This window comes from Tenrec ecaudatus, chromosome 6 (genome assembly GCF_050624435.1).
Source record: "Tenrec ecaudatus isolate mTenEca1 chromosome 6, mTenEca1.hap1, whole genome shotgun sequence".
Taxonomy (NCBI): Eukaryota; Metazoa; Chordata; class Mammalia; order Afrosoricida; family Tenrecidae; genus Tenrec; species Tenrec ecaudatus.
This window is the reverse complement of record NC_134535.1, coordinates 13,048,187-13,118,154: the sequence shown is the minus strand read 5'-3', so window position 1 is coordinate 13,118,154 and position 69,968 is coordinate 13,048,187. Positions and strand designations below refer to the sequence as shown.

The 69,968-nt window shown below is 59.6% G+C and overlaps 1 protein-coding gene across 1 annotated transcript; it reads right to left on the bottom strand.

Annotated features, from left to right (window-relative positions):
- Positions 1-42,864: 42,864 nt before the first annotated feature.
- Positions 42,865-45,342, bottom strand: ELFN2 (extracellular leucine rich repeat and fibronectin type III domain containing 2). Its single transcript, XM_075552681.1, has one exon. The coding sequence runs from the start codon at positions 45,340-45,342 to the stop codon at positions 42,865-42,867; it is 2,478 nt and encodes an 825-aa protein (XP_075408796.1).
- Positions 45,343-69,968: the final 24,626 nt, after the last annotated feature.

The window sequence follows — 69,968 nt, the reverse complement described above, 5'->3', positions numbered from 1 at the left end:
AGCTCCTCAGGAGAAAGACAGGGCTGTCTATTCCGCTAAGCAGTTACAGTCTCAGAACCCCCCAGGGGAGTTGCTATGAGTCAGCATGGACTCGGGGGCGAGTTTGTGTTTTTTGAGTACCCAAAGAGAGTGGCGGAGTGCTTCTGCATTGGGTTGCCAGAGGCAGTATCAGTTCAAACCACCACTCTCTCCGCTGGAGTAACAAAGGGCTTTCTCCTCCCGTAAAGTGTTACAGTCTGGTTCTACAGGGTTGCTGAGAGTCAGTCAGTGCTTTGCTTTGCGTGGGCAGTTTGGTACCAAGAGAACTAACTGGCCAGCCCCTGATGAGCTGGGAGCCAGACTCAGACCTATCTCTGAGTCCACAGGGCCACTGGGGAGCAAAGTGACCACCGAAGGGGCAGATGGATGACAGCAGGCGCTGCAGGTGAAACCTGGGGCAGGAGAGGGGCAGGCAGGATCCAGGCCAGGCTCGGAGGGGCTGCCACCAGTGCTCGTTGGAAAAGCAGGCACTGTGCCATTCCTCAAGTCGTTCCTGCAGGCCAGCAAGGCCAGCATCCCTGGACTGGGTGACAGGGGAATAAACTTTTGTTCAGCGATGAACTGGCTTGTCCCAGACGGGCTGTCTTTCCTGCATCCCAAGTCAGCCAGTGGCCAATCCTGCAAGGAGACTGGAGCCCTGGAGGAAGGAAGAAGCCAGGGTATGTCTCACTTTCTCCGCCTTGGGCCCAGTCTCTGACCACCTCCTTGTCTCCTCTAAGGCTTCCACTCCCACGGGAAATACTTGCCCGAGGGACTCTGGGAGTCTAGCAATAACACACCTCCCCATTTTCCCTGCCCTGGGGGAAGCAGCCACTTCCTGCTGGTGCTAATCTCTTCATACCTCAGTTTCCCTTTCTAACTCTTCAAATCATCCTGTGTGACAACTGCCCTGCGGCCTCCCCTTCCCCCAGAAGAAAAAACATCAACAGCACTGTTACAGAGTCTCTTTACAGGAGCAAGAGAGCTTCATCTTTGTCCTTCAGAGTACCTGTTGGCTTCAAACTACCGACCTTTGGGTTAGCAGTTCAACTTGGACCAAAGTCACTCTGTGGCCAGGACTCCTTGGCCCCTGCTTTGAAAAACAAACAAGCTCACTGCCATTGAGCAGATTCTGACTCGTAGGGACCCTCTGGGACAGGGTAGAACGGCCCCTGTGAGTTTCTGAGACCGTAACGCTTTATTTCAAATACTCTTGGAATGTTTTTCCTCGCCTTACCCTGGGGGCCACCCCTGCCCGGGTCCCAGTCTTATTTCTGCCCTTCCATGCCCACTGTCCCGATGGGTTTCACTAACCCCAAGCTCTTTGGTACCTCTGAGCCATCTCACTGGCTGTTCCATCTGCCGGCAGTCTCTTCCTCAGGGAAGCCCCTCTTCCTCTCTGGTCCAGCTTGCTTCTCTGTCCCAGGCAGGGCCCTGGTCTCTACCACCAGTGTGTCCTCCTTGTTGTCTGGCTCTGTGACTCCTGTTGGGTTTTTGCTTAGGAACTCCAGGAAGGCAGGGCCCCATCTGTGTCCCTCCCAACTGTGGCTGTGCCTCCCCGGTCTGAAACTGGGACAATGTAGACAGTCCAGCCCCGTCCCTGCTGGCCAACTGACTGGCTGAATGAATACATGAGTTAATCTATAGACAATGGATTGGGACAGCAGAGTTTGTAGAGGGATACATGGACTGAACCAGATTGCAAAAGGTCTTAAGTGTTCGGCTCAGGAGGTGAGTGAGAAGCTTTGCCCTTCCCCTTCCCTCACTAAACACCTCACTGTCTTCCGTCCCAAGCCTGCACTGAACATAATGTACGAGGGGGCTTCAAAAAGCCCGAGCAAACCAGGAATGAAAAGGCAATGGAATTTGTTCCTGACCCCTTGGATCTAAATGATGGTCTTAGCCGCTTAAAAAAATGCAAGAAAAGTAAAACTGAGGTGGACCCGGTGTCTTTAGTGACAGACAAGCTCATGGCAAACATATGGGGTGGGGTGGGGCGGGGGGAGATCATGGGATTTTCCCACAAACTTTTTGAAGCCCGCTCCTATGCTTCCCAGTTCCCACAACCTCTCAGATTCCCTGACATCCTCCCTCGCCCATCCCACAGGTTGCCTCACCTGGAGGTCAGAATTCAGATCACACTCTTCTTTGCCCCAGGCTGCCCCTCCCTCCCCTCGGGCCACCTTGCTAGCTGCAGGCCTGTCCCTGCCTTTCCCAGAGAGCCCCAGGGGGTGTGGATGTCAGCATAGCCCCAGGCAACCCCGAGGCCTGTCGCTGGGGTCAGCCTTGAGAGGAGCGCCAGGGCCTGTGGACAGGGTGAGGTGAGGTGGAGGAAGATGGGGGGGTGGGGGTGGTGTTCTGGGCTCCCAAGCGGAGCACCAGACTTGTGGGTCTCTCAACCTGGAGGCCCAGCGTCCCTCTTTCTGGGTGAGACAGGATTCCTGTAGGAATTGTGGGCTGCAGCTGGGATCAGTTCCCTGATGGCTGTGCTTCGGTTGACTCGCCGGTTGAAAGGGGCTGTTGCCTTCCACCCCACAGTGGATAGGGGTCAGGGGTGGGGACTGTGGTTCTGATCCAGGAGTGGGGAAGGCTATCAGCTTTCCTCCCTGGGCCTGGGGTCCCCGCAAGCTGCAGGCTGGGGTCCAGCAGGAAAGGAGCTGGCTGGGCAGGGTCTGTCCCTGTGCTGCAAACCAGAAGATCTCCCATGTCCCCAGCTGTCAAAGCACCAGCAGGGCACAAAGCTTGCCCATCTTCCAGGAAAGTAGACTGAGGTCCGACCATGTCAGTTCCACCCCCACCCCACCCCCACCCCTGGCAATCAAAGGCCTGCCCTGTGAGGTGGAAACTGTCCCCATGCCAGCCCCGAGTGCTTCCTGGCATGTCCCTTCAAAGGGGCTGTTAGGGCTATTTACCCTGTCCAGGACAGCCACACTCTACTGCGGGTGCCTGGGGCAGGCCCTGCCTGCTCAGTCCCCCACCCGCAAATCCTTGAGTGCCCCTCCCCACACACATACACACACTAGTTGTCAATAATCTCTCCTCCTCAGTGCCTTCCCCTGGCAGCCGCCCTGCCCTGAGAAGACACATGCAGAGGAGACTCCTTAACAAGCAAAGCATCTTGGGGAGGGGCCCATAGGAACCTCCCAGGAAGCTCAAGCTGAGAACCCGCAGGGAGTGGCGTGGCGGACTCTGAGTCCCACCTCGCCACCTCCCAGACACAGCAGACAGTGCTGGGAGCAGGAAGGAGGCTCAGGTGGCTGGTGGGCGGAGAAGTGTCTGGAGAGCCTATGAGTTCTGCTGCAAACCTCCAGCATCCTGCATGTCCCCCCACCATCCTGACAGTTACTGCCCAGGGAACTTAGGGGTGGGGGCATCTGTAAATGTGACAAATCTGAAGAAGGCCCTCCTCTTAACCCCATTGTGCAGATGAGAATAATGAGACCCAGGGGGCAGGCAAGGCATTACACAGAACCAAGCTCTCCCTTCTGGGCTCAGAGCTGCCTGGGATTTGAAACTGGATCTGTCTGAAGCTACGGGAAGAGGTTGGGTGGAGAGTATCTCACACACACACACACACACACACGCACGCACACACACACACACGCACGCACACACACACAGATGGAGTGGGGATGGAGAGAAAAAGGGAGAGAAGGATTTGGGGAGAAAAACACAGTCCTGGCTGACGGCCTGGACGGAGTATAAATGGAGAGTGGGGTTGGGGGATCCATGTGACTGTAGGTCCAGGATGGGGTGGGAGTGGGAGCCTTGAAGGGACTACTAGGCCTGTGCTTTTTTTGGGGGGGCGGGGGGGGGCGCTGGCTGAGCTCAAGCCTCAGGAGTTGAGGGAGCTCAGTGGCCCCACCCCACTGCAGCTGCTTTCAGCCTCTGCTGGCCAGCCTCTGTGGCTGGTTACCATGGTGCTCCACTCCCTCCCACCCACCCTGGGCCTTCCTGTCCAGCCTCAGAGCCATGCAGACCTCCACACATAGCTAAGCAGCACCCCACCCTTCCTGCCCGGCCCTAGGCATAGCCCACCTGGCCCACCGGGCCCAGACACAAGGTGGGGGTGGAGGGAGGGTCTGAGACCGGCTCTGGGTATTAGCAATGCACTGTCTGACCCCAGGCAAGTGGCTTTCTCCGTCTGGCCTGGCTTTCCCAGATGGTTCATCATTCCTGTATATAAGTAGGCAGTAGGCAGGGTCTCTGGGGAAGGGGTCCAAATCCAGGTGTGTGTGTGTGTGTGTGTGTGTGTGTGTGTGTGTGTGTAGTGTGTCTTAGCTCCCTGGTGCTGCTCAGGCAGAAACACCACAAGTGGGCATCTTTCACAGACAGACATTGATATTCTGCCAGTTTAGTTGGCCAGGGTCCCTCTGGATGCAGGGCACCAGCCCTGGAGGTGGGGGTTCCCCTCTGTGTTGGCTCTGCAGGGAAGTCTCCCTGGATTCAGACCCACCAACTTCTTCCATGGAGATCCCCATGTGTCCTAGCACCTTTCCTCCCCTCTCTGCCGGCAAACTCTCATGCAATCTTTTTTATTTCTCAAAGACAGGAGGCCTGCTTCATTCACACCCGCAAAGACAACCCACTCCCAGTGGGAGGACCACCACAGGCAAAGCAGTTGGGATTGACCACACCTATGGGACTCGCTCGGGGCACAGTTCCCAGCAGGGTGGGTGGGTGCTATGGTCTCTAAGACCTGAGGAGGCCCGTGCCTGGGTGCCCACTTACAGAGAGCATTGACTCCGGAGTCCGAGGCTGGGATGCAGATGGAGGCTCCCATCCCTTCCTTCCGTACCTGCTCCAGATCACACAAGGAGTCCTAGTGGCGTAGTGGTAGCTCTTTGGGCTGCTAACTGAAAGGTCAGCAGTTCAAAACCATCAGCTGCTCTGAGGGAGAAAAATGAGACTTTCTACTCCCATCATGAGTGACCACCTCAGAAACCCACAGGGGCAGTTCTACCCTGTCCTGTAGGGTCGCTATGAGTCAGCATCAACTGGATGGCCATGAGTTTGGCTTTGTTTGTTGTCTGCATCATGCACCTCTGTGGGAGCCATGAATATTGGTTTCCTGGGGCCCTGAGCCTCCTGATCTATAAAACGGGTCCATGCTGATAGCTCCCCTCTCTTAGAAAGAGGGAGGCCAGTGGAGGCCTGTCACCCTCACTGCTCAGAAACTCTGCTTTTGGGGGCGCCAAACTTGGTCAACTTACCTCTTGAGTGGCCCCTGCACACGCATGTCCCTCTGTCCTCCTCGGGCAAGCCCCCTCCCACTCCCTCTCCCTCCTGCTGGGGACTCTTACCCAGAGTTCTAGGTGACACTAATATGAACAGTACCCTCCTGAGGCCGCTGGACAGGAGGGATCTTGGTGCTTCTCCTGAGCAATGGATGCAGCTGAGAGATCACCCCTGAGCACCTGAGTTGGGGAGTGGGGTGGGAGGTGCAAATGCGAGGGTGTCCTGGAGCCTGGTGGCACCCTCTTCCCAGTCCCCAGGCTGTGATGAGAAGGAGGCATGGGAGTGGGGCACTCGCCAGCAGGGCCTGCCCAGGTACCCGCAGTAGAGTGTGCCTGTCCTGGTGCCGGTCCCCACCCCAGGGTTATTCCACCCAGGTCTGACATCCTCTCCACCACCCCAAAGTCATTGGGCTCTCCCGGAGAAGGGGTGGCGGAGGAGGCTGGGAGCCGCTGGCTTGCTTCACTGTTGATTTTTCACAAGTGATTATTGCCAACAGAATTTGTCACCTGCACAATGAAAGGAAAATGAACCTTTCATCGGAGCCGGCCGGCTGGCCCCATGGAGGCTGTGAGACTGGAGGGCGGGGGGGGGGGGGGGGGGGTTGAAGGGGGAGGGTAAGGGGAGAGGTGTGTGTGTTTGTGTGTGTGTGTGTGTGTGTGTGTGTGTGTGTGTGACAGACAGACAGGAAGTGCAGGGGCCCAGGGGCCCTGGGAAGGTGGACAGCTGGGGGAGTGAGCTACAGTCACCAGCTTGCTGTGTCCTCAAGGCCAGGTGCCCCTCAAACCCGTTTGAGGGGAGGGTAAACAGACAGAGTGGTCCCAGGTGACACAGCATCCAAGGCACAGTCCTGGGGAGCAAGCTTGGCTGTGCCCGCTTGGCACCCCGTTAGTGCTGGCAGGTAGGTCTTGGGGGTTTAAGTCACAGACGGCTGAGAGAGAACGGTAGCTGGCTCCAAGGCTCTGTCATGAGCCCCCCATTCCAAGGTCCAAGACCGAGGCCCAGGGGGTCACAGACCTGCCCAAGACACACAGTGAGGCCACCACAGGCAGAGATGGGATCCCAGGGCTCCAGCCCCTTGCCCCTTGCCCCAGGGGTGCTCTGTGATCCCTGCTGGGCCCCAACTGCTAGTTGCACGGCCACCTGCCCACTCAGAGGTACCTCAGTTTCCCCAGGAGGTGCCTGGCTAACACCCCACCCCCAGCCCTCACACTTCCCCAGCAAACCAGGCAGGCAGCTCCAGCCCGGAGATTTCCGCCTCTCCCTGGTCTCCCATTCCCGCTGTCTGAGTTTCACGCCTCCTCCGCCCCCGCCTCCTCCTTGCTCCCTCCTCAGTGCTCCCGGAGCTCAGTGGCTGTGGGATAATCAAAACCCACCACATTGCCAGCGAGAGACTGCAGCCCTTGTTATCTTGGCTCAGAATCTCCCAGGCCCCAGGGACCTCACCAGCCGCCTCCAGCCCTGCCACCCCCAACCCCTCCAGCATCCTGAGCCACACCCAGCATTCTCTAGTGCCATAGCCCCTTCCCAAACCCCTGCTTCTTCGAGGTCACACTCCACTGTCCCCCAGACCTCTTCAGCACCCCTGTCCCAGATCTCCCTGGTGCCCCATGCTGTTGCGTGCCAGTGAGGGGGTGCTGCCAGTCACTGTGCACAGCAGAGGGACACAGGGGGGTCCTGCGGCCCCTCACTCTTTAGTCAGTTTTGGGTCATTGCGGCAGCCATCTCATCAAGGGGCTTCCTCTTTTTGAACTGACCCTCTGCTTGTCCCAGCATGGCCGTGTCCTTCTCCTGGGACTGGTCCAACATCGGTGGGGGGGGGGGGGGAGACACCAAAGTCTCTCCAGCCATCCTCATTCTAAAGACTGTTCTGGGTGGGCTTCTTCCCTCTTGCCCCCTCTTCCCCTCTGTGCCCCACCTCAAGCCAGGGCTGTGTCCTTCAAGTAGGAGGTGACAGGGCAGTGGGGAGGTGGTCATTGAGGACCGGCAGTGCCCCACCCCCAGACCTGTGCCCACCTGGAGGGCAGGCACAGTGTCTGAGAGCCGTTCCTCTCCTGTGGCCCTCACTTTGGACCCCAGCATCTGCTGAGTGACATGGAGTAAACCTTCCTGCCCAGGACAGGCCGCACCTGGATGCATGCACATACACACCCTGCCCCAACACACACACATCATGTATACTGCAAACACACAGACTCTCAACGCCACCAGCCCTACACACACACACACACACACACACACACACACACACACACACACACGCACACTGTAAGCAGTTCCAGATCACCACCCCCACCCCACCCCCTGCCTTCTCCCACCCTACCTCTTTCTGGCCTCTCTGCCTGTCACCACCATGTAACCGTGGCCTCTGTTGACCGTGCCCTATCTCCGGAGGTGGAGTTGTGTCCCCCACAAAAGTATGCTGCAGTTTTGGTCCCCAGGACTTGTGACACGTGAACATAGGGACTTTGCAGGGGCAACCGATTTGAGATAGAGTCGCAGGAGATTAAGGTGGGCCCTTGTGATGGTTAGATTTTGTCACCTGGTGGTCTCTGAGTGAAGGTGGAATCCAACCGGTTAGTCAGGACGTCGCCTGGCAGGACTTGTCCATGGGCCCAGAGGCAGTTGTGTGACCAGAGCCAGGGCATCCTGCTGCCTGGTTCAAAATCTGGAAAGGTGTGTGCGTCAGGGTTGCATCCTGTCACCGTACTCACACCGTGTGCTCAGCAGATCGCCAGAGAGGCTGGACGGCATGAAGAGGCTTGGTAACAACCGGCCACGTGCAGATGACTTGACCCTGGGTGCTGGGAGTGAGGGGCGTTGAGGCACTTGCTGGCGAGGATCAGGGATTGCTGCCTTCGGTGTAGATGACAACTCCAGGTCAAGACCCAAATCCTCGCAAGTGGGCCAACGGGAAACATGCTGATAAATGGAGAAAAGATTGACATTGTCAAGTCTTGCCTTGCTTGGATCCACACTCAATAGAAGGAAGCAACCATCAAGAGATCAACAGACACGGTGCATCGGGTCAATCTGCTGCACAAGGCCTCTTTAGAGTGTTGAAAAGCAAGGCGGTTACTTTGAGGACTGAGGTGCCCCTGACCCACGCCATAAATCGCCTCACAGGCCTGTGAACGCCGTACCTTGACTAAGGAAGACCCAGGAAGACTCGCACGGTGGTGCTGGCAAGACTACGCAAGTGCATGGTCTGCCCACAGAACCAAACAGCTGTGTCTTGGGCGATGTACAGTCAGAATGCTCTTAGAGGTGACGGTGGTGAGACTTTGGTCTCTCACACTTTGGGTATGTTATTGGGTGAGACCAGTCAACATGCTTGGTCAAGGGGAGGGGCAGTGGAAATGAGGAAGACCCTCAAGGAGATGGACGGCCACAGTGGCTGCAACGGTGACTCAGGCATGGGAACCGTTGTGTGGGTGGCCCAGGACCGGGCCCTGTTTGGTTCTGTCTTGTGCACAGGGCCGCTGTGGGTCGGAACCGACTCGATGGCACCTAAGAATCGTAGCCTGAAGATACCTGCTTGTCGGTGTGGCCTTTTTTAAATAAGTGAGCTCTCTCTTGCTTGTCTCACCTTTCTGCTTACCTGCAGTTTGTGTCTAGATCCAGGGTTGGCGACCCATGCAGACACATGGGCCTGGAAGCTGTGGTCTCCTACCATGTTTGAGACCTTGGACCCATGTGACACTCCACGCACTGGCCGGTGACCTCTCAGCTTCCTGCTTGGCTGTCCTGCTTCGCTGGTTGGCAGCTGCATGAGTCTGGTGGGGGTGCTCCAGCTAGCATCGAACCCATGGAGTTGAGTTGGGGCGGGCTGGCTGCTTTCTTGATATGAAAACTCTTTCTGGTTACAGAGTTATTCCTTAGATCTGAATGAGTGCCACTGTTTCTGTGTCTCTGGAGAACTCAGCCAAACAGGATCCTTGTCGGATGAGATTTGGACACAGACGCAGAATGTGGTAGTTATATAATCATTTGTCAATTTGAGAGGATTAAGAGTGAAGGGGTGAAGTCTAGCCTGTCAATCAGTTCATGGCCAATGAGGCCTCTGTGTGGGCACGGCCCTCTCCTGAGGATTCTGGGAATGCCTGTTTTCCTCCTTGGAGGCAGGAGAGACTCTCGGCTCAGTTCTTGCATTCTTTTTTCTTTTTAAAATAATTTTATTGGGGGCTCATACAGCTCTTATCACAATCCATCCATCCATCTATTGTGTCAACCACATTTGTACAGTTGTTGCTATCATCATTCTCAAAATGTTTGCTTTTTCCTTGCAACCTTGGTATCAGCTAGCTCATTTCCCCCCTCCCTTCCCACTCACTCACCCCCGCCCACTTATGAACCCTTGATAATTTATAAATTATTTTGTCATATCTTACACTGTCTGATGTCTCCCTTCACCCATTTTTCTGTTGTCTGTCCCCCAGGGAGGAAGTTATATGTAGATCCTTGTGTTTGGTTCCCATTTCTACCCCACCTAACCTCCACCCTCCCAATATTGCCACTCTCTCAGCACTGGGCCTGAAGGGATCATCTGTCCTGGATTCTCTGTGCTTCCAGTTCCTATCTGTACCAGTGTACATCCTCTACTCTAGCTGGATTTGTAAGGTTGAACTGGGGTCATAATAGTGGGGGAGGGAAGCATTTAAGGACTAGAGGAAAGTTGTGTTTCATCGTTGCTACACTGCCCCCTGACTAGTTCGTCTCCTCCCTGAGACGATGTCCAGTTGCCTACAGATGGGCTTTGGGTCCCCAGTCTGCACTACCCCACATTCATAATGATATGGTTTTTATTCTCTGATGGATGATACCTGATTCCATCGACACCTCGTGATCACACAGGCTGGTGTGCTTCTTCCATGTAGTCCCTGCATTCTTCTCAAGCCACACGGAGACAGGCTGATGGCAGCCAGAGCCTCAGAACTTGAGGAGCCACGTGGAGACCCCTGCCAGTGCTGAGATACTTAGTTCGCCACTGGATCCACAAGACTTTCCACCCACTGGCCTGTGATCATCCTGCATTCGGTGTCATTGCATGTGTTTTGTGAATCTGAAGAGGACTTTATAGATTGGTATCAGACATATGGGCTAATACCAGACTTATGGACTTGATCTGGACCGGGCTGGGATGTTTTCTCAATGTTCAATTGCTCTTGTATAGAAAGCTCTTTCTTCTGCACGAGTGTCTATGAATTTGTTTCTCTTGTCCACCCAGACGAGAGATAGAGACCACATGAAGATGGCGGGCGGGATCAGAGAGATGGCAGCCACAGACCAAGAAACCCCCAGAATTGCCAGCCATGGCCCGAGGCTGGGAGAGGGACGAGGGCCCTGAACACACAAGATGGGTCCTGCCTGCAGAGAGCTCTGGGAAAGAACCGGAGCGCCGAGGGAGCAGTGGCCTGGTCTGGAGAAAGCATGTCCCCACCTGGCTGCAGAGACTGTCCTTTGGAACCCTCTGTTTGGGCCCTGCATCCCTCGGCACCCCTTTGACAGCTAATCCAGTGGGCTGTTACAAAGACCCCAGGAAAGACCCCCTGACACCTCGATCTGAGATTGCTGGCCTTGTGATCCGGGAGAGAAGGCAGCTCTAGTCTGTGGCACTTTGACGTGGCCACTCTGGGACACGTGCCCAACTTCCCTGTGTAAAATGCACCCACGGAAATTACACACCCAGGAGTGTCAGGGGCTTCACAGAGTTTGTTGGGGGTGATTGGTTTGCAAAAACCATAGAGCACGCATTGCTGATATATGAATACGGTAGATGGGCTCTCTCTGCCATTCCCTCCTTGCCAAAATCTTCAGCGGGCACCTCCTCCAGGAAGGCCTCCCGAGATGATGGGTGCCCCGTGACTCAGGGCTGGCCCTCCCCCGGGTGACCTGGGTTCTCTCGCCGTCTGTGTGACATCAGGTTCATTGCTTGGCCTCTCCGAGATTGGGTGCCTTGGGTTGATTTTGAGCACCGAGAATGCTCGAGAAACTGCGAAAGGCCCTTGAAGGGTCAGCGCGTCCTTTTTATCCCGGACAACTGGGTGGTGTGGCTCACCCGTCCTAAGTGTTTGCGGCCGGGTGTCACCCTCCTTTCCTCGGAGCCAAGTGTCACTGGCATGGTCCCAGTCCCATCAGGCACAGTTCTGAGCTCCTTACCTGGAAGGAGTCCTGGCTCCTCCCCACCTGCCCCGGAGCACCGCCCTGACCTCTCTGGGCCGTCTTCACTTCAACTCTGAAACCCCAAGCCCACTGCCACTGAATGGGCTCAGGCTCGGTGGCCCTGTCAGACAGAGTCAAACTGCTTGGCTTCCTCCTGCAGCTCCTGTGACCGGTGGGTTTGAGCTCCCAGCCAGAAACCCAATGCCCAACTCACAGTGCCACTAGGGCTCCTTTGTCACTCAAGTGGGGCTGGCAACATTTGCCCGGGTGGATTTGGAATTAGATGCCCAAGGGCCAGCTATGGAGCAAGGGCTCGGGGCCGGGCAGCTGCATCGGGTCCCTGCTTCCTGTTCCTGCCCTGGAAGACCTCTGGGGACTGGGGGCTCCCCAAGTCTCTCAGGCCAGGCCCCAGGCTATGACTGAGGTGGAGAGAAAGCCCCACCTGGGGTTGGGATGGGATTAAGGTGGGAGGTGACGTGAGATTGAATCGGGTCCTGGCTGGCCAAGGCGCCCGGGGAGGAACCAGCCATGCCAGGGGTCAGAGTTCCTGCCACCACCTGCCACCACCGCCTGCCGGCACCCCCTCCACCCTCTCCCACCACAGGCCCCTCATGGCCCGCAGCCGCTCTGCCCTCCCCCTCTGGCCCCCAATACTCCCCCCCACTCCCCGCCTTCTACCTCTTATTTCTCTTTGGAATCGTCTCTCTGAAAGTTCATTTTGAGAGAAATCGATTTCCAAGCTGCTTGGAGATGCAGTTTGGTTTTTCATTTTGGAGAAATGATGGTTAAGGAAAATTTCGGAGCTTTAATCACGGTGGAAGGCATGGACATAGAGAATTCCTCTGCCCTTGGCTGGAGAGGCGGGGCCCATGTTCCCTCTCCCGCCATGAGAGCAGAATGAGGGGCCACAGACCACCCCCACTCCCACAAGTTCGCATATGACACACAAGACACAGAACCTCCACATGTGTGCATGCGCACACATGCAAACGCACACAGCACACAGACTCGCAGCCTCCACACATGCATCCTGTATGCACATGCACACAGCTGTGTGCACAAATGCATAGCCTCCCCCACTCAGTCGGGTACCCTGAACCCCTTCCACGGACACCCCTAGCAGCACAGGGAGGGTGCAGCCAGATAACCTCCACCCTCAGCTCAACACGTGCAGTCCTTGAACCAACCTTCCCAAGGCCCCTTCATTATTTCCCAGAGGCCTGACCCAACGCCACTGCCCTCCCGACCCGCGAACCTTCACAGGCTCCCGACGGCCAGGCTGGACGATGGTCACCACCCACACCAGACGGACTAAGTGCTCCTCACCTCCTGCTGCTGCAGGACATTTGTCCTGGGCCCCCACTTGTCCCCGACAGTCAGAGCAGTCACGGGGTCTGCACCCGGGCCTGGAGCCCCCATGGGCTGGAGGAACCCACAGAGCTCAAGAGAGGCTGAGGGACCAGTGCAGGGTTGCTCACTGGTCTGTACAGCCTCTACACACACACACACACACACACACACACACACCTCCAATCCTGCCACTGTCAACCCATCCTTTTGCATCTGATGACTTGCCTAAGAGCTCTCTTCTTCTAAGAGTGGAGATGCTGATGGCCCTCCTGGTGGGGGCTGTGACCCTGTTCACGTGCAGCAGAACAAAACACTGCCCGGTCCTGCACCGTCCACACACTTGTCATAATGTGTGGCCAGTGGGTCCATCACCCGGCTACCCTCCAGGGAAAGGACCCGGATGTGGCCTCTGTGTCTTGTCCTCGGCGGGGCCTGAGTGGTGGGCAGGGGACACAAAAACCCAGCAGCGCCCACCACCCCAAGTTGAGGACTTAGAGGCAAGTGCAGGCCCTCAAGGGGCCCCCACTGGTCTCTGACCTTCTGTTCTTGCAACTGGGGTCCCCTCCCTGGCCTGCTTCCCAGGCTCTCCTCCTGGAGAGAGCTATGTGTGCTTGATATCTCCTCATTAGCAATAATTACTCCCACCACTACCACTGTGGTGGGGGTGGAGGGTCATCTCTGGAGGTACCCCAGCTACCAGCCATAGGTGATAGAAATGCCTGCACTGGTCCCTCAGCCTCTCTGAGCTCTGTGGGTTCCTCCAGCTCATGGGGCTCCAGGCCCGGGTGCAGACCCCGTGACTGCTCTGACTGTCAGGGACAGGTGGGGGCCCAGGACAAATGTCCTGCAGCAGCAGGAGGTGAGGAGCACTTAGTCCGTCTGGTGTGGGTGGTGACCATCGTCCAGCCGGGCCGTCGGGAGCCTGTGAAGTTTCGCCGGCCGGGCGGGGGTGGGGGGTGGGAGTGGGGTGGGAGGCATAAATGTCTCCTCCTCCTGATGGCAAAAACATGCAACAAAATGATAAACAAATTCACTGCCGCTGAGTCCAGTCCACAGCAGCCAGTAGGGCAGAGTGGCACTGCCTCGGACTGATAATTACAGGGTCAGCAGTTCAAATCCACCAGCCACTCCACAGGAGAAAGATGAGGCTACCTTTCCCATGAAAATCTCCAACCTCAGAAACCCTAGGTCGGGTCACAGCTCAATGGCAGTGGGTTTAAATCTTTGTGCCAACCGTTCAGTTGGCAGCTGCGCATGTTAACCACTAACCAGCTAAGCGGGACTCCTCACGCTAAAGCCAAATGCCTTGACTCTGGGGCTGGAAGAGACCCTAATCCCATCTGATGGCTGCTGAACAAGGCCTCTTTAACGTGCTGAAAAGCAAGGAGGTTATTTGAGGACCAGGCCGTGGTCTTCCCAGTTGCCTCACAGGCATGTGAGAGTTGAACCTCGAATTAGGAAGGCCGAAGAAGAACTGATGCCTTTGAATCTGGTGCTGGCAAAGGATACGGGAAGTACCGTGGACTGCCAAGAGAACAGACACATCAGTCTTGGAAGCAGCGCGGCCACAGTGCTCCCTAGAGGGAAAGATGGCGAGACTTGGTCTCACCTACTTCGGGCATGTTCCCTGGGAGAGGACACTATGGGAGGAGTGGACGGCTCCGTTACAGGGGATTTCTTTGTGGCCCCTCTGGCCAGGCATGGTTTTTGTGATTCCCACAATGTGTTTGGGTGGGGATGTGCAAATGAGGTGCTTATAGACCATTAAGGGGATTGGACAGTCTGCTAATCATGCAAATAAGGTGCCTGGAATCCCTATGGTGTTTGGGACGAGGCAAATCAGTCTATGAAACCCTGACAAAGGGATTGGTTCGTTTTGCCATGCCGCTAGGCTTACAGTAGAGGGAGGGCCTCCGTTCTACCAGAAGAACCAGGAACATATAGCATCCTGTGGACCCAGAGTTCCTGGGCTGAGAACCTCCTAGACCCAGAGGGCATAGAACGCTGTAACACTGGAGACGATGTGAAATGGTCAGATAAGGTGGCAGCAGGAGCAAGAGCACAGCAGTAGCTGGCACAGTGAGCGTCCTGCCCCATGGGACAAGGTGGCTGCAGTGGGGGTGCTGACCACTGAATGAGAGAAGTGGTCAGCACTTGCTGGCAGGGTAGTGTGTCTCCCAGCACTTGCCGGTGAAGCTATAAGGCTTGCCTGATCGGGGATTAAAGGCCAAGAGGCTGAGAGGCCAGAGATCAGAGAGAGAGGCCTGAGATTCTGTCTTGATCAAAGAACTGTCCCCGGAGCCACTCCTGATCTTGATGGTGATTTGTGCCCTGGTTGGAAGTAGGTCTGTGAGCTCTGTGTGGCCATTGCAGTGAATGATCACATCTAGTAGGGAAATAGCCATCGGGTCGGCGAGAGGAGAGGTGGCTGGTGTCAGGACTAGAAAAAACGGTGACAGAGGGGAGGCAAGTCTGACCTCTGCCTCCTCGGAGCTGGCTTTGGGCTGTTGCCCCCAAGGGTTCTCCTTCCCCCTGTGAAGCTCGGGGTCTGAGGGCGCTCCTGTTGCACCGCAGCTCTGGGGGCTGGAGTGTTAGTGGGCGCAGTGCTGGGGCGGGGAGCAGGAAGTAGCGGGCTTTCCCAGCTCACCAGCCAGATGGAGGCTGCTCATCGGATGCAGAGGCACGGGGTGGGTGTGGGGGGTGGGGAGCGGAGTGGTGGTGGTGGTGGTGGTGGTGGTGGTGGTGTGTGTGTGTGTGTGTGTAGGCATGGCTGTTGTGGGACCTCTGATTCCCCTCCCCACCCTCTTCCCTGGGCCCACAGCTCGCTCCCAGCGAGTTGATGCTGACTCACAGCACCCCGAAGGGGCAGAGTGGGGCAGCTCCCTAGGGTCTCGGAGGCTGTCCATCGTGGCTGGAGGAGACAGCGCATTGCACCTCTCTGAGGAGCAGCAGCTGGCTTCTGTCCCAGGGAGGTGCCGCGCTGGGGGTGAGCACCTGTGCCGCCAGCCAGCGGGGGTGCCCACAGGTAAATCAGGCACGGTCACATGGGGCGAAGTCCAAACCCAGATGGGACCATGGTGTTCCAAGGGTGGGAGGCAGAGCCCCGGGGGCTCAGGGACCATGACCCTTGCTTGGTGGTGGTGGTGATTGGTTTGGGTGCCAGTGGGCGGGGGATGGGGAGAGGCATCATGAGGAGGTGGGGTGTGAAGAGAAACCCTCTGAAACAGGCCTGCTCCTGGGACACGCCTGTGTCCTCACCGGAGGGCTTCCCCCCATGCCTGGAGCATCTTAGACTAGAGGCTGGGGGCTTTGCTAAGGAGCCCTGGTGATGTCCTGGTTACGCTTGGGGCTGCTAACCTCAAGGCCAGCAGTTCAAATCCACCAGCTGCTGCTCGGGAGAAAGGAGGCTTTTTACCACCATAAAGAGCGGCCTCAGGAGCCCGCAGGGGCAGTTCCACCCGGTCCTCTAGGGTGGCTAGGAGCTGGACTTGACTGGACAGCAGTGGGTTTTGTTTTTTTGCAGGGGGAGCGTTGGTGGCTGTGTGTCTGAGTCAGTATGATAGCGATGGGTCTGTTTGTTTACACTATTCTGTTTCTTTCCTGTCATTCAGAAAATATCTCCTGGGCACCTACTATGTGTCCTAGGTCTCTGGGCCCCCCTCCCCTGCCGCCCGACACCTGGACCAGGTCAAACCTGCAGCGCAGGGAGCTCTGGGCCCAGAGGTCAGCTTGCCACTTACCTGCTGAGGAGCCGCCATGGTTCCCTCCCCTCTAGCCCTAGAGCAGGGGGTAGGCTTCTGAGGAGCAGGACGGGGTCAGGAGGAGGCAGCCCTGCCCTACACTGGGCAGCCTACAACCCTGGGTGGGCCACGTTCCCCCGGCCCTGTTCTCCTGCAGCAGGCAAGGAAGAGATGTCAGCACCAGCCCTGGGGACCAGCCAGGCTTCGGCCCAGATTCCCGGCACCTGTCCTAGTTCGGGGCTGCCCGGCCTAGTTCTCAAGGAGTCTTGGAGGTCCCAAGCGCCCCCCAGAGGCCTTGACCACCCGCCTCTGCGGCCTCTGCTCCATCCTCGATGTACCCTACCACCTGGCCCCTTTCTTATTGGATTTCTTATCGGAGACTCTGCCCGCAGAAGGGGGGAAGGTGCAGGTGTCTTTCAGGGGCACCCACCTCAGCGTTTGACGCTCTTGTTGCTGTGGACACCGCGTCCAGCCTGGCAGCTCCTGGAAGTCACGGTCCCTCCTGGCAGGTTCGGATGATAAGTTGATTCCCGAGACAGAGAAGCCGAGCTCAGGCCCTTGGTGTAGATTCGTGGCCAGCCCTTCCTGACCGGGCTCTGTCTGGGGAGGGGAGCAGGGAGGCACTGCTGAGACTTCCTGTCCCGGCTCCACAAGACTGGGGACCAGTGCCTCCCTTGTGGGGTGTCCGACATACCCCGGGCTGTGGGTACCGCTGGGCTGTCCTGGGAAGAACAGGAACCCCACTGGGAGAGTGGACACAGCCCCACCCCATGACATCTTATAGCCTCCAAGTGGCACCCCTCCCCAAAGACTAGGACACGCTGTCCAAATGAGGTATCTAAGTACAGAGTCCAATGGGAGCAGACACCCGGGCCCCCAGGCCAGGAGAGACCCCGACAGGATGGGAGAACCCACCCCCACCCCGCCCTGCCCTTCTGGCGTGTCTGTCTGTCTGTCCAGAGGCATCCGAGTGGCAGAAACACAGGGCGAGAGGAAGGGGGTCAGGAAAGGGGAGGCGCCCATGCAGGCTGACTTTACCTACTCACAGCCCGCTCCGTTCCATCACTGGTGTTTGGGGCCTGGAGGGAAGTCACCGGGCTACCCTCTAGGGAAAGGACCCGGATGTGGCCTCTTGTGTCTTGTCCTCAGCGGGGCCTGAGTTGTGGGCAGGGGAGACAAAGACCCAGCAGCGCCCACCACCCCAAGTTGAGGACTTAGAGGCAAGTGCAGGCCCTCAAGGGGCCCCCACTGGTCTCTGACCTGTTCTTCCACTGGGGTCCCCTCCCTGGCCTGCTTCCCATGCCCTCCTCCTGGAGAGAGCTATGTGTGTGTGATATCCCCTCATTAGCAATAATTACTCCCACCACTACCACTGTGGTGGGGGTGGAGGGTCATCTCTGGAGGTACCCCAGCTACCAGCCATACGTGACAAAAATGCCAATTACTATCCCAGCTCCAGGCCATTGGGGGTGGGGGGGTAGTAGTGCTTTCCCACAGTCCCGGGGTTGGTGTAGGCAGCCCCAGGTCCCACGGTCAGAGTGGTCAAAAGTCTGACCCTGCTGCCAATACCCCTAGGGCCTCCCAGGAGAAACACAAAACGTGGACTGAGGACCCCGCTGAGCCCAGACACCCGGGGTAGGGATGGTGGGGTGGGTGGGGGTGGAGTTCTGGGGCCCAGGGTTCAGTCTCTGGGCAGGGGGAGCCCCACAAGACAGTCCCACCTCATGGCCCCTCAAAGAAGAAGCTGACCTTCCAAGTTTCCTCCCAATAGCAGTCTCCTGCAACCCCCACAAAGTCCCCCCCCCCAAGCACTGTCAGAGCCTACTGCCAACCAGCCCACCCCAGAGCCAGTCCAGGCCAGACACTGCCCAGAGCCAGCTCAGACCAGAGCCAGCTCACCCCAGAGCCTCACCAGCCCAGAGCCAGTTCACCCCAGAGCCTGCCTACCCCAGAGTCAGCCCAGCTCAGAGACCAGCCCAGACCCAACCCAGCCCAGAGCCCACTCCAGAGCCAACCCACCCCAGAGACCAGCTCAGAGCCTGCCCAGCCCAGAGCATGCCCACCCCAGAACCAGCCCAGCCCAGAACCCACTCCAGAGGCAGTCCACCCCAGAGCCAGTTCAGCCAAGTCCACCCCAGAGCTCACTCCATGCCTGCCCACCCCAGAGCCAGCACCAGTCCACCCCAGAGCCCACCCCAGAAGCTGCCCACCCCAGAGCTCAGTCAGTCTGCCCCAGAGCCTACCCCAAGGTTCACCATCAACCCTCCCAGTTAGCCTGCCACCTCAGAGTCCATTGTCAGTCCTCCCGCCCCAGGGCCCAGCCCAACACCAGTCCTCCCACCACGGGGTAGCCCGCCACAGCCTCTCCTCAAATCTACTGGCCCCCCAGAGCCCACTGTCTGTCCATCCACTCCAGCAGCCACCTCAAACCAGCCCCAAACCAGCCATCCCACCCCCAGAACACCAGTGCTTCCTCTCCCCTCCCCCTCCTCTTCCTGCTCCCCCTCCCTCACTTCCCCTCCCACTTCCCATCCCTCCATCCTCCTCAGCCCCAAACCAGCCCCAAACCAGCCCCAAACCAGCCCCAAACCAGCCCTCCCACCGCCAGCTCAGCCCCAAACCAGCCCTCCCACCCCCAGAACACCAGTGCTTCCTCTCCCCTCCCGCCTCCTCTTCCTGCTCCCCCTCCCTCACTTCCACCTCCCACTTCCCATCCCTCCATTCTCCTCCCTCCTGTCTCCGGTCTGTCAATTAGACAGGCTCTTGCATGAGGCTCCTGGAGCAGGCTAGGGCACCCAGCTGGAAAATTGGGTGTCAGGAGCTGCCTGGGATCCTAATGGCTTGCCCCAGCCCCACTCCCTCCTCATTTCCCCCACTCGCTGGCCCAGCTGGGTCCTGAGGTAACCCTGCTGCACCCACCCCCATCCTCCACCAACATCCCCACTGCAGAGAGACTGGCTCCCCCAGGAGGGACACCTGCTCCCTGAGCTCTGGCTGCCCCAAACACCTGTCTATGCCCATCTCTGCTTCAGCTTGCTCACCTGTCAAGAGCAGTCCCACCTCCAAGGCCCTCTGGCCCCGGGGATGGTGGTGGAGATGGGGTGGCTCTGACCTTGCAGTTGGTCACCTCCAGGGGTGGACTACCACCACCACCACCACCGGCGGCATGCCCAGTCTTCTGGTCTGATATGGCTTTGCTCTGAGTGGCTTGGGGCCAGGCTTGGCCCCTTTGTCCCTTTTCTATGCTGGGGCCACGCACACAGCATGGCGGGGCTGAGTGGACTGTAGACTGTAACCTGGGAGCTCTGCTCCTTAGGTGGCCCAGGGGGCAGGGGGCGGGGCCTGCTCTGAGCAGGCCAATGAGCAGCTCAGGGAATGCTGCATCTTGAAAATCATGCCCCCTGCCCCCGCGCACCCCCAGGCTCCCAATCTGGGACTTATGTAACCCACCTAGAATAGGAGTGGGCTGCGGGGGGGGGGAGGGGGGGGAAGGGAGTAGCTCCTCCAGGCTCCTCCCACTGGAGCTGAAACAGTCTCTGTCTCTCTCTTTGGGTCTCCCCCACTTGCTCCATCTCCAGGGTCCAGCTACAACATGGTGACCTGTCCTCTGAGGAACCTCCAGGGAGGTTGGAGTCATCCGCCTGTTATGATCCCAGCATTAAGCAACCCCCCTCCCCGTGCAGCCTGTTTATACACACATAGGCTCCCCTTCCTGCCCCCCACAGTATGCCTGTACCCCCCACACCCCTCCTCAGTGGGTGGAGCTCAGGCACAAGCTCAGGGACGATTGAGGCCAACAGCCCTCAGCCAGCTGTCAGCATTGTGTGTGCCCCAACCTCAGGGCCAACCATCCAAAACCGCCAGCTACTGTGCAGGAGAAAGACCAAGCTGCCCGCTGCTCTAAAGATGGTCTGTCTTGCAGGCCCACAGGGAGCATTCTGCCCTGATCCAGAGCGTCACTGTGAACCGGAATCCACTGGGTGGCAGGTAGAAACGTGGAGGGAGCCCTGCGGGCAGAGTGGCAACACATTGGGCTGCCAGCCCGAGGCCAGCGGTTCCAAACCAGCAGCCCTCTGAGAGCGGGGAGGCTTTCTCCCTTGTAAAGATGGACAGTCTCGGGAACTCACAGAGGCATCTCTGGCCTGGCTTGTAGCATCCTTCTGAGTCACAGTCCACCTAAGGGCAGTGAGTGTTCTCTTACTTCTCTTTTAAATTTTGAAAAAATTTAAAAAATCATTTTATTGGGGGCTCATACAACTCATCACCGTACATACATACATCAATTTTATAAATCACATTTGTACATTCATTACCCTCATCATTCTCAAAACACCTGCTCACATGAGCCCCTGGCATCAGCTCATTTTCCCCACTCCCCCCTCCCACATGAGCCCTTGATAATTTATCAATTATTTTGTCATATCTTACACTGTCCGATGTCTCCCTTCACACACTTTTCTGTGTTCTGTCCCCCAGGGAAGAGGTTATATGTAGATCCTTGTAATCGGTTCCCCCTTTCTACTCCACCCTCCCTCCACCATCCCTGTATCACCACTCTTAGCAGTGGTCCTGAAGGGATCATCCACCCTGGATTACCTGTGTTTCCAGTTCCTATCTGTACCAGTGTACATCTTCTGGTCTAGCCAGTTTTGTAAGGTAGAATTGGGATGATGATAGTGGGTGGGGTGGAAGCATTTAGGAACTAGAGGAAAGTTGTTTCATCGTTGCTACACTGCACCCTGACTGGCTCATCTCCTCCCCGCAACCTTTCCAGTTGCCTACAGATGGGCTTTGGGCCCCCACTCTGCACTCCCCCTCATTCACAATGATATGGTTGTTGTTTTTTTTCTTTGATGCCTACCTGATCCCTTGGACACCTCATGATCACACAGGCTGGTGTGCTTCTTCCATGTGGGATTTGTTGCTTCTGAGCTAGATAGTCACTTGTTTACCTTCAAGTCTTTAAGACACTAGATAGCCAGGCTCCATCAGCTTTCTTCACCACATTTGCTTATGCACCCGCTTTGTCTTTAGCAATTGTGTTGGGAAGGTGAGCATCATGGATTGCCCGTTTAACAGAACAAAGTATTCTTGCATTGAGGGAGTACTTGAGTGGAGGCCCAATGTCCATCTGCTACCTTAATACTAAACCTATAAATATATGCACATAAATCTATTTCCCCATCCTCATATACAAATATATTTACATTATGTACATGCCTATATTTAGACATCTGTAAATGCCCTTTGTCTCCTAGCTCTTTTCTCTATTTCCTTTTACTTTCTTCTTGTCCCACTATCATGGTCAGCCTTCATTTGGGGTTAAGTAATTCCTTTCAGTTACATTACCCTTGATCACGTCCTACCAGGCCTCCTACACCCTCCTCAGCACCAATTTGGATCACCTGTTGTTCCCTTGTCCCTGGATTTGTTAACAATACTTCCTTTCAGGGCGTGCCTGGAGTCCCTGAGTGGCACAAACTGTAAGGCATTGGGATGCTAACCAAAGGGTTATTGGTTCGGATCTGCCCAGAGGTGCCCAGAAAGAGAGGCCTGGCAATCCACTTCTAAAGGCCACTGCCCAGAGAGTGCAGTTCGACTCCAAAATTCCCCCGTCTGCCAATTCTCCACTGTGTGCCCGGACGCTGGGGCCCCAGCCCGGCCCTCCACAGGCAGGTCTTCTTGCAGTCAGATAAGTACTCGCAGAAACACGTGGCTGGAGATAAGATGGAAATAGAATCCAGTCAAGGACAGGGTCTCAGGGCAGGGTCACATCAGAGGCCTCGGGACAGACATCTGGCCAGGGGAAGGGGCACTGAGCTGCGTCCCTAGAGTGGGAGACAAAGATCCAATATGGAAAAGTTCAACCTGAGCGACCTGGACAGAGACGGGAACGTCGTATGGGGTCGTCAGGGGTGGGCAGGGGAGCCGGCAGCCCATGTGGCTGCAGCAGGAGGGGGTGGGGTCGGGGTGGGGCCCCTGAGAAGCAGTTGGCATACAGGGCATTCTCAGTGTTAGGAGCCCCGCTGGAGGCTCAAAGCCTGGGAAAAGTGGGCTTCTCATGGACATTTTAAATGCTCTGGCCACTAGGTACCCTTTAAAGGGGGATGAGTGGGCTGGGAAGTGGGGGTAAGGAGGGAGGCAGGAAGGGGGTAAGGAGGAGGAGGCTTCAGTGATGCAGGAGTGAGGGGGGTCAGGGGGCAGGGGGAGAGGGAGGGGAGGGGTCCTCCCAGGCAGTGTCCATTGGAAGGATCTAGTCAGAGGCCCATCCCTGAGAGCAGCAGCACATTCCCTGCCCCCTCCCCCTCCCACCACCAGCCCCCCACCCCACACAGACAAGATACACACAACACATAGACACACAGATACACGCACACACAAACACAGATACAGATATAACACAGAGACACACAAAAATACACAGACACAGACACTCAGACATACACAGACAGCCACACTCAAAAACACACACAGACACACTCACAGGTGAGCTCTCCCATCCAATCTCACTTCATACCTGTGGGCTCTTGTTCACTCCTTGCGGTCACAGTTTTGCCTCCTCTCACCTGCAGCCTTCCCTGGGGGCTCCGGTGCCTTTCCATGAGCCCTGTGGTATCCAGGAGCCAGGAGGCAGGGTCCAGGGCGGGGTGGGGCACCGCAGGAGAGGGCAAAGGGCTCTGAAGGTGGGGGAAATGGGGACGTGCAGGGACTGCCGACTCTTCACGGGATTGGAAAGAAAACCTCTCTCTTGTGGGGCGGCAGCTGGTAATGGTTTCAAACTGCTGACCTCGAGGCTGGCAGGCCACATATAAGCCACTGTGCCACCAGGGCTCCTGTGTGTGTGGGGGGGGGGAGGAGATGCAGACTAGGAAGAAAGACAACCCCACAGGGAAATGGGGAGAGCAAAGTGAACGGGCAGGTCACCCCAACCGGGCGGTCCAAGCAGTCAGCAGGCACTCACCAAAGCCCTCGGCCTCCTGGATGACCACCTTTTAATGAGAACCAAAGTCCAGGGAGGTTCCTTAGCAGAGTCCCATACTCAGCCCCTCCAGGACCAAATGGGCACCCCCGACACCCTGCACACTGTAGTCCCAATGCCCACCAGTTCCGGGCCATCCTCTTTGCCTGACCCCGTGCCATCCAGGGGATCCGGCCATCAGCCCCGGTCACCTGCCTGAGGTGCTCTCTGGGGTCTCCAGAGGCAGGTGGTAGAGGGCACATGCTGCCAACAGCCCGGGAGGCATGGGCCCAGCTTCCCGCTCAGGTGCTGGACATTCAAGGTCTGCCTGTCCCTCGGATAGCTGGCCTTGACTCCTGGTCCTCGAGTTGTCTGACTTGCACCGATCCTCCCGGGCAGGGCAGAAGTGCCCCGTGGGTCTCCGAGCGGCAAATGTTTACAGCAGCGTCACACCTCACGGGAACGGCCTTGTGGGTTCAAACTGCTGACCTTGCAGTTAGCAGCCCAACACATAGCCAGTCGCCCCATAGGGCTGAGCTGCAGTTGTCCCTCATGACTGGCCGCACTGATCAGTGCTGAGCCATGGGCAGGCAATAGCCTAAATTCCAGGTGCATTTCAAGCCTCTCCTGACAGCAGCTCTTATTCCCGCTGAGCACTCCTCCGAAGTGTCGAAAGCTGCCGGCTGCAGATGTGAACGCGCCCCAGTCAACGTCTCTGGCTCCGGGTCTTCGCTCCAACACAATCCTGGTGCTAACAGGCCCCTGCTAGACATCCTCAGTGCCAGCTCCCCAGGCCGCTCTACTCAAAGGGCCAGGGGCACAGGCAGCCTGGCCCGAGGATCCCCAAGGCCAAACCTCGCTTGATACTTCTCAGGGGACGTGACTCCACCGGGATCCTGATTCCCCGGAAGTAAGTGACGAAATTTCCAGAGTGGGGAAGGCTTGGGGTTGCCGGCCTGAGAAGATGGTGGGGAGTGGGAGAAGGAGGAGGGGGGTGTTGTTCTTGGCAGGCCTGAGGCCCAGAGCCCCGCCCCCCTGGTTCCCTGGAGCTTTGAGAGCAGCTACTGGGAGAACATTCCCCAAGCTCACACCCCCCCCACCCTTGGCCCCAGGATGGGGACCACCCCACTCGGGAGGGGCCACCAGCAGTTCCAAATGGCGTGTTGCCAACACAAAAGGCCCCCAACTTCCATGGACATCACCAGCCATACGGTTTGTGAAGCATTACAAAGAGGACCTCCAGAGACCCCCAAACCAAGTGCACATGGGCTCTGGGGCCAATCTGCATCTGTACAAGGAGCATCCTTTGAACAAGCCGGCACGGGGGCCCAAGATGCCCCTCCTTTCCTAAGGCCTGGAGCACACCTGCCCTGCCCCCCTGGGGTGCAAGACCCTCGTGGCAGGAGTGCTGGCTTACAGAGGCCCATTAGGAAAGGGAGGTCCCCTTTTGCACCACCGACCGGCCAACCGATGGGCCAGCAGCTCTCTGGTGTGACCACTGCCACCTTTACATCGTCCCCATCTTCCGCTCCCGTTGACTGATGGTGTGCGCAAGCAAGCGCCACAGCCATGCCTGGCGCCAGCCTCGGTGCTCTCAGGTGTTCTTTGGCATGGCCTCTCACCTGGCACCCCCACCCCACCCCTGCCCTGTGGGCTGCGGCCCCTTTCACAAGTCAGCATCAGGCATGGATGGGCACAAAGAGACTGCGGCCCCAGCCACAAGTCTATTTCGCGGACACAGTCTGAAACCTGGCGGTCCCGAGTTCTGCTCCCCGGGGGTCCCCACCCCGGGCGCCTCCTCTCTCGTTACTGCCCATGGTGTGTTTCCAAAGGTCTTCTCTCCTGGGCCCGGTCATCACCACTGCTTGTGTTCCAGCCACAAGAAGACGGTATCCTTCTGCTTTTTGGTCCCTCCTTTCTTTTTAAAGAGACTCAAGGAGCCCTGGGAGTGGTCTCTGGGGGAAATTCCCTGGGCTCTGCTGCTTTGCAAGGGTCACCTGGTGGCCCCGAGCTGCCGACGCCCTCCCCTAGATAGGGAGAGGCTGGGGAAGAGCCAGGGGGCAGAGCCCCGGCCCCCAGAGGTCCTGCTCCCTGAAGAAGGGATGATGGTGGGGAGTGAGTGAAGGCCGGCTCCTGCTTGTCAGCACCCTGCCCCACACCCCTTCCCCGTGCAGACTGATATCGGTGGTCTTCCTCTTGTCTGCACGCATGCTGCTTAGGAACCTGTGGTTGTGACCGACCGACCGATGGACCACGGACGGACACAAAGATCTGAACGCTCCGCGAAGGGGCAGTGCTCCCCACCTAGGGTTTCGGGGTCCCTGGGAACCAGAACTGACACCACCAGCAGCAGCAGCTGCCAGTGAGGAGCTCACTCTGTCCCCAGACCGCCTGCCCCCTCCCCCCTCAGCAATTGCCTCACCTCAAGGGCCCTCCCCCCAACACCGGCTGCCTTCCTTCGCCTAGGTCAGGGGTCGCCAAACATCAACCAGGCTTCCAAAGAGCTCAGAAGCCGGGGATCAATGAAGGACAGGGCCTGGGCTGTGGGGGTCCTTGACCCAGTTCTCCTGGTGAAAAAGCGACCTGAATTTGCCTAGATGGTGAGCCAGCCCCTTCCTTATATTGTCACCAGGCCCTTGCACTCCGTTCTTGGGGGCGGGGCAGATGAGGCCGGCCACGCCCCCACCAGCCACGCCCCCCCAGCCCTGGGGCCACACATTCTTGAAGAGGATGGCCAACCAGAGGCAGGGCTGGCTCACCCACCCTGGAAACCTTCTCTTCCAGACCCAAAGCCCAGCCACCCCCGGTGGGTCCACCTCCTTTCTGGGATCATGACTCTGAATTGACCACAGGCCGTACCTGGCCAATACAGAAGAGTTCGCCCTCCAGCCACCCCAACACCCCCCACCCACTCACACCAGTTGGAGAGAATCTGACTGACAGGGTGCCTGAGTCCGGCTGGCAGTCTGTCTGTCTGCTGCACTGAGCTGCAGGTAACACACTGTCCTGGAGCATGGACACCTATGTCCAGTAGAAAGCCTGCAGGGTCATCAAGACTGGATCGGACCCAACCACTGGGGTTGGGGGTCACATGCACGGCTGTGAGGTGCACAGGTGGGGAGGGCGGCTAGGAAAGATGAGGGGGTCTGAGGGGTGGGGGAGAGGTCCGGTGGACACCGCCCACAGAGAAAACAGCAGGTTCAGAGGTCCTGGGGTCAACAGGGAAGGGCTGGGCCCGCTCAGCCTGCAGGGCGGAGGTGGTCACCACCAGCCGGCCCCGTGTGCCCACTCAGGTCCCCATGTGCCCTTGGTGGGGAGGCAGCACCAGAAAAGAGGCAGAGAGACCAGTTAGGAGGCTGTTGCAGCTGCTGAGGGAAGGCGGCTAGCCTGGGACCCTGGGAGACAGGGCACAGGGTAAGACCAGACGACAGGACAGGATGGGATTCCAGGGTCGAGGTGCCCTGGAGTCCTGACTGGCCCCATTTGAGCAGCTGTCTGGGCGTGGCGCACCTTGGGGGTGTGGTCAGAGCCAGGTAGATAGGTGAGCATCATCAACATATGGATGGTATTTGAAGCCCTGGGGGTCGTCGTTCAGCAGGGGGCGTTGGCTGTGAACCGGTGCCTTCCTCTGGTTCTTTTCAGCAACCTGAAGGGGGACAGCTGGACTTTGGAAGGCCTAAGACACCAGTGGGGGCGGGGGGTGGGGAGGAATGCTCTGGCCTTATCAAATGTAGCTGGGAGGGAGCAGAGGAGTCCGATGACTCCTGGGTACAGCAGCACACACACCCCTACCGCCCCCGACCCCAGACACACACACTTTTGATCTGTTGTTCCCAGGAGTCGCAGAGCCTGCTGACAGCTCCAACCTCTTTCCTTTAATCCCATTGTGGGTCCAGTGGGCCCAGACCTTGTCTAGTTCTGAGCTCTACCTACACCCCCGCTTGAGGGGGTGCGGGTGATCAGGCGGCTGTCTGACACACTCTCTCCGCCTGATCAAGCCTCAAGGTATGCTTCTCAGCCCTTAGAGCTGTAACACCTTGCCCAGCTTGGCGGGGGTACTGTGCAGGCACATTTTACAGACATGGAAACTGAGGTGCAGGGCTTGTCCTTTGCAGGGCCGCCCTGGGGGAGAGGGGTGTCAGCCCAGCCCTTGCTTCAGAGTCTGGCCAGCACCCTGCCTTGGCCTTGACCACCTCATCCAGTTAAAGGTGTACATGGGGAGGGGGGCGGGGGGCGTGTCAGGCAGCCAGACCTGGGGACAGGCATGAGCTGCGCAGTCAGGAAGATGGATGGGGTGCTTTGGTGCCTGGCTAGGCCCATTTGGGGAGACCCGTTTTGCGAGGCTCAGGGCCTGGTCCACAGTGGTCGACGTACTGCAGAGGAGGGAGGCGTTACCCAGGTATTTGGAGGAGCCAGAGGGCTAGGTGGGGAGGTACACAGTCCCTACGTCAGGGTCCACAACCTCAGACCCTCCCTCACCTCTGCCGGGCTCATAGTCCACGTGGGGTGAGACCCCATGACACCTCAGGACTGGATTGCAGGGTCCCAAAGCCAGATCGACCTCTGCTCCCAAGGGAGCCAGGGAGCCGGAATTGGGGGTGGGGATAGGGATGGTGGGTACAGGGGCAGCTGGGAAGAGAGGGAAACGTAGGAGAGGCTAGCCCTTGGCTATTTGGGGAAACAGTCCCCCCTCATCCCCACCACACCCCACCCTTGTTCCCCAGGGGGGTTCTGCTATCTGAGGTTCTATTGACCCTCAGTCAGCCACACTCGCCAAAGACAAAGACGTAGATTGCTCTGTGTAAGCAGCAATCTGGAGCTGGTCAATCTTCCTCCTCCTCCTCCTATTGCAGCGGTTCTCAACCTGGGGTCAAACCACCTTTTCACAGGGGTCGCCTAAGGCCATCAGAAAACATATTTCCGATGGTCACAGGGACCGAGATTCTGCCCCTCTGTCTGTCCTCAGGCGGGTTTGCCCACCTGCGAGGACCTGGGGTGAAGACCGTTACCCAGGCTACGCCATGTTTCCAGACACCATTTCATTTATTGATCATTAGAAATAAATATTTCACACTGTGTAATTACATATTGTTTCTGTGATCAATCACTATGCTTTCATGGTGTTCAACTTGTAACAATGAAAATACATCCTGCAGATCAGATATTTACATGACGATTCATCACAGGAGCAAAATGACAGTTGTGAAGTAGCAACGAAAACAATTAAAAATAATATTTTATGGTTGGGATCCACCATAAGGGTCACGGCATTAGGAAGGTTGGGAACCAGTGTCCTATCAAGTTAATTTGGCCAGCCTGAGGCACCCTGGGTACCTGTTGGCTACAAGGGGTCCTGTTCTGTCACCTACTCCGACACAGCTGGGCACTTCACCTGAAGACCTTGAACAGCACTGGGACCAGCTGAGGAGCCTCCACGCCACAGGCCCAAAGGGCCCTGACCTGCGGCTCAGCACTGCTCAACCTTGAGAGACAGAGCCTGTGCCCCCGGGGGCCCCCGCAGCAGGGGACAGCCAGGACCGGGGCTGTGAGGAGCATACCAAGCGTGGCTTGTGACTTGGCCCACTGAGCGAGACACTAGGCAAAGCATGCGGTGGGGGTGAGCAGGGGTTCTGCTGAACCGGAGAGGGAAGGAAGCAAGCCTTCTCTGTTCACTGGGCAAAGTCAGAGAGAAGATGAGAGTCAGGTGCAGATAGTCTCTCCGGGCCCCCCTACACCCCCACAACCAACACCCCACTTGCTCTCCCTCCTGGAGAAACCAGCCCTTCGACACCACCCACTCCTGCTTCTTCCCACCCACCCACCCAAGCCTGAACAGAGTGGCCTTGCCCTTCCTCTCTGCCAGCCCTTTGTGATGGACACAGGAGCATCACACTGGCGGGCCCTGTGACCCATATCCCGGGCCCACCCCTCGCCCCTGCCGGGAGCAGATAAATCCATTACTCTCCCAACATAATGGACAGGCCACGCACCCCCTACAAGCAGTGGGAATCCCCCCACCTATCTCCCCACTCACCTAGTCGGTCTCCCCGTGGATTGGAAAATTGCCCCTCCACTAACAATGCACTCCTTCACCTTCTCCCGCCCCTGACTCGACCTTCCTTGGGACTCTTCCCCATGACCCAGGACAGGGCAGTGATTGAAGTCCAAGTTGCTCCTGGGGCTCCCTTGAGCCTCGAGGGTGGGCGGGGGAGGGAGAGTCCAGTCCCTTTCTCCACCCACAGCCCTTCTCGCTGCTCTCTCCCCGTCCCTCCATTTGGGGATCTGCCCTGCATATTCAGAGAGTCCGAGCTCTGCCCACACTCCCCACAAAGGCCTTGGGGTGCTCACAGTGCATGGCAGGGGGAGGGGGGACCACAGCCTGTCTTGGGAGGGCCAATGGATCTCTAGGGAATCCTCTCCTCTCAAGCCTTGAGACTCGGGGGCCACAAGGGGAGGAGCCCCCAGGAGCTCAGTCACAGGGACCCAGGTTTGGCCCTGACACCTGTGCCTTCACAAGAGCACAAGAGAATGATGCCAAGACACTCCCCACCCCACCCCATCCTCCCTGGGGTACGCTTCCTCCCATCTTTTAATGAGGGACTGGGGGCAGAAGAGCTTAGAACTAGAATTCTTAACGGCAAACCTGAGCGCGGGGCTCTGATGGGGCTGGAGACATCTTCCTAGCAGTCCAGGGCTGGGGCCGGGGCCCAGCTGGTGTCCTTCCCTCTCCACAGACCTAGAGGCTGGCATGGTCAACAGTTCCCGCCCACTCTCCAGCCTGGGCGGGGACAGGCACACTGGGTGGTGAGTGAGAAGGGTCCGGGCCCCTGCCCGCTCCTCATCTGCTGCTAACTCCAAGTCTGAACCCACAGCGTCCCAGCTAACAGACAGAAAGGCCCTGACCTCCCTTGGCTCCCATGGTGCACTGCTGGCACCCCTCCTCCCTGTTTTTGCTTTTCTCAGGACTCCACCCTCTGAAGGGGCTCCGTTTGGACCCACCCTACTTGGGCATGCCCTCAGTAACGCAACCAAAGAAAAGTCCCAGTGCTGGAGAGCAGTCACTTTGCGTTCCTGCTTTGGATGACCCATGCCGCCCGCCCCCGCCCCCCTACACACACACACCTCCTGCTGGCTAGGAAGCTGCCTCTCTTCCTGTGTCCCAAAATGTCACAGAGAACCAAAGCACCTGGTTGGTGAGGGGTGGAATCCTCTGTGTGGTGGACATGTGGGAGGGCCGGGCCCACTCCATCGGCCTTCGGGACCTGGGACGGAGGCGTATCAAGGCCCTCTTGTCTCAGAGGGCCAGGCTCAGTGGTCGGGTTTGGTGCAGTTCAGATGCTGCCTGGAATCTGGCAGGGTCTCCCGGGGAGCCAGGGTTGGGGGTGGATGGGGGTGGCGGTGGCGATGGTGGCAGCTGTGGTAGGGAAACCCGCTTCCTTGTCTACCCAGCTCTCTGCACTGTGACTTTGGAAAGCCCTCCTCTCCCCAGAACACTGCCCACCAAGCTGGGTTTCCTGCTCCTCTGGGTACCTGTAATCCACCCCCCCACCAGCCTGTGCCCCTCTCCCCAAGCTGTTCAGCTCCCAGGCGGGGTGGGGAATGGTTCCCACATCCCCAACAGGTTGTAAACTTCCTCAGGGAAGAAGCCAGAAGAGTTGCCAGCTGAGTGCCATCTTGCAGGTGTTGGCAGCTCAGATTGGGGTGGAGGTTGGGGGGTGCGGATGGGGTACATGGTAGAGGGTGCCAGGACCAATGGAGCAGGTAATGGGAGGGCCAGAATATTGGACAAGGCCTGAGGGGAGGAGGTTTACAAACCTCCCACATCTCCATCCTGCCCTTGGGGTGAAGGAGGGGGAGGGGAAAAACCACACAAGAACTCCAGGGGGATGGACAGGGTCTCAGTGGGCCCTTCTCACAGGGGGAGATTGGCAGGCTAGGTGTCTAGGCTGCCTGCTGGGCCTAGGAAAGGACAGGAGGCCCCACTACTAGGACCTCACCTGCAGGTGGGCTCCTGGGTCTCAAGGCACCCTGCCCCCTCCCCTCCTGGAGGCAGGAGTGGGGGTGTCGAGGGGCTCAGAAAAGCAGCTCGCACACTGCCCTGGGGGCTAAATGAGGGTCTTCTTACAGCCATCCAAGGTTCGGGCTGGGGGTCTTCCTGGAGGAGGGGCTGGGGGCTCACTTGCCAGAACATCTTGGGATCCAAAAGGAGACCGGTCTGACCGATGGGCAGTCCTGCCCAGTTGAGGCATGTGGGTCCCCTGGTGACCCACAGTGGTAGGGACAGGCTAACAATGACCTTGCCTGACACCCGGCACCTGGTTTCTTTCTTACAGATGAAGGGAGTAGGGGGCTTGAGGTATCGGTGGCCTGAACCATTGCCCAGAGACAGGCTGAGGGAGGGGGTCTAGTAGAGGCAGAGAGAGGGTGCAGATTCAGAGCTGGACCTTCCAGCCCGGAGGTCCCACCAGAGCACCCCACAAAGACCCCCTAACTAAGCACATCTTCGCCAGAGAAACAGAACTGAGGGCATTCCTGGAGGGTTAGGGGTATGCAGACCCCTACTCTGACATTGGCAGAGGCGGGGGCCCCAGAGCTCTGGGAAGGCTCTGCCGGTGGGGACCCAGCTGCAGGACAGAGTGGTCTTCATTCAGAGACCCTTCCCACACCTCATGTGCCTCTGACCTCCCCTCCCTGTGGGCACCCCCGGAAGCCCCTCTAGTGATCACCCCTCTCGGTTTGGGGAAGAAAAGGCCAACAGTGAGAGACAGGGCTGCCTGGGCAGCAGGCATCTTGGGAGAGCCTATGGCAAGGGGCAGGAAGCTGGCAGGGGCCCAGGCAGGGGCAGGGTGAGCTGCCCATGCCTGGCCCTTCCTAGGGTGCCCCATCATCCACACCAACCCCAAGCAGAAAAAGACTAGAAAGGCCTCCTGTCACCAGAGCCAGCAGCAGGCAGGACCACATGGGCTGCTGACCCCAGGTAGGGGGAGGGGGGACACCAAGGGACAGAGCACCACGGAGGGTAAAAACGTCCCCTGGGGTGGGGGAGAACCTCAATTCCAAGAAGTCCACTCAGAGGACCCCAAGAGCAATCCAGGCTGCACAGGGGGACCTTCCCAGAGCTCAGGATTTTCCGTCAAGAGGGATATTTAAAAAACCCCAAACAAACCCCATGCCCTGCCATGGAGTCCATTCAATCCGTAGAGATCCTGACCTGGTTTTCCGCGGCTGTAAATCTTTACAGGGGCTCCCAAGGCCTGTAATTCGGCCCTCTGGGGCAGTGGGTGGAGCAAAACAGCCCACCTTGGGTTTAGCAATCCAACGCTAACTCGACAGTGCCACCAGGGCTCCAGTGGCATATGGGACGCTGAGGAAAGGGCAGGCAGGGCTTCGACTCCAAAGGGGGCTGGCAGTGGGCTCCAGTCCTCCAAAGCCAAGGTTTGGGCCATTCAGCCTGAGGTCATCGGTGGAGACCCAAGCTACCTCCCTGACCTGAGGAACATGTTTTGTTTCATTTCATTTCATTTCGGGGACAAACAGCAGGACTGACCATAACTGTGGAGCCAAGGCCACCAGAAAGGACAGAGGTGTCCTCTGGGAGTCACACTGGGGCCCCAAAGACACCCCTGGCTGCTCAGGGCAGAGAACAGGAGGAAGCCGCCCTGTCAGACTCTGGAAGGGGTGAGGGGTGGAGGGCAAACCCCAGGCCAATGGGGTGCCCAGAACTCTGACCTGGAGGACCACCGTCCCCCCATCCCCCACCGAGAGCCAGCTGAGCCCCAGGGCAGTCGCCAGGTGGCCCAGGGGCACCTTTGTCCGGGTCGCCCTGAGCAAGTACTTTGCTGGCACTGAAGTGTAGAAGGGAGGAGCTTGAGGAGGGCAGAGGAGCCTGGCAGCCATGTCTGAACAGGGCCGTCCCTGTCAAGGCTGAACCTGGGAACTGGGAACACCTTCCAACGAAGGCCAGCAGAGCCCAGGCCCAGCTGAAAGGCCTGCGCAAGTCAGGACACTCGTCCGTTGGGGGAAGAAGCCCCAAGGTTCTGGGGAAGGGAGGGGAGCAGCCCCCAGTGGACTGCCCATGGGAACTGTGGGCCTCCTGCAGGGACCAGGTCCTGGGTGGCTTGGCCCAGGGGAGCATCCCGCTCAGAGGGCAGCACACAGAAGTGGTAGGGATGGCAGGCCCCCCGGCAATTCATTCCGAGTGACAGCGCCCTGACCTGCCCAGGCTGAACCCTCTGGTCCATGAGAATCTGACAGCGGCAAGTGTCTGAACCCACAGTGTCACCGGGTAGACCCCCAGTGGGTGGAGCCTGCTGGGTTTCTTGGGAAGACCCCTGCACCCCAGAACAGCCTGCAGTCAGGCAGAGAATGAAGAGCCCAGTTCGGCAATCCTGGTTTTCGATCAGGATACCTGGGTGTGGGTAGGTGGCCTGCCAGGCCAGCAGCGTCCCCCCACCCCCACCCCCAGACCCCTTCCCAAGGGATGCAGCTAAGGAATTCATTAGGAATGGTGATTTCCCCCCACCCCCAAAAAGACTACTGATTTTGTAAGTACAGGACAGGAACCCAGGGCCCCCCGAGGAGTGTTGGGGTCACAAAGTTTTGCTTGCTCCTTAAATCCCATTCCTTAAGAAGGGAATCGGAGTTCTTCAACTGGAGAATCAAGCTGGTGGCTGTTGAGGCTTTTAATTAACCAAGGGCTTAAACAAGACCAAAAATAGCTGAGAACCCCCTCCGCCCCCCTCGCCGGCCCACCCCTAAAGTGTGAAGGCTAGATTTATTAATAGACTAGTTGGTTTGTGCGTGCAGCAAATGAAAAAGGAAGATTCTCTTGGTTTGTAAGTTTAGTCAATAAAGATTGATTTACAAAATCAGGGTGGGGACAGAGTGCGCGCTGCCCCCTTACGGGTGGAGGCAAAACTCTTCCTTCAGAAGTTTGCAGGACCTGGCGCTGCCTGGGCGGGTGCTGGTCTGAGGAAGCAAGGGTCTCAGCCTCCCACTCCCACCCCCACCCCCACCCCGAGGCCTGGGTCTTATTTTCTTTATTTGCTTGGAAATAAAAAGGAGCCATCTGAGAAAAAAAACAAACAAACAAAAAGAAACCATCACAGCCCCCTTGCCCAGGTGGGTGAGGGGAAACTGAATGGAATGGTAAGCAGCTGCTGGACACTGCATGCCCAGCCCTGACCACCACCACCCCGTGAGGAAGTGGAGCCAGGAAACAGGGAGAGAGGAGGAACACCTGGCAGTAGCCATCTTGGCAGAGGCAAGAGGCTTGCAGGGGCCTAGGCAGGGCTGGGTGAGCTCCCCATGCCTGGCCCATCCCAGGGCGCCCCTGCCATCCGCATCCCCAGCAGAAAAGTCATAGGAAGGCACTCTTGTCACCATTGGACCCCCGTGGGCTACAGACTGGGGCCAGAGCAGCCGGGAGCCAGAAGTTGATGTTCCTCAGGGTCGGGGAGAACCCCAGTCCAAGGTGTCCACTCAGAGGACCCTGAAAGCAATCCTGGCAGGCCGGGCCCTGGTTTTGCAGTCGGCCGTGGCATACAGCGATGGGCAGGTGGGCGCCAGTACTCCGGACTGGCGGTGGGCAGGTCTGTGAGACAGTGGACTGACTCTAAGGCCACAAAGGAGGTGCCTGCCCCTCGCCCAGGTGCTGTCACTGATGGCCTCTGTCAACACTTGTCCCCCAGAGGGGCCATCTGGGGGCCCCGCTGCAGAAGGTGCCCACAGGGTGGCCGGGCCTGAGGACAGCTGAAGGAAGAGAGTTTTCCAAGCGGGCAATCAGGGAAGGGGGCAGTCTCCTCCCACCCACCCCAGCCTACTTCAGAACATTGCCCAGGTCCCTACATCGGAGTCCAGCAAAACCGGAACTTGAGAGAGGCCTGCGGGCTGAGGAACAGAGCGGTGAGACTCCTCCTGCCGGGCCCACCTGGTGAAAGTCTAACAGAATTAGGTGTAAGGAGCAGCGTGGGGGGGGGGTGTCGACACGGGGGCCCCCACTGGGCAGGCACAACAGATTGGCTGCAGCCTTCCTGACAGTGAGGCTGTGGGCCCAGACACTGTTCCCTCTGAGAGGAGTCTGGCGGGCTCAGAGGCCACTGTGCACTTGGCATGGACCCTGGAGTCAAGGTGTGATAGATATAGAATCCTTTGTCAAGTTGAGGATTAAGAGTGTAGGGATGAAATCTAGCTTATCAATCAGATCATAACCAATAAGGCCTCTGCGTGGGCATGGCCTTCTCCTGAGGATTCTGGGAAATCTGGTACTTCCTCCTGGGAGGCAGGAGAGACTCTGTCTCTGCTGACACCCTGGGAGACAGCAGCTGATGAGACACATAGACCCCCTCTGATGGAGCCCTGGGTGCTGGAAAAGCCATGCAGAGACCCCTGCCAGTGCTGAGATGTTTCCAATGCCACTGGATCCAAAGACTTTCTACCCACTGGCCCATGATCTTCTACATTCAGCATCATTGCATGTGTTTCATGAGTCTGAAGAGGACTTTATAGATTGGTATCGGACATATGGGCTCATATCGGACTTATGGACTTGATCTGGACTGGGCTGGGATGTTTTCTCAATGTTTGATTGCTCTTGTATATAAACCTCTTTCTTCTACACATATGTGCGTCCATGGATTTGTTTCTCTAGTCCACCCAGACTCACACACAAGGTTTGGGCCATTCTGCCTGAGGTATTGGTGGAGACCCAAACTGCCTGCCTGACCTGAGGAACATGTTTCATTTCATTTCATTTCATTTTGGAGACAAAAAGTGGAGCAAAGGCCACCAGATAGGACAGAGGTGTCCTCTGGGAGCCACGCTGGGGCCCCAAAGACACCCCTGGCTGCTCAGGGCAGAGAGCAGGAGGAAGCCGCCCTGTCAGACTCTGGAAGGGGTGAGGGGTGGAGGGCAAACCCCAGGCCAATGGGGTGCCCAGAACTCTGACCTGGAGGACCACCGTCCCCCCACCCCCCACCGAGAGCCAGCTGAGCCCCAGGGCAGTCGCCAGGTGGCCCAGGGGCACCTTTGTCCGGGTCGCCCTGAGCAAGTACTTTGCTGGCACTGAAGTGTAGAATGGAGGAGCTTGAGGAGGGCAGAGGAGCCGGGCAGCCATGTCTGAACAGGGCCGTCCCTGTCAAGGCTGAACCTGGGAACTGGAGCACCTTCCAACGAAGGCCAGCAGAGCCCAGGCCTAGCTGAAAGGCCTGCGCAAGTCGGGACACTCATCCGTTGTGGGGAGAAGCCCCAAGGATCTGGGGAAGGGAGGGGAGCAGCCCCCAGTGGGCTGCCCATGGGAACTGTGGGCCTCCTGCAGGGACCAGGTCCTGGGTGGCTTGGCCCAGGGGAGCATCCCGCTCAGAGGGCAGCACACAGAAGTGGTAGGGATGGCAGGCCCCCGGCAATTCATTCCGAGTGACAGCGCCCTGACCTGCCCAGGCTGAACCCTCTGGTCCATGAGAGTCTGACAGCGGCAAGTGTCTGAACCCACAGTGTCACCGGGTAGACCCCCAGTGGGTGGAGCCTGCTGGGTTTCTTGGGAAGACCCCTGCATCCCAGAACAGCCTGCAGTCAGGCAAAGAATGAAGAGCCCAGTTCGGCAATCCTGGTTTTCGATCAGGATACCTGAGTGTGGGTAGGTGGCCTGCCAGGCCAGCAGCGTCCCCCCACCCCCACCCCCCAGACCCCTTCCCAAGGGATGCAGCTAAGGAATTCATTAGGAATGGTGATTTCCCCCCACCTCCAAAAAAGACTACTGATTTTGTAAGTACAGGACAGGAACCCAGGGCCCCCCGAGGAGTGTTGGGGTCACAAAGTGTTGCTGCTCCTCCATTATCGAAGGTCCTTAAGAAGGGAATTGGAGCTCTTCAACTGGGGTATAGCGCTCCTGGTATTTAAAGCATTTAATTAACCAAGGGCTTAAACAGTACCTAAGTGAGCCCCCCCGCCCCCTTACAAGAGGGAGTCTTGCGACTTGCTCCAACAGAGTGATCCGTTCCCGTGTGGAAATGCACCAGGGCGCTCTCCAACTTTGTGATCCTCACCAATACCAGCGAGAACCCAACAGGGCCCCTGGCACACGGTGACAAGTGTCCTTAGGAAGCTCTCAAGTCCCCACGCGCTTCGACCCCACCCGAGCAGAGCGGCTGGGCCTGCAAGTCATCTCACAGGACCAGTATCTCGCTGGGCCCTGGACCAGCCCTAGGCTGGCTGGCCAGGGCTTGAAGTCATTAGAGGAGATAAAGGGGCAGGTGGGCTCTACCTCCCTGAGAAGCCACAAGGGGGGTCCAGGGGTGGGGGTGTGGTGGGGCTCTGGGCCGAAATTCAACTTGCATTCCCTGGATGGTGACGGGTGGCCTGTGTACCTCAGAAGGAGCTGGCATGCTCAGAGCTGTGCAGAAAGGGCCAGCAGGCTGGGGGGCAGGCAGGTTGCCTGGCCTGAGGAGGCCTTGTGGATCGCACCCTAACCCTTCACTCCAGGGCGGAGAAGCAGGAGGACGGGGGGCCTGGGGGATGCTGGGAGATAGCACCCAGGGCCCTGGCCCCCAGGGACAAACTGAGATGAAGAGGGGAGTGGAGGGGTTTGACCATTGACCCTCTACAACTAGGGTATGAATCCAGGGTTGGTCGGGAGGCCTGGCCTCCGGGAAGGGGGTGAAGGGGCCCTCAGATCCTTAGTGAGGTCAGGAGGGCCTGCAGTGACCTGTCACTCCCTGCTCCCCAGTCCTTTGTTCAGCCAGCCCCTAGAGGCCATCTCTGGACTCTGGGGTGACCCCCCCCCCCCGCTCAGTGAGCCCAACCAGGAGCTAGCTGGTGATCCAGCAAGCCCCATCCCCAGAGGGTGTCCAAATGTGAGGGAGGGGAGATGGCAGAACCTGCAGGGCCCCCACCTCCATCCCCACCCTTACCCCAGGGTGCCCAGCATTGAACACAGACCTTGGTCCCTTTGTTTTAAATAAGAAATTTATTGCAAATATAGAAATTGATTCTCTCCATACAGGAATCTCCGATTTGAGGAAAATGACTTCGTGCCATTAAGTTTAAAACAGGAATGGTGGCTGGGGTGGGGGGTGGGGTGGGGGGCAGGAGGAGGGGAGCAGAGAGAGGGAGTGGCGAAAATGAACCAAGTGACTTGCCCCAAAGATGAGAAGGGAAGTGTTCTGGCCCCGCCCCCCAAGCTGGGCTCACAGGTCCACCCACCCTCACCCCCGAGCTCGGAGCCCAGCTCTGCAGGCCCCAAAGCCAGTGCCAGACACAGCACCCTTGGGTGGCGACACCTCCTGGAGAGTGGCAGGGAGGGAGCTGGCACCATCCACCCTTTCTTGCCTCCTTTCCCCTGGCCCAACCCTGGGCTTGCTGGACCGAAGCACATGGGGGTGGAGGAGGAAGAAGAGGCCCATACAGGCCACACACCCCCACACCCCTATGCTTGCCCTCCCCAGTGCTTGGCTCCTGAACGGCTGCTCTTGGACTTGGAAGCAGTGTGGAGAGGCTCCTGGTGCCAGCGTGGATTTGGCCTTGAAAGGGGGCAGATGGAGGGGTCAGGAAGGGTGTAGAGTGAAATAGAATATAAACACAGGGGTGGAGGCCATGGGAAGGGCCTCTCTTGGACTGAGGTTGGGGTTCAAGTCACAAAGGGATGGGGCTCACAGCGCAGGAGCCTATCAGCTAGGAGAAGGGACCATGAACATGGATGGGGTCAGCCGGGGCTCCCAAACCTGGCCCAGCCCGCCCACCCGCCACCATCAGGAGAGGCCATGTGCCCTGCCCGGGACTGCTGGACAGCAGGCTCAATGGGGGTGGGCACACCCAAGAAGAGACCTCAGAACCACCTCCCCATTCTCCCCGCCACCCAGTTGTCACTCCACCCAGCTGAACCAGCCTACCACCACCCCTTCCCCACCACACAGTCCAAAGCCCACTGCCTCCAAACCCATTCTAACCCCAGGTGAGGTGACCCTACAGAGTGCCGCCCCACCCAAGGGAACCTTTGGGATCTGTCCCTTCACTGTAAGCCATTTACCTCCCTGTGGTCCCTTCCTGGCCTCAGCCCTGCCCGCCATCAGTGGGGACCCCTGGGGAATGCCCTGTCCCCGGTTTCTGCTGCTTCTCTTCATTTCCAGAAGCTGTAGCACGCCACAGAACCAGGCCTCCCCAGCACCTTGTCCCATGCCATCCCTGAGGCAGGGACACAGGGCTGGGGCAGAGAGAGGGGTGAGGACCTCTGAGGAGGGGTCCCCAGCTCCTGAGTAAGCTGACTTCCTCCCCACTGGGGGACATCCCCGCTTTAGCTTCTGAAAGCTCACTAAGATCCCACAGAGTGTTAGCCAGGCCAGCCCTTCCCAGTGGACTCAGTACCTGCTCCAGGGGGCAGGGATGGGGGGAGGGCCTGGGGGGCCCACCCTTGACTTCATGGGTCTGAAGGCAGCGGGGGAGGCTACCCAGAAGAGGACCAGGGTCCCCACCCACCCCTCCCCTTCCCACCCACCATGCAGCCCACTCCCTCCTTCTCCCTTTACCAGCTCCCAGCCCTATGCCCCCCATCTTCCCAGCCGCTCCCCCAGGCCCCGCCTAAGTCCACCCTGCTCACTGCCATTATGTACACAGGCCTGACAAGGCCTCTGGGCCTTCCTGCCCATGTGGCTTTCAGGCACAGTTCCCTCTGATTCCTCCTTACTCTGCCCACCAGGGTGCACAACAAGGAAGTGGGGCAGTCAGGAGGAGTTAAGTGCCAGGTCCCCTTCCCTTAGAGCCTGCAGTTCAGCCAGGGCAGCTGGAAGGAGGGGGTCTGAGTGGTAGACCCCTCTTGGCCTCAGTGATGTGCGGGCGGGAAGGGGGTGTCCTGGTTGCCGCAGGGGCCTTGCTGTTAAAATCAGGCCTATAAAATATCTTCGACCAGGAACGATGGGTGAGTGGCAGAGAAGGGCTCCCAGCTGTTGGGGTTCTCCCTGAAACTCAGTGGGGATCAGTGCCTCGAGCCTCCCATTGAGAGCCCCCCACCAGTCCCTCAGCTCTCGGCCTCCTGTCCTTAGCAGTGTGACCGCCTGTTCCCCATCCCCTGCCAGTAAGTCACCTGTCTTGGAAAGTCCCCTACTTCCTTTTCAGAGAGCTAAGGCCCAAACTGAAGGTGGGGCAATGTCCGAGAGGCAGGAAGACAGAGTAAGGGGGTGGGGGGGCACTTGCGGGCTCAAAGCCCAGAAAGACAGGAGGTGGGTGAGGGCGGGGCTGTGTATTGGTGGCACCTGTTTTGGGGTCTTTTGCAGAGTTGGCCCCCGTGCCCATCCCCCAGCCCTGATTTCAAGAGCTGCTTGTCAGGTCACCGCAGAGGGGCTTGGAAAAGGGGGAGGCAGGGGCGTCTGGACAAACTGGCACATACACGACAGATGTTTGCTCAGAAAATACAGTAAAATCGTCATGCAAATAGAACAGGGAGCCTGGGTCTGCATACCGGCGCCGTAGCCGTACACTGGCCCAGCCGGCTTGCCATCGGGTGTGGGAAGGGGGTGGGGGGGCAGGCCGGGGTGGTGGGGGCAGCTCTGCACGGTCAGGCGGCCCCCACCACGCCTTGTCCCCAGAGAACAGTCCTTTCTCTGCCAATGTCACCCCTCAGGGAGCCCTGGGCTTGGTCCTGTGCCCACAGTGAGTGGGAGGGAGAGGGAGGCCCCCACTGAACCCGGGTCCCCTTGTCCCAACCCTGCTCCAGCAGAAAAGCGCTAGGGTCTCTAGAGTGATGGCCCTGACTTGGGGAGCCCCCCTCACCCCTCATTCCCTTCCCTGTGTTCACCCCCTCATCCCAAACCACATTCCCCCCCCAATCTCAAGAAAACCAAGTGGGTGACAGGCTAGAGCGGAGGACCCTGGCATGGGTGTGGTGAGAGCCTGTGGGGTGGGCACAGGTGGACAAATCTTCCAGTAACTGTCCCCTTGCCCTACCCCTTGGTGGCCCACCTCCCAAACAAAGGTGAAGGGCCCAGAATCTGGCCCCTGGGTGTGGTGGGGACCCCACTGTCTCTGTGCCTGGCCCTCTGGCCCAGCCGAAAAGGCAGCATGGTCCTGGAGCCCTGCCCTTCCTCACCGCCCTGCCACCCACACTGAGAACCCCTCAGCCCAACAGAAACTCTGGGTACCAACTGCCAGCCAGCAGGTTGCCATGGAGACAGAGGCTGGCCCAGGAGGGGGAAGGGCACCAGGAACCCAGCCTGCTCCCCACTCAGGGGAAGGGACCTCACTGTTTGTGCTTTGTTCAGATCTTGGGGGGTGGGTGTCAGAATGAGGAGAGAAAGCATTGCCCTGGAGACAAGAAGCTCCTTTTGCCAGGGTGGGGCAGCTAGGGCAGCCCAGAGTGGGTGAGTGGGAAATCCCTGCTGGCCCCTCACTCCCCACAAGCTCAGGTAGTGGCCTCCATCCCACAATGGGAGTCAGGCAGAGAGGAAGCTAGGATATGGGGGCACTGGCAGGAAACACTCCCCCCCTCACAACCACCTCCCTGTGTCTCCCACCCATCACAGGCCCTGCTGCTCCCTGGGTGAGGGTCCTGGGACCTGATCCTGGTACCTGGCTCTCCCCAGACCCCGAGGTCACTGACAAGGGCACAGGAAGGTGGCAAGTGGACTGTCCCTCCTGGTCAGCTCCTCTCCTGACAGGAGGACCCCCCTCCTCTCCTGGGTGCTGTTGTGGAGCCAGGGGTCCCTCAGGACTATGAACCTCAGCTCTGGGGCTTTCTAAACGGACAAACACTGGTCTGACTCGCAGCTCCCTCCACCCCCGGGAGACAGCAGCTTTGGAAGGGGGTGGTTGGTGGATGTGGGGTTGGGTGGGGGGGCGGGTATTCTGAGCTGCCGCATGACCCCGGGGTCATCATTGCCTCCCTCTGGGCCTCAGTCTCAGGGGATGATTTCCAAGGCCCCTCTGGGGTTAACCCTGCAGGTGACCTGCCCCCCAGCTGGAGGTGGGCACTCTTCACCCATCTCTGCCCACGGCTCCTTGCCCCCACCAACCGGGCACTGCCTCCCAGATGCCCTGTGGGCCCCACAGCCTCGAGGCCCCGCCCCCTCCGGCCTGGACCCTCCCCCCACCTGCGGAGTCCCTGGGCAGCACAGTAAAGACGACTGGTTTCAGCATCAGTTTGTAAACTTTAAGGAAAACGTGTCTTTGTTTTCCTGTCCCTTAATGTCGGGCGTTGGTTGGTTCACAGTCAGGTGGTGGTCAGGTGTGTGCATGGTGCGTGTGTGCGGGTGTGCGTGTGCGTCCCTCCTGCCGCGGGGTGGGTGGGGTGGGGGGCCCTGCTCCGTCTGCCCGTCACCCCAGGGGGGAGGGGGACACCCCGCTGGCCCTCCCCCTTAGGCCCCACCGCCCTCGCCGCCCCCCCACCCCCGCCCCTCCGACCTCACCGGGAGGAGAGGGTCACAGCTTCTGCTGGGCCGAGACCCCCTTCCAGTAATCGAGGATGTCGTGCAGGTCCTCGTCCTTGGCGAACTGGACCTTCTTGCGCAGGGCGTGGCCAGCGGCCACGTACACCTCCTCGCGGGGGTGCTTCTTGTAGGGCCGGAAGCGCTCCCAGATCTTGTGCGTGCTTTCAGAGGAGTACTCGGGGCTGGACGAGTAGCCCGAATAGTAGTGTCTGGGAGAGAGCTGCGAGTAGGCGGAGTCCCGCTTGGAGCGGGTCAGCGGCTTGAGGAAGGACACGCGCTGGCTCAGGCTGTCGGCGCCCCCCTCTTCGTAGTACAGCGCGGGGAAGCTGTGGCGGTGCTCACTGCAGTGGTAGGGGGGCTTCACCTCCAGGTGGTGCACGGCCCCGGCCCCGCCCCCGCCGGCCCCGCCCCCCGGCACCAGCGGCAGCCGGTCCAGCGGGCTGTTGAGGGGGCTGCCCTTCTCGATGTACTTGGAATCGCCCTTGGCCAGCCCCGAGGCGGCCGGGTGGTCGGGCACGTCCAGGCTATAGACCTTGGCGCTCTTGATGGAGCCACTGGAGGACACGCTGCAGGTCTTGCGCGTCACGGCGGCGTCGGCGCTGAGCTGGCGCTGCAGCGGGTGGTGGGTGCTCTCCTTGTAGGGGGGCGAGAGGAAGCTGGGCCGCTCCAGGGCCCCAGGGGTGGCGGCCGAGGGGGTGGCGGCCGCCGCCGGGAGGGACTGGCACTCGAAGGCCAGTTCGGGGTCCCCGCCGCCCCCGCCGCCCCCGCCGCCGCCCCCGCCCAGGAAGGAGGCCGAGTCCAGCTTGAGGGCGTCGATGCAGTTGTTAATGATCTGGTTGACTTTGTCCACCTCCTTGGCGATGGTGGAGATCTCGGCGGCTGAGCCCTGGCCGTTCTCCAGGTCGGGGAGGTCCCGCTCGGGCCGGGCCAGGCTGTCCCCGCCGGCGCCTGTGCGCACTTCGATGTAGTTGCCTTTAGTGGCCACTTTGGGCGTGTCCAGGCCGGCCTCGAGGCCCTTAGCGGAGGGCAGCTTCTCCCCGATCATGGAGGGTAGGGTAGGCATACAGGCGACGGGCAACACTGGGGGCTCGCCCAGCTTCTGGGCGGCGTGCAGGATGGAGCCGGCATCCACGTCGGCGCCGTAGCGCATCTCAAGAATGGTCTTCTTGACGTTCACGGACTTCTGCTTCTCCTCCTGCAGGCGCCGCTTGCGCAGGCAGTAGTAGACGGCGCCCAGCACGATGACCATGCCGAAGAGGCAGCCCAGGATGGTCATGATGTAGTGCGTGGTGGTGGAGGTGCTGGGCGTCAGGTCGCCCGGCACCGGGTCCCGCGTGGTGAAGGTCAGGCAGGTGTGGTTGAAGCGGCGGCTGTTGCGCAGCGAGGTGACGCAGAAGGTGTACTCGGTGTGCGCGCGCAGCTTGTCCAGCGTGACGATCTCCTTCTTGTTCTTGAGCGTCATGACGTCCGAGAAGTAGCTGTTGTTGTACTGCACCAGCACGTACATCTTGCTGTAGGGGTGGGGGATGATGACCACCAGGGTGGCCGAGGTGAAGGTGACGTGGTGCAGCCGGATGGCGGGCCCCGCGGACGCGTCCGTGGTGGCTGAGGCGGGCGGCTCCACAGACAGGATCTCGTCCGGGTTGAAGCCTGAGTTCTCATCGGGCTCCCTCTGGGCGTCGGTGGAGTAGGGCGTGGGGTGGCTCACGGGCCGCATGGGCAGCGAGCCATTTCGGCACTTGGCCTGCAGCACGGTGATGGCGTTGAGGCTGTGATAGGGCCTGGGCACCAGCAGCGGGTAGCCAGCGAACTCCCGAGGCGCCTCACACTGCAGCCGGTCGTAGTTTTTGGTAACATTGTTGAAGACCACCAGCCAGGCCAGGAAGCCGAAGAGGTCACACTCACAGTTGAAGGGGTTGCCGGCCAGCTCGCACACCATGAGGCTGGCCAGGCTGGCGAAGGTGGCGCCATCCAGGCGGCCCAGGCGGTTGGAGGACAGGTCGATGCTGATGAGGCTGGGGCACTCGGAGAAGGCTGTCGGCGTCACCACCTCGAGGAGGTTGTGCTGGACGAAGAGGAACTGCAGGCGGCCCATGCCCCGCAGCATGCCCTCGGTCAGGTTGCTGAGCCTGTTGTAGCCCAGCTGCAGCACCTGCAGGCTGGCCTGGCCCAGGAAGGCGCCGTCCTCGATGTAGGAGATCTCGTTCTTGGTGAGGTTGAGGTCGGTGAGATTCCCGAAGCGGCTGAGCGAGGAGTACAGCACGGCCCGGAGCTTGTTCTCGTTGAGCCTCAAGTCGTGCACGGTGCTGTTGATGTGCTGCGGGATGGTCTCGTAGGGGGGCTGGTTCTGGCTGCAGATGGCCAGCCACACGTAGCCCTTGTCACCCTCGATGAGCCAGCAGTCGGCGCGCACCGCGCCCGGCCGGCACACGCACAGCAGCGCGGCGGCGCACAACCCCAGGCGCAGCATGATGCCCGCCGAGGCGGCCGGTGCCCCCTCGAGGGCCGGCCACGGGGTGAGGGGCCCAGGGGCGGGGGTGGGGCGGCGCCTAGCAGCGATCGGAGGCTGGGCTCCGCAGCACAGTCCTCCCTGGGGCCGCCACCATCTTGGGGGCGACCCCCAGCTCCGGGGCCTCAAGTCAGGTGGGCACCGCCAGTGACAGCGGCTGGTGGCCTTCGGGGGCGCTGCCCGCTGGATGCCGGGGGCCCGGCCTGGGCTCAGGGAGCCCTCGGCCTGCTCCCCCGCTTGGCTCCTCTTCTCCCGCCAGGAAGATGCCCAAGCTTCCGGGACCTGCCCTCTTCCTCCTCCTCAGCTGCTGCCGTTCCTGGGCTCAGAACTTCAGGCGATTCCCAACAGAGGCCGGATGTGGCACACTAGTAAGGGGGTCTGAGCCGGGGGAGGGAGGAAGAGAGTCATCTGTTCCCTTGTCCCTGGAAGGGGGCACCAAGAAGAGCACAGGTCAACATGAGGGTTCCCAGAGGCCCCGCCCTCCCACACCCCTCCCAGGGTGCTATGCTCCAGGGAGTACTGGGGGGGGGGGAGGGTGTCACAGACATGGCAGCAGAGGAAACAGGGTAGGGAAGAGGCCCCACCCTCCCACAACCCTCCCAAGGGTCTCTGCACTAGGGAGCACTCAGGGGTCACAGACAAGGTGGGTGGGGCAAAGGTGGAAGAAACAGGGTGGGGAAGAGGCTGGGAAGGTAGGGTGGACAGCACAGGTGGGAACAGATGCCCACATGTGCTTCCACACCCATTGGTAACCCTGCACAGAGACCCACAGACCCGCCCCCCACAAGGCAGAGCCTCATGGCATAGGGTGCATGCTGACAGGGATACACACACACACACACACACACACACACACACACACACACACGACAAACAGGTTCATACATCCCCAGCCACGTACCCAGGAGAGTGTCCCCAATCCAGATAAAAAATTAAGAAACCAGCAAAAAGCACCTCTCCTCCATGCCCAAAGATAAATAATTCATTTGTTGTGTAACCGCTCTTGTTCCAAAAATAATTCCCTTGTCTAGGCTTGTATGGGGGAGGGGGAGCACAGCATCATGGCTGTGCCCCCCCCCCCAGCAGAGGGGGAGGTGTAAGGGCTTCACAGGGGGAGGGAATAGGGAAGGCTCATCTTAGGAGAAGGGCACAACCCGGGTCAGGACAAGAGCCTGGAGGCCAGCGACAACCCCTAACACCACCTCCCCAAAGTGCCTCCCTGTTGAGGCAGGTGAGGGAACCAGAGGCCGGGGGCAGGGAAGGAGTGGCTGCAGGCTGGAGCATCCATCAAAGGCCAGAGAGGGCCAGGGACTTGCCCCAAGTCACACAGCACAGCTTGGGTCAGGACTCAGGCTCCTGAGACACCATGAGTCTGAACTGGCAGGCCTGGAGCCCCGAGCCAGCCCACCACGCCATGCCCGTTTATAGAGTGCGGAGCAGGTCCCTGCCCGGCCCATTTGCCGAGGAGAGGAACACATATGACAACCCAGGCTGCCCAGCCCCATGATGGGGCACACTTGCCAAGGCAGAGAGCAGTATCTCTTAGTGGTCACCTGCGCCAGCCTTCACTTTGCCAGTGGGGAAACTGAGTCTCAGACCCTGTGGAGGGGAGTGGGGCCTTGCCCCAATCACCCAGCCTGCTGAACGGAGCCCACAAACCGCCCCAGCCCTGGCTCGCAGTGGGCAGAGCCGGCTCTCCGGCCCCAGGGCAGCAGCCAGGCCTGCGGCGATCAGGCTGGAGCAACGTGTGTGCAGACGGCGAGCTCCGGAGCAGACACCTCAGCCTCCTGGGACGCTCCAAGAAAGAGCGCTTTGGAAGAAACGTGAAAACCTTTGCTGCTAAAGCAAAACCAATTTACAGCATCCGGCCCCAGAGGGCTGGGGCAGAGGAAAGGGAATCGGGGAGCGGGAAAGTCCAAAAGAAAGTGGGGAGGAGAGGGGGTTGGGATTGAGAAGGTGGCAGGACTCCTGGGTCAGAAACTATGAAGACCTGGGGCTGGCCCTCTCCTCCAGGGTTGTCACCAGCTGAGGGGTCAGACAGGTATGGGGGTGATATCCTCCCTGCAGGAACTGGGTACCCCAACAGCAGACTGCATTTTGTCCTCGGCTGACACACAGCAAGGCCCTCAGGCCAGAGACCTGGGCTTCCATCTGGCTGGGCTCCTGGCTCCTGGGAGCCTGGGCCAGTCCAAGCCCTCCCCCTGCCTCGGTTTCCCCTCCCACAGGCAGCAAGGTTGCAGAGGCGCAGGCTGAGCTCCCCAGCTCCTGCGGCAGGGACCCGAGAGCCCGCCTGTCAGAGAACCCTGCAGGCTCGGCCCCTCCCGTCGTCCGTCTGGGTTCCATAATATTGGTATGCAGGTGCGGGCGCAGGTGTGTGGTCTGGCTGGCTTGCCGTGCTCAAGCCGGGATGTGCCGGCATGTGGGCATGACACACGTGTGCACAGGGCAGGCACACACCTGAGCAGCTGCAGGCAGGGCATCTCTGGCTTGTTGAGACCCTTAAGTACACAATGTTCTACCTGCACCCACACAGACATGGGTACACAGGCAGCTGTAGCCAGGTGGAGCCCCCCTCACCCACCCCTACCCCCGGGGGCAGCATCAGCGCTGGGCTGCCTACAGCCCTGGGACAGCCCAGGCCTTGATGAGGGTGCAGCGGTAGAGGGGAGACTCCCTGGATCCACCCTTCCCTTCTCAAATACCCCAGTGTGGATAAAGGCTGGTGTGCCCCTCCTTGGCCCCTCTAAGGCCTGTCCAACTGAGCCCTCAAGGTGATCTTGCCTGTGATCTCCTCTCCTCTCCTCCTGGCCCCCACCCCATGAGTCAGGCGGAGGCTCCCCACCACCATGTCCCAGTCTCCTGGCATTGGGGACTGCGAAGGCGCTGACAGCAGCATTTGGCCCCCAGCCCGGCAGCTCACCCACTCAAGGTGTGTGTGCGGACAGGGGTGGGGGTGCAGCCTTGACTTTCCCCAGCCTGGGCAGAGGGCCCGGGGTCACATAGGCAAGGCCACACTGCCTCCTCCTTCAACACACACACCAATGCGGGCAGCAGCCCATGCCCACACCCACACCCCGTTGAGGGTGAGGAAAAGAGGAGGGATGGAGGGTCTGGGAGAAAGGAGAAGGCAGAGGAAAAAGACAGCTGGCAGGGGGAGAGGCCACAGAGGGGAGGGGCGTCTGCTGCCTTCCCCTCAAGTCAGGGTGACTTATGAGTAAGACCTACCGGCCTCCCCAGTGCATCCTGGTCAGTCCAGAGGGAGGAGGAAGCCGGGCAGTGTTTTGATGCCCAGAGGTCTGGGAGGCGGAGTGGACAAGTGAGGGCCTCCAGGGTCCAGGTGGTGAGGATGGGCCAGAGTGGGGGTGGCTGGAAGTGTTCCAGCACTGCCTGAAAAGGTCCCTTCTCTTCCCACCATGAAGAAGAGGAACTGGCCAGACTCAGGGGACACTAGGTTGTCAAGGATCCCTAGGGTGATGCCCCAGTCTGGCCAGCTACATGTGCTATGAGCCCCCCGCCCCTGGGCACATGCTTACACAGTGGGGTCAGTGAGGAGTCAGAGGCTGGGTGGGTAGCTGGCCGGCATGGCCATGTACTGCTGAGTCACTGGGGGAAGGGGGACAGTCATCCTTGGTGGCCTCACGTCTCGCACCCTTTCCCCCACCCCTTGAAAGCTGCCGGTTGATCCAGGGAAACTGAGGCCGCCAGCATTGAGGAGGGGTATGTGCAGGGTCCCCTGGCGAGCCGGTAGTAGGTCAGGCTTAGGTACCCCTCTGGGGCATGTCTGCCCCTCGTGTAGCCCCTCCCCATCTTATCATGGGACACTGTGCAGGCCACTTCACCCTCCCAGGCCTCAGTCTCCTCACCTGGGAAGTGGGCGAGCAGCCGCGCCCTTGAGGGTGCAGTGAGCTCAGAGCCAACCACAGGGGGAGCCCCACCTGAGATGAGCCTCCCCTGAGAGGGGAGTGGGTGAGGGTCCCTGGCTGAGGGAAGAGGAGGGGATGAGTGAGGTCGGCCTTGGGGTCAGAGTTGGTAGCAGGCATCTCTGGGGGGAGGGGGGAGCAGGCTATGGGAAGCCAGCATCAGCAATGGACCCCTGGAAAGTCTTGGGCCCACCCTGTGCCTCAGGTTCTCCATATGTAAGCAAAGCGAGTTCCGATCAGCTCTCAGGGAGCCAGGGACGGGAAACTTAACCTAGGAAATCCCATTTGCAGCATCTGATAAGGCCTGGCTTGGGTTTCTTCCTGGACAAGCCTGGCCTGGGCTTCCCAAGGTATCATTGTCGCCTTCCCTGTCAATGCCATTATCCAGGATTAGGAGGTCCGAGCGCTCCTGGGGCCCAGCCAGAACTCCCAGGGCAGGTGGCAGCCTCATCTCTCAGCTGCAAAGTGAGGCAGGAGCCAGGAGGTGGGATGAGGGTGGGGGTGGGAGCAGAAGACTGCCACCCACTCAGGGCAGAGGCTCAGGCCAGGGGCCACACTCCAGGTCTGGGCAAAGGCCCCTGGGGCAGGTTGCTCCTCCCCCTGGGCCTCAGTGCCTTGGCTACCAAATAGGACCACTAGACCTCTGCCCTTGAGCCCTTGGCAAGCGAATTGGCATAGACTACGCGGGAGCCACAGGCTGGTCCTGGGACTGACTGCGGAGTTGAGTGGCACCGGGCACATTCATTAACCTCTCTGGTTTCTCTCCCCCTCCCCCACTCCCCCTGTCTGTAAGGTCATTCCAGCCTCCTCCTTACCCAGTGCCTCAGTTGTGCCTGACATTTTACGCACGTCTCCCACCCACCCCGTCTGGCTGGTATTGTTAGCCTCATTCTAGAGATGGAAACACTTAGGCTGTCCACCTTCCTGGCTTCCTCCAAAGGGCAGGCTCTGAACAGGCCCTGCTGATTACTGTTGGGCTTTGAGATCTGGGGGTAGGCACCTCCCTTCTCCCCTCCCAGGAGAAGCATTCAAGCAGGAGTGACCACAGCCTCCACTGCTGGGCCTTTGCATATGCTCCTCTCTCTGCCCTGGGATGCTCTGTCTTTGCCCCGGAGTCACAGGACTTGCTGTCTGCCCCCAGGCCTCCACTCATCCCTGCCCTGCCCCACACCTGAGATCAGCAACCCTCAGCACCTTCTGACCCTGTAAGTTCTTTCCTATCTGCCCTCCGCTCCGGTCCCCAGCACGAACCCCACAGGCCTACCAGGGCCAGGTGTCGAGCCGGTGCTCAGCCAGGGCTTTCGGAGCCGGGGGAGCTCCGGAATGAAGATGGTAGGTGTCATGAGAGGGAGAAGACTGATTTCTGGTGGGGCATGCCACTTCCCTGTGATTCCATTTTATACATGAAAAAACACAGGCCCAGAGAGGGGCAGACTCAAGGCGACACAGCAGGAGACTCACACCAGCCCGAGCCCCCTCAGGATCCCTGTAGACTCCCCCCTCACCCCTCACTTAGACACCTCTTGTGATGGGGATCTCAGCACTTGTCTGGGGCTATTTATTCCCGCGTCAAACCGCTCTGGCTGTTAGAAACATCTTCTTAAATTACAAAGTCAAATGTGGCGTCTTGTGCTTTGTCCGTCGGTCCCAGACTGTGCTCTGGGCCCACCGAGAACAAGCCCAAATGTCCCTACCAGGGCCCTGCCAGTGCTGGCTTCTTTGTTCCCATTGGTCCAAGCTAACAGGCCCCCTGGCCTATGCTGCCTGTTCAGCCTACACATGGAGTCAAGTCCCCTGCCGATGGGTCCAGCTCGTTGTCCCGGTCACACCTGATGCCCAGTCCCTCCCTCCCACAGTGTGTCTGAGCAGGGAGCTACAGCTGTCCCCAGGAGCCCCGCTGCCCTGCTTTGGTTCCACTGGTCTGTGGATGCCACCCAAGTGTGGGCCACGGCTGTGTCCTCATCTTGACCTAGATGTCAACCCAGTCTCAGGCCCCTGGATGCACCCGTCCCCCCTCCCCATGGCAGCCAATGCCTGGGAGCAACCTCGAGCAGTGTCTGGCTGCCTGAGCCTCACCTGAGGTGCTCGGTTTCAGTCCACCCTCATTCCATCACATCTCGTTAGCCTCAGCCCCGAGTGCCAGCTGCTCCCCGAGGCCCAGCGGACTTGGGCCTCTTGCTGCCCGGACCCCCACTCCTGGCTCTGTGTCACCCTGTGCAGGGGGGTGGGTGTGGGTAGCAGGCCCCAGGCTGCTGAGTGTAATAGGAAAACAGGCCTGAGACACTGCCCGCAGCTCCCACGGTTGGCCATACACCTACGCTCTTGACACTTCCCATGGGTACATGTTGTGTGCCTACTGTGCACGTCTGGCACATGACTGACAGATATACCCTGCAAATGCTGTACTAACCATAACCCAACAGATCCTGACGAGAAGAACCCAACATCAGCAGCGCGAACCTCGGACAGTTATCAAGGGCCCCTGGATGCCTTTTGGAGGCCTGGAGGTGGTGGGGGGCTTCTGCCTGGGGCAGGTGTGCCAGGCCACTGGCTGCTGTGGCAATAGCATCAGTTCTGAGCCCCGGGCACAAAGGACGATGGCTTCCTGTGTGACCTTGGGCCAGCTCCTGCCTTCCCTTGCTGGGCCTCTGTTTCTTTCCCTGTTCAGAGGCCGGGTGAACACAGTACACCCAGGCTTCCCCAAGGACTGGAGCCACAAAGCTCCCGATTACCTGCCCAGGCTGTCTTCCCCTGAGCCCCCAGGTCCTGTACCTTCTGCCCCTGTTCCAGGGCTGCCCGCTCCTGCCAGTCAGCACCGATGCCACGGCTAGGCCTTAGTGGGAGAAAGTGGGCTGATAGAAGAGGTGTGACCCAAAGGCCTTGCCTCTGGAGAACCCCCTGCCCCAAGCAGCCAACAGGTGAGACCCCAACAGTTCTGAGAGTACAAATCCCCCCACCCCGGACCCCAGCCAAGCACTGGGGTTAGCATGTGACTGTGACGCTCCTGCCCACAGCCAGGGCCACCTGTATTAAAAGTCCACCTCCTGGTCCCACCCCAGGGGTCAGCCCCTGATTTCCCAGAACCCTCTAGGCTCTTTGGGGGCCCACTTCCCCCACTGGCGGTGTCTTGCCCGTCTGACTCCCTCCACCACCACTGTCTGCTCCTGCCTCCCCGACCTGACCCTCATCTCACCCCCCACCCTCACAGACACTGCCCCCTTCACCTGGATCCCACCACCTCCATCAGACCCCTACCTCCTGTACTGGACCCCTCCCTGCCCACTCCCACCTAGCCCCCTGCTGGCCTGTGGGACCCCCATTCAGCTACAGCCCCGGGTGCTACTCACCAGACTCCACGGGCCCCGCTCTTGTACCAGTGCCTGCATGGCCTCCATTCATTCATTCAATAAACATTTATGGAGCACCTACTATGTGCCAGGCGCCGGCTAGGCCCACCCCACCCCGTCTGCCATGGCTTGCTGTTCCTCAGGGCTCCAGGGGTGGGCACGTCCCTGCCTTCCCCCACCCTCAGGGCTGTCCCAGGGTGCCAGGGAGGCTCTTGTGCAGGCCCTCAGAGGTGGCCCTCCCAGCCTCAACCAGGAGGACTGATGGCCCACCCTGCCCTGCCCTAAGGGTGACAATGGTGACAAAAGCCATCAGAGGACCCTCGCTCCACCGGGCTCCGGCACTTCACAGGTTCACTCATTAAACCCTCGGCCCAGCCTTGTGCGTCAGGACAGCCCTCCCTCCCACGTTACAGGTGAGGAAACGGAGGTCTCACACTGCCCTGCCCTGCCGCGGTGGCGGCTTTGACTCCCTGGAGCCAGGTTCTGGGCGCCGACTGTGGACAGCAGCTTTAGAAAACTCTTAATCCATTGCCAAAGTTGAAAACCTGGGAGATGGGCAGGGCTGTGCACCCAGCCAGCTCCCGGCCTCAGGCCTAGGATCCCCTCTGTGCCGGGCACCTGGATGCTGCGAGGCCAGCTACAGGGACACAGAGAGCCCACCTGTGATTCACCTGGGCCCTGTCAGAGGGCAGGTCTGTCATTTGGGGGAAATCTCCAGCTAGGAGTCGGGGTTCCCGGAGGGGGGTGTGGGGTGGCAGTCCAAACATCCAATGCTCTAAGTCTTGGCTTCTGGGGACCACTACATCTAGAGGGCCTTTGATGCCTGACCCTGACTGGCTCCCAAGGCTTCCCCTGTTCTGCCTGACACCCAGAGGGGTCCTTCTCCTCGGCCCTCCATGGCGCTGTCTGGACCCCTGGGTGGGAGCTATGTCTGGGCGTCAGTGGAAGAAGATGGGTACCAGCCAAGGCCCTTCCCACAGTGGAGCTGAAGCAAAGGGTGCTGGGATTGCTAAAGGGTCCCTTCCCCCCAGCACTTCCAGGTCCAGCCCCCAGGCCCTCTAGCCCTCTGTCCCCTGAAGGCCCGATGCAGGGGGCAGTCCCATGGGGGCAGTCCAGACACCGCCCTGGTTGCTCTGACATTTCCCCTCCGACTGGGACGCTGCATAGTGGGAGGGGACCCAGCCGGGGGCTGCTGTACCAACCTCGGGGCAGTGGGGGGCGGGGGGCACAGCTGTGGCATGGAGAACAATGAGGCTCTGTCTTTACTCGGCAGGCAGGGCAGCCCCGGAAGTGCCTGGGGGTGGACAGCCTCACGACTGCTGGCCAGCCACACTGCCCAGGGACCCCACACCCAACCTGAAGCCCGAGAACATGTGGCTAAGTTGAACGCAAGCCTCCCTTGGCATCCACACCCCTGTGCAGTCCAGGTGGCGGCTCTGCCACGAACTGTATGGCCCTGGGCAGGTGACTGCCTTCCACTGAGCCCCAGTTCCCTCTTCTGCAGAATGGGGCAGCGGCACACTGTGTGATACAGAGGCCACTGAGGATGGAGTGGAGGACTTCCCAGAGGGTCAGGCACATCGTAAGTGTCCCAGACAGTTATGGTCACAGGTGTCCTGCTCCAGATCCACCTGGGGGAGTGTGGCCACCCATCACAAAGACAGGGAGGAAGGCCTCGTGCCCCCACCCGCCCCCTGACCCACCCCAGAGCCAGGTCTCTGCCCCTAAGCCCCTCTCCTGTCCCACCCCAGCCCACCCTCGCCTGCAACCTGCCCCCCCAGCCTCGGTTTCCCTCCCATTGCCAAAGCACAATGGCTGTTATAATTAACGGATTATCTCAGCACACAGCTGTGGTCCTTTGAAAATTAGGTTGAATAACAAGATCCTGGCGTATGGTAATTTCTTTTCATCTCCTGCTCCCTCTTTCACTCTCCCTCTCAGCCGCCCAGCCAGGCTCTGCATGCAAATGTCTCCCTTCCTATTTCCTTCCTTCCAGAACACCTCTCTCCTGAGCCCCTGCTTCCCAGAGACCTCAGGCCCGCCCACCAGGAACTGGCCCTTGGGGCACCTCCTGCCTCCCTCCCTGCCTGGTGGGTTGTGTGTGTGTGAGGGGGAGGGCGGGGGCGGGGCGGGTAGAGCAATGGACCCACATGCAGGGTCCTCTCAGGCCTGAGGCAGGGTGATACCTCCCTCCTGGAGGACTCCCCTTTCCTCTAAGCTCCCCCTTTCCCCTGGCTCCATTTAAGTGGTCCATCCCCACCTCAGGTGATAGCCGGGGGAGGGGGTACCTCTGATGGTCTCCAGTCTGTTTGTGCCCCCCCCATAGCATCTTAACCTCCACCCCCACTCCCCACTCACTTGCTGCCACTGAGTTAGTGCTGACTCATAGCGACCCTACAGGACAGGGTAGAACTGCCCCTGTGGGTTTCCAAGGCTGTAACTAAGTATGGGAGTAGATAGCGTCATCTTCCTCCCGAGGAGTGGCTGGTGGTTTCGATGTGCCGACCTTGAGGATGGCAGCCCAATATGTAAGCACGACATCACCAGGGCTCCTAGCTGACACCTCCCCCCCCTCCCCCAGCCACCCCCTCCTGATATTATTCGCCCTGTACTGCCCACCCACAAACCACCAGAGCCCAACTCTGCCACCTGGACTCCTCTGGGTCACTGCCCGATTGGGGGTCTGTCTGTATACCATCTTCTGACTCCTCTCTGGCTCCGCTTCCTTCCTGGGAAGGGAAGGGGCAGTCCTCAAGCAGCAACCCCCTGGCCTTTATCTGCCCTGCCCACCCTCCAGCTTCAGTCTGGAAGCTGAGCATGGCACCGCCCTGGAGCATAGCTTTCCTTGGCTCTCACCACTTCCAGGGAAGCGACTGCCACATCCAAAGGCCAGCGCGTGGGGCCTAACTCGGGCCCCTCCAACTGGGTCATCCTGTGAGTGCCTGGCCTGAGTACCTCCCAGGAAGGGGCGGGGTCTCCATTAGAGCCAGTCCCAGACACATGGTTAGTACGAAGTTCAAATTAAAACCCACCCAAGCTCTCTGCCATCGGGTGGATGCCGACTCACAGCCACCCCTCAGGGCAGGGTAGGACTGCCCCTGTGGGTTTCCGAGACGGTCACTCCTGATGGGAATAGAAAGCCTCCTCTTTTCCCCTTGAAACAGCTGCTGGTGTCGAACTGCTGACCTTACCGTTAGTAGAAAAACACGTAATCCCCTATGCCTCCTGGTACTCAGTCTCGCTCAAAAGCTCCCTGCCATTGAGTCAATGCCAACCCTACAGGACAGGGTAGGACTGCCCCTGTGGGTTTCCAAGGCTGTAACTCATCAGGAGAGCAGAAAGCTTGTCTTTCTCCCAAGGAGCGGCTTGCTGGTGTTGAACTGCGGACCTTGCGGTTAGCAGCCCAACGCCCCCTGATACTGAGCAGGCATCTGTTAATGACCTGGTGAAGGAGGCCTCGTCGCTCCTCCTCACAGATAGGGAAACCGAGGCTCAGAGAAACTCACACAGCCCGTCCCGCCACCGGCTGCCCAGCCAGGCAGGGCCAGCTTCTACACATGCTTCAGGGGACTTGACTCCTCCGGTCTCAGCTGGGTCAGGTTGTCACTGGGCACAGGACCCTAGGGATGCCATCTTCTCTCTGTTCGGCGGGAAGGTGCCCACCTTGCTCCCTACCTCAGAGGGTGGCTGAGCCGGGCAGACTTTTGGGTGGGTGCGGGGACAAGCCGGCCGGTCCTGCTAACAATGGGGGGTGGGGGTAGGTTCCTTAGGGTCCAACTTTTGTGATGCCAGCCAGGTGCTCTCCAGGACCAGGAAGGGCCCCAGGGAGCAGAGACTCCTGTAAGGGGCAGGGGCAGAGCATGGGCCTGGGCTTCCCCTCTGCCTTAGGATCCGCCTCTGTGAGTGGGGCCCACTGCACCCACTAGCTGGGCCTGTCGGGGGAGCTAGCGTGGGAAACATCATGTACAGTGCCCCTTCTTTGGAAGCCCCCAGGGCAGAAGGGGACGAGCCATCTGCTCCTCCCCTGCCCCCAGAACAAGCTCACCCCCCACGTGGTCCTGGGTCTCCCCTGCATCTCTGTCTCTGAGGTCACACCTAGCCTGGAGCGCCCCATTTGTGTGGTTCCTGCAGCCTGGGGTGGCTAGCCAGTCCCACCCATCCCGCCCCACCAGCCCTGGTCTTGTGGCCCCTCTTCCGAAAGCCTCCCACCCCCTGGTGTGGGCCACGGACTTCTCACCCACCTTGCCTCCCTCGCCAATGGGGAAACAGGCACAGATGAGGACCGGCCCAGCCACTGCCTATCCCACTCTACCCACCTCCACCACTCCTGGCAACGCTACCTGAGGGCCAGGGACCCCTGCCCTTCCTCTCCGTCCCCACCCAGTGCCCAGCCTAAGGCCTGGTACATAGTAGGCACTCAGTAAATGTCTGTTGAATTGAATTGCGCTCAGGGTGGCCAGTCGTCTCTGCTCTGTAAGAAAAGCACAGAGTTAGTGGAGCTCGAACCCCAGTGACCAGGTGGGGCCAGAGCTGGCAGGGGCCCCCAGGACCCCAAGGGCCCTGGGAGGAGAGGCGACAGGGAGCTGGACCATTTGGGCCTCAAGGAGTCCGGATTCTGCCCCAGACAGGCTGCACGTCCCCACAGGTCACACCACCCCAGAGCCTCGGGGGCCCATCTCTCAGCAGGAGGTGACATTCGGGTCCCTAAGGGCTCTAAGGGGCAGGAGGGGGCATGCAATGAACAGCGACTTCCAGCTCGAGGGGGCTGGGAGCTCAGCCCTGGGCACGGGAGTCAGTGGGAGGGATGCCCAAGCTATGACTCCAGGGACACAGAGCCTGCCGCAGAGCTGGCGGAGACAGGGCACTAGCACAACTCGACAGAGATGACAACCCCGGCTGCCAGATACGCTCTAGAAACAGGTCCCGTGGGAGCCCCAGGGCTGTGAAACCACCCTCCCCCTCCCCACAGGGGGCCGCTCTGACTCCTAAGCCCCCAAGAGGGTTCAAATCGTCTCCCGAGCCAGAGGCTGGACCGCAAAGCGGCAGGACTGTAGCAATGAACCCCACAGGCCCAGACGGTGCTCGAAACCCAGCCCGGCCCCAACCCTCCCACCAGCCTCAGCTCCCCCACTGGACAGGACCAGGGTCACAGAGGTTCCTTACCCAGCAACCCCCAGTCCTCTGACCCCAGCCCGGCAGGCAAAGGGGAGGCCCACTAGGGCCCAGGCCAGCCGGTTGGGGAGGATAGGAATGCTGGGCAGAGGTGGCCCAGGGCCAGGAGAGGTCAGACACCCACTGGCTGGCAGTCTCAGCGTGCACACACCCACCTTGGGGCCACCCCCTTCTGGGGGCTGAGAATCCGCATGAAGATGAGGGCCACCATGGCAAACCTTGGGGAGGGGCTGTCATCTGGCTCCTGTCCCCAGCCCCAGTTTGCACCACCTGGATCAGAACCAGGGATGGAGGGATGGGGCAGGTGGGCCCACTCACTCTCTGGACCCACAGCCACACACTGCCCAAGAGGCTGATGGGAGGAATCAGTACTTGGTGGGCAGGGAGGGGGGCAGAACAGAGGGGCCAGACTGTGGGAGGTACCCTCGGAGCCCAGTTGTGGGCATGGGGTAGCCATGCCTGGCCTCTGTGGGTCCCATTGGAGGGCAAGCAAAACATGCTGGGAGAGGTCAAAGGGCATGTCCAGGACCCCCTGATGCAGTGACTGCATCCAGCTGTCCTATGCCCACAGGGACACGGAATGCCGTGTCCAAGACCACCTGATGCCAGTCACGCGTGAGGGGCCAGCGTCCCAGCAGGTCAACAGAGCCTTGAAATCACTCTGCAAGCCCTCACACAACAGGTAGGGAAACCGAGGCACCAGGAGACACTCCCACACCCCTCAACCCCTGGAGCTCCAAAATGCAAACCTAGGCCACTGCCACCAGGTCAATTCCAACTCACAGCGATGTCACACAGGCTTCCCTCGCTGTACTTCTTTATGGGAGCAGAGCGCCTCCTCTTTCTCCCTCAGAGCTGCTGGTGGGTTCGAACTGCTGACCTTGTGGTAAACAGCCCAACTGGAAGCCACTACATCACCATGACTCCTCCCCCCAAGGCTCAGGGCCTGACAAATACTATGATTGAAGGTGTCGAGGGCGGCAGGGGTGGGGATGGGGGAACCCCTATATGACCAGGCCCAAGGGTCCCCACCTCCGCTTACTAAGATTTGAGGGCAAGGGGTGTGGATCTGGTCCACACCTGCTCCCGCCCCTTTGGGCTGGGTGACCTAGAGTGACCTCCCCTCTGAGCCTCAGTTTCCCCAACACCCACCTCCTGTGCCCCATACGGCCGCTGTACAGACAGTAAATGGGTGGGCAGATGACAGAGCCCAAGGTCCGCGGGGTCCACAGTCGCGGGAGCTTCACCCTCACGGCAGGATGCAGCCCCCACCCCTGGGCCTCCTCCTCTCCAGAGGCTCTCTGGCTCTTTGAGACTCACCCGAGGACCCCAGGCACCATTTTGCAAATGAGGGAATTGATGCTCAGAGAGGGTGACATACTTGCTCAAGGTCAAGAAGGTTAGCGTGCTCTGTCCCCAAAGGCGCCACCCCCCGCACCCCCCACAAGAGTCTGGGCTCAGCCCTTTGTTGCAGTGGAAGTCCTCTGCTGGTGAGAACCCTCCCCCCCCCCCTGCTACCCAGATGTATGTAATATTCATACTGCCAGCACCAGCGCTCCACCCCCGTCCCCAAGGCCTTTGGGAGGCCCATTAATCATTCAGACACACCTGCATATTCATTAACTTCCGAATTAATACCCGGCCCTTATTACTCCGGCCCTGCTGCCTGTATTACAGACACTTGGACTTCATTCATTATTAAACTCCCCTGATAAATGATCACATCCCTCTTCCTCCTCCTCCTCCTCCGGGGCCCCTGAACTGGCAGCCCGATGTGCTGGCAGCACCTGCTGCTGTGTGACCTTGAGGCAGGCTCTTGCCCTCTCTGGGCCTTCTACATGTTGCCCTAGTGAATCCAGGCAAAGGAGAGTCTCAAAGCCCCACCTACGCATCTCAGGACAGCCGATTCCATCCTTCTGCGACATCCTGTCTCTCCTGCCCCGACGGGTCTCTCTAAACACACAGGTCTCCTCTGTCCTCCAGCATATGGGGACCCACCCGCTCTGTGGCTCCCTGGCCCTCCCTATACCTTGGCCACTGACTCCGCACCCCCAGGGCACCTTGGTGGTCTGCCCTCAGCAGAAGCCCCCTGGCCCCCACAGAGCCATTCAGGTGGACTCCCGCTGCACAGAGCACCCAGCGAGGGCAGTAGGAGAACAAACAGCCCACACTGCATGCCCCAGGCCTCATACAAAGTCCCCTCCTCAGAACAGCCCCGTCTGTGCAGATGGGAAAGCCAGGTCAGTGAGGCAGGTACAGGCTGGCCTCCAGGAAAGGCCGAGCTGGACTGTGACCCAGGCCTCTGTCCCTGGGGCTCCTGAGCTCTGTGCCCCCACCCAAACCATCAGGGCCTGAGGCCCAGCCCCCACCTTGCCACCCACCCCCCACCTCCCACACCCCCGGAGCCTGCCTTCCCTAGCTGGTCCACTGATAGGAGGATCCCAGCCTGACAGCGATGTAGGCAACACAAGATGGACCCCTCTTCCCAGGTAGATGCCCCAATCAATCTTCATGATGCCAGAGCCTGAGGCTGAAGCTGGGGGTAGGGGGTCCTTGCTTGGACCGGCTTCCCACCTCTGCCGCCTCCTGCCACCTCCTTCTGACTGCAGGCGCCCAGCGCTGTGATGCTCCCCAAAGAACAGCAGCCACGGCCCTGCTTCCCACAGAGGCTGGTCCTGAACCATCGGTCCCCAACCTGTGACAGTATGATTGCTGTCCCCCGTGTGTCTGCCGAACCTCTCTGTGCCTGACGCATCAACCGAATCGTACTTTTCTGTGTGTGCCCACTGATGCCCACTAGTCCAAGCCACTGACGGCTCTTACCTGGTTGGCAGCCACTGCCCCCACCCACCCACAGGAATCCTCCTACGTCCCCGTGTTTCCTCAACAGCCACTCAAAATGCCCACATGGAAGGTCCCTCTCTTAGAGCCTCCATGATGCCCCCATAGAGGGACCTCCTGAAGGTCACAGCCCCTGAGGCCTGGTTGGCCACCCCCTCCAGCATGATGCTCCCACCCCTCTCCCCTCCTGGCACCTCCTGATTCAGCAGCCCTAAGTTCGACCCACCCAAAAGCGCCTGGTGACCTGTGTCCAAAGCAACAGCTGTGGCAAGCCTCCTGGAGCACAGCTCTGCCCTGATGCGCGCATGGAGTCAGCCCCAGCGGGGACCTGCTGGAGCGCAGCGGGCTCCATAGCCCCCCGCTGAGATGTACACAGCTGGCACCCCATTTACGAAGGTCAGCCCCAGAGCCCTTACACCTCATGCCACCAACGAGTGGCAGAGGCGGGAGCCACCTCAAGTTGTAGCCACCAGGAAGAATACCACGTTGGGTGAGATCAGCACTCCCTGGATTCAGACCCTTGCCCCGTCCCCCTCCCAGCCGTGGGTCCTGGGCAGGCTGTACCACATCACTCTGCTGGCAAGGGCAACACGGATGCCTCCGTGAAGGCAAGATTCTCGCCCCCAGTCCTCCCGTGGCAGCATCTACTGTGATGCCCATTTTATAGACAATGAATCAAGGCCAGAGTCAAAGGCCTCCTTAGGGCAGGTGCTGGGAGCGGGGAGCTGGGCACCCAGGGCAGGGTGGGAATGCCCGGCGATGAATTGACCTGAGCAAGGATTCCCTTCTCACACTGAGCTGTTCTGAGTCTTGCTGAAGCACTCTGTACCCTAAGCGGGCTTGCAGGGGACCTGGGCTCTCCAGCTCCAAGCCTGGCACAGACCTCACCAGCCATGGGTCCTGTCCTGTCTGTCCACTCTCCTGTGTTCTGCCCTCCTCCCCCTCTCCCTCCCCTTTGCCACCCACCCTCACCTCCCACTAAACACCGCCACCCCCTGCCACCTGGAGGGTGGAGGATCTTCTCATGACCATTAGGCCTGGACAGCTGTCAGTGACACCGCTTCCAAAGGACAATTCCTACCGAGACCCTGCTTGTAGGGCCTGGCATGCCACCCTGCATGTCACTCCCTTGCCTAGAAGTCTCCATGCCCCTTCAGTCCCCAGCCTGGTATTCCAGGTCCCTCCGGACTGGCTCGGCCTTGTCACAGAGCTACCCCACACCCCACCCTAGACCAATACCGCAGTCAGAACTGCACACACATGTGCAGGCATGCACATGCCCAGCACACACACGGTCAGGTGTGCACACCCCTTGCTTGGGGCCCCTTCCTCAGCCCTTTCCCCCCACCCCGACTCAGGCCAGCACCCAGAGCAGGGGAGGGTTGGGGGCAGGGGCCGTAAGCCTTGCCTCTGCCCCAGGGACTCTGAGCCCACTTCCAGCCCCTACAGGGCAGGGCAGGGCGGGGCGGCAGGCAGCTCAACCTCGCTGGAACTTCTGGAGTCTTCTCACTCCTCCCAACCACTCATCTAGGGTGGGGAGGGCCCTGCCCACCTCACCTGTGAGTGCTACTGATCATCAGCCAACGGAAGGCAGCCCTGCAGCCTTGCCCTCAGCACACACAAACCCACGCTCCCTGCCCTAGGGCTTATTCTGACTCACAGAGACCCCACAGGACAAGGTGGAACTGCCCCTGGGGCTTCCCAAGACTGTCACTGTTTATGAGAGTAGAACCACCCCCCAAAATAAAAACACTGTCATTCCAACTCACACCCAGGCTGCATCTGACCCCCATGGCTGTCAAGTTTGAAGGGAGCAGACCGGCTCATCCTGAGGGGCAGCAGGTGGGTTTGAACTGCCAACCTCAGGTTCATAGCCCAGCCCTTACCCCACAGGACCAGAGTATGGGCATCAGTCCCTCTCTAGGGGATAGTTTCTAATCTGCCTTCCCCACTGGAGAAAGGGGTCCCTGAGTCACTCTTCACTTGACTTCACCCACCCCCCACCCCCCAGCTCCCACCCCGTTACACTCAAGCACCGTCAGTGAGAGAGTTCAACACAGAGTTCAACAGCGGGCCCAGGCTCCTCCCACACAGTCGTCACCCATCTGAGAGCCGCCAGGTTTCAGCGCAGCTTGCGGACTAAGATGGGCTGGGAACCAGCAGGTCTGACGCTGGTCTAGGCAGTCACCACACCCCAGTGTGTGGACACCAAGGAGGTGATAAGCTCCGTCCGTGGCTGCAAGAACAAGCTATGGCATGAGAGCCGCGGGGAGGGGGTCGCAGGGCCGGGTGGTGTTCTGTTCCACGGGACGTGGGGTCCATATGGGTTAGAACCAACCTCATGGCACTTGGCAACCGCTGCCACCATTCCCTGACTCCCAGCCAGTGGGAACACCATCCCAGCCTCCACCAGCCCCATGACCTCCCCCTCTCCCTCATACCCTGAAGTTCCCTGCCCCACTCCGGGGCCCCATGTCCTCCCTGGCGAGAGAACTAAGGCAGGACTGACCACATGTTGACCGCGTGTCTCACAGGGCCTGGTGGAGTGAGGACTCCCGGGACATAGGCCTGGACAGGACCTGTGCATGCTCACCGAGAGCCCGGGAAAGGAAACCACTGTCCAGAGCGAGCCCCCATCTGTAACCACCTCACTCCCTGCCTCCTGAGGCTGAGACCCCTCTGGGTGTCCCCTCGAAATGAGGCATGAAAGGGGCATGGGAGGGGCGGTCAGAAGGGGAGGCAAGGCTGTTGCCTCACTGGCTCCCAGAAGCCCCCCACCCCAGATCGGACACAACCTTATTCACAAAGCTGACCCTCAGACACCCAAGGCAGCCAGCTGCAGCCCTCAGGGGACTCCCCTCCCACTCACCTCTGCCCCCAGGGAGGGTCTGACTTCACCCTCTTGAAGAGGCAGACCCTGTTTGGACTGACAGCTCCCCCCAGAGGCCTGTGGGGAGGAAAAGCAGGGCTGCCCCCGTCCCTGTGCCTGAAGGTATTGCGTGGAAGAGCCTAGACCAGGTCTTGAGGCCTCTTTGCAGGCACCAGGTGACACAGCCTCCCTCTAGCTTTTGAGACCCACAGCCCACCAGACACGGGAGGAGACCTTTACCTTCTGGGTGGGCACCCATTAGACAGAGGGGAAACTGAGGCCTGCCCCAGGCTGCTGTCCCCGTGGGGGTTCTGTCCTCAGCCAAGGCCCTCACTGTGTCTACCAGCTGAGTGCAGGCTGAACCCCAGGAGGGGAGTGTTTCTTGCCATGGCCCCCCAAGATCCTGGTGCTGCCGGCACCACAGGCTGGAGCTGGGTGGGGACAGGTGCGGTTCTTGGACAAAGAATCAAATGAAACAGTTGAATGAGTGGGTAAGGGCTCGGTTCAAGGCCTGGTGTCATCACCGGATTCTGACCAGGGGCACCAGAGTCAAGCTGCGGAGGGTTTTCCTGGCTGTGGTCTTTATGGAAACTGTCACCAAGCCTTTCAAGGAAGGGGCTTATCAAACCGCTGAGCTTGGGAGCAACAGCAAACACTTCACTGCTTTGTGCAGGGCCCCCCCTGTCGGGTGCCAGCGGAGAAATCAAACTGCCACCAGTCCATTCTGACTCACAGAGTCCCTGCAGGTCGGAGTAGCCCCCGCAAGCTCGCAAGACTGCAGACCTTTATGGGGCAGGCGGCCTCAGCATTCCGCTTTGGGCCTGGTAGCTAGCAGCTCAGTGGCAGCCTGCTCTGTCACCAGGGCTGCGCACACATCTGATTAAAACAGACCAAATAAACTCATGGTCGTGCACTCAATTCTGACTCAGAGGGAGCGAGACTCTAGGATGGACGAGAACTGCCCCTATGGGCTTCTGAGATGAGAACGCTATGGGAGGAGAAAGCCTCAGCTTCCCCCCATTGGGAGGCTGGTGGTTTCGAACTGCTGCCTTTGTGGTTAGCAGCCCAGGGAGTGAGTGGCTCACTATGCCACCCGGGATCCTCCCCACCCCTGGGAGGAACTATCAATTCCAAAGCACCAGAAACCCACCCTGAGGTAAAGTATTGCATTCATTCCATTTCTCTTGCCCCTGCTGTGTACCAAGCCCTGGGCGAGGTGCTAGGGACCCGCTATTATGGGGTAGCCCACAGCTCTGGGGCTCCTTAGCCCAGGATGTGTGTGTGTGTGGGGGGGGATGTTATTTGTCAGTTCCCCTAGAGGAAGTCATCCAGCTCTCAGGCCCACCAGTGACAAAGGGGCCATGGCCCCCAAAGCCAGTGTGCTGTCCCAAGTGGGCAGCATCTACGTAGAGGGAGGAAGGGCCATCCTGGCCCCCTGAGGAATTACTCTGGATGGGAAAGGACTCCAGATCCCGTACACAGCCTCTTGGCTGGGGACAGACAAGAGGCTTCCCGTCAGGCAGGAATCACAACTGATTGTCAGCTGAAGCAGGAGGAAGGCAGGGCCAGGGTAGCAGAAAGGGTCCCGCCTGCCCTCCCCCCCCACCCCCCCAGCGAGGCCGAGAGGGTTTGGAGCTAAGTGACCACAGAGCAAGGCCTGTAGTCTGCAGAAAGTCTCCATGCAAGATGACCCTCCAAATCACATCCCTATGACCCTGCCCCTGTCCCAAATCAGAGGTGCCACCAGGACCTGGCCACCCAGGACTGACTTGACCCCTACAACCCCAAGGTGATCAAGGTGACGACGAGGATACATAGGAAGCCAAGCGGCATTTTCTCTGCTGGGCTCTGCGGCACTTCCCCCGTATTAACTCATCGACTCATCCCAACTGAGCCTCCGGGGGCGTGGCCTGTCGTGACGCCCATTTTACAGATGAGGAAACCGAGGCCCAGGGAGCTGACGCCGCACACTCCCTCCAGGCCCCACTCTCAGTCAGCAAAGAGAGAGGCCTTTGGGTTTCCTGAAGGCGCGGAAGCCCCTGGTAAGGCTGGGAACAAGTTCGGGAACGCTCTGCCTCTGAACTGAAGAACAAGCTGGCTTGCCGCTGGGGGCTCCCACGTCCCTGCGTCCCCAAAGTCAGCCCCAGCAGGGAAAGTGGAGGTCACCCCAGACAAGAACCACACACACGCCAGGCTCGCAGGTAACACTGCCACGGCCTGGTCTGAGAGAAGTCCCTCCTGTTCCCCCCCCCCCCCCCCCGAACAGTCCAAGCAAACGGTCCACCTCGGGAGCTCCTGTCTGTGAGCCAGGGGGTCCTGGCTGGGCAGGCGGGAGGTTTCCCATCACCGCCACCGCCCCCCCCCCCCGCACTACCTGCTGAGTCCGCCCACCCTCTACCACCTGCGAGTGGCATACACTTCTGCTTACTTAACGCCACCCATGTTAAGAAGCTCATAAAGAATAAGTTATTCTTCCTTAGCTCCGCAAGACCCCGAGTTGATTTCACTCTGTGTCTCCCCGCCCCCTGAGAGGGCTCCCGGGGAGAGAAGCAGGAAGCTGCAGGGTTGTATGTTCTCCTGCCAAGCGGGATTGCCCTGCTTCGCCATCAACAGGCACGCAGGAGGCTGGGAGCCCCCAGGGGCCCAGGGGGGAGCCCAAGCCCCGCCCCCTAGATCCTCAGCCGCTTGGTGACGGTGGGCTCCTGGATTCACCTCTCTGGTTTAATTGCCTCCTCTACAAAGAATGGCGCATGCACCCTGCCAGCCGCAGGGCTGGCGTGAGAGTCAGACAAGATAATCCTGGTAAAGTGCTTAGTGCCCTCCTGGCACCGAGTGAGCCCTCAATGGATGTTAGCCCTTGTTATTATGTAAACGAGAGTTAAACAACACCCCCACCCCCTACCCCTAATCCACTTGGAGAGTTTGCCTCTTCTGGGGCAGGCTGGCAGCGCCAAACACGGCTTGTGGACCAGTTCTATGGGCCAGCTCAGCTCGGTACTGTACACGAACCACGGGGAGTTAGCCTGAGCGGTGATGTCGGCCACAGTGCCCTCCTCTGACCAGACGGGCCCCTCCGGTCACAGGGCCCCTGAGCAACTGCTCGCCACTCTCAGTGTTGTCTCTCAAAAGCTTTTCCAGCTAGTGGTCTCCCTAGATGACAAAAACAAGGACCACGGGGCTGGCCAAGGGGCAGTAGTGCATCCAGGGTCCTGGAAGAGGGACCAGGGAGCCAGGGGAGAGTCCACTCACTGGGCCTGGACATTGTGCCCACGTAAGCAATGATCCTCGCACACAGAGGGACAAATGGCCCATCAGCCAGGATGCAGGAGAAGCAGTGCCCAGCTTTCATAGGTCCAGTCCATTCCAGGATCAGGTGGGCAGCGGGGTAGGAGCCAGGTCAACCCAATGGGACTGGGCGGCCAAGCCCAGTGCAAGACACTGGGGGCTCTGGAAGAGCAGAGCAGGGGTTAGAGGTGGCCTGGTGCCCTCCAGTCTCCTCTGATTCCTCCACCTCAGGTCTGCCTCTAGGAGCGGCCTGAGGAGCAAACCAAACTAAACTCAGTGCCATCGAGCCGATGCCAACGGACAGCGTCCCTGTAGGACAGGGTAGGACTTCCCCTGGGGCTTCCTTTATGGGAACTCTTTGTGGGAGTAGCAAGTCTCATCTTTCTTGTGTGACGCCGCTGATGGTTTCAAACTGCTTACCTTGCGCTTAGCAGCCCAACTTGTAACCACGCCACCAGGGGTCCCTTGTGATAACATAGAACATAAAAAGCCACCGCCCCAACCCTCTTCTGTCAGCTGCCCCCATCTCACAGAAGAGGAAACTGAGGCCCAGGTGGGAGGAATAGGTTCTCTAAGGACAAGGCACTGGGGAGGCTCACCCCCTGGTCTTGGGTTTATACTACCTTCCAGCCAGCGCCACCGGCAAGGCTCAGTTCCCGGTGGCCAGCCTCAGGCCAGTGGCCAGCCCCACCTCAGCAGCTCCCCCTGCAGACTGGCTTCCCCAGCTGCAGCACAACCTAGCTAGGACACAGTAAGCTCTTTGTAGGTAGAAGACGCTGGTGGGGAGCCCATAGGAGCCACCTGTGCAGGAGCCCCAACTTCCCCGGGAGGAGCAGGGACAGAGCCCGTCACAGGGCGTCCAGCCTGCGTCCAGTGGCCACACAGGAAGCGAGTGGGTCACCACAACTGGATGCCAGGCCGGGTTTATGAGCCTGTGCTGCCGTGTATAGGTGAGGAGAGGGGGCGTCTCGTAAGGGTGGGAGAGTGTGGCTCTGGTCACAGGTGACCAGAAGAGGCCTCGGTGGGCTTTGGCTCAGGGGAGGATGAGAGGAACAAGGTTGGGGTGCAGGAGGAGGCAGTGAGTCCAGAGCCTGTGGCTCTTGATGCTGAGATGACCAGCTTCTAAGAAGCACCCCCAGACCCACCCGGGTGCAGCCCCAGGTCCCAATCGCTTCAACAGCACACTCCTTCCGGGCCACTTTCAGGAGGTCCCTGGCTGTACACATGGTTAAAATCCCAGCATGCCTAACTGGGCAGGGGGCGGGTGGGGAGGTGGTGGCAGTTCAAACCCACCAAGCAAGTGGTGCCTGGGAACCTACTGCTGAAAAGCCCCGGCCTTGAACCCCCAATGGATTGAAGTTCTTCTCTACACAACTGGGGCCCCCCATCGGTGGGGACTCACTTGATAGCGGCAGGGTAGTAACCAAAGGGTTGGCAGTTCAAATCGCACTGAGGTGCCTCAGAAGACAGGCCCAGCTGTTTGCTTCTGAAAGGCAACAACCCTGACACCCCCATCCCCACCCCCAGCACTCTGATGAAACAACAGGCTGAGTAGGTTTTTCCTGTTTGGTGAGGCTGCCTTCTCTGTCCACCGGAATCCACGGGTCCCACTTCCCATGGCCCTGCAGGCAGGCCTGGTGGTGAGTCCATCCGTCCTCCCAGAGTCAGTCAGGGACTCGCCCCAGGTCCCACCACCAAGAAACTGCAGAAGCCAACCTTGGTCTCAGACCTTACCCACCCCACCCCGGGCTCTGGGAGAGCTCTCTAGAATATTCCCAGCAAGGAGAGAAAGAGAGATAGAGACAAATAAGAGGGGGAGCAGAGGGAGACAGACAGGGTGGTGGTGGTGGACTGGGCTGTGGGGGCGGGGCTACATGATGGGGGCGGAGCCAGGGACGTGGGGGCGGGCCGAAAGAGAAGACTGGATCACCTTCCTGGGTACCAGTTGCCCTGGCAACAAGACTAATTAATTCCGACTCAGGCACCATCTGTGCCTTGGCTAGATGGGCGGTTTGGGCTCGCGGGTGTTTGTTTTGAAGGAAGGGGAGAGAAGTGGGAGGAGCTGGGAGGCTGCACCCCAGGGCTGGCGAGGGGCTGACAGCCCCCTGTGTTCACACACAGCCAAAATGCTGCAAGAGGCGGGCTGGGGCCCCAGAGACCGTCGGAGGCGGAGGCTCATCCAGCCCAAACACCGCCGCGCTCAGACCGCAGGCGGCAGCAGCCGCGCAGGCCTACCGGCTGTGTGCACACGATGCGCGCGCGCGCGCGCGGAGCGGAGCGCACGGGCTCCCGGACCAGGCAGACTGCGCTCCAGACGCCCACCCACGCTTTCTGAGCCACAGCTTCCCTATCTGCAAAATGGGCAGCCCTGCCCCCCGCCCCCCAAGGGCTCTTAGCACAGGTGCAGCAGGATGGTTGCTGGGGGTATGGGGGTCCTGGCCGGGAAACTGGGTCCACAACTATGGTGCAGGGGTGGGGCGTGGGGGAGGGAGGCCATATGGAACCTGGCCAGGAGGACTGGGTGGGGTGTGGGAGAGGGAGAGGGACCCCTAGCCCCATGACCCAGCCCAGTCGGGAGTCCCAGGAGTGGAGGTGAGTATTCTCCATTCCAGGAGGGGTGGACCCTGGGACAGAGGTGGCCACAGAGCACAGCTGCGCTGGTCCAGGGACTCAGGGGCAGTGAGGCTGGTTCGGGGAGCCGGGCTTGACCGCCTGTAAGGTAAGTAGTGGAGACTGAGGGCAGCGTTCAAGGGTAACAGCCAGGGTCCCAGCAGGGGAGAGGAGTCGCCTGTTGTGGGAAAAGTAGAGTTTGAGAGGCTGAGTCTCAGCAGCAGGTGCCCACACCCAGCCCTGGAAGAGATGGCGGGTAAGAGGGACTAGGGACACAGAGGCATTGCTTAAGAGCTTGTGGATAAGAGCAATCGCTAGCTAGACAGACCAGGAGAACACAAACCCAAATTCCACGGACTGCCCCCGTGGGTTTCTGAGACTGTAACTCTTTACAGTAGAAAACTCCATCTTTCTCCAGACATGGAGTGGCTAGTGGATTCAATCTAGTGACCATGCGGTTAGCAGCCCAGTGTGTAAACCACTACCCCACCAAGGTTCCTCAGAAGACCCCATCTGGGCTTTCGATCCTGGCCCCAGCCCTTC

Bases quoted from the DNA above. Each gene is read 5' to 3' on its own strand.
- ELFN2 (XM_075552681.1), bottom strand. From the start codon at position 45,342: ATGCTGCGCCTGGGGTTGTGCGCCGCCGCGCTGCTGTGCGTGTGCCGG.